At 36.1% G+C, this 72089-nt stretch overlaps 4 protein-coding genes across 5 annotated transcripts; 2 read left to right on the forward strand and 2 right to left on the reverse strand.

Annotated features, from left to right (window-relative positions):
• Positions 1-8759: 8759 nt before the first annotated feature.
• Positions 8760-17804, reverse strand: LOC106875055 (uncharacterized). Its single transcript, XM_089363486.1, has 8 exons — positions 17565-17804; positions 15041-15099; positions 14330-14902; positions 13417-13488; positions 12994-13086; positions 12546-12663; positions 10970-11073; positions 8760-9972 (listed from the first exon to the last, which is right to left on the reverse strand). The coding sequence occupies exons 1-8, from the start codon at positions 17728-17730 to the stop codon at positions 9025-9027; spliced, it is 2133 nt and encodes a 710-aa protein (XP_089219612.1). The 5' UTR covers positions 17731-17804; the 3' UTR covers positions 8760-9024.
• A 6794-nt stretch (positions 17805-24598) lies between these two features.
• Positions 24599-44465, reverse strand: LOC106875056 (peptidyl-alpha-hydroxyglycine alpha-amidating lyase 2). The gene is made up of 10 exons (XM_089363487.1): positions 43915-44465; positions 30628-30800; positions 29634-29744; positions 28862-28934; positions 28574-28713; positions 27479-27546; positions 26584-26662; positions 25634-25746; positions 25203-25333; positions 24599-25038 (listed from the first exon to the last, which is right to left on the reverse strand). The coding sequence occupies exons 1-10, from the start codon at positions 44020-44022 to the stop codon at positions 24931-24933; spliced, it is 1104 nt and encodes a 367-aa protein (XP_089219613.1). The 5' UTR covers positions 44023-44465; the 3' UTR covers positions 24599-24930.
• A 7700-nt stretch (positions 44466-52165) lies between these two features.
• LOC106875057 (von Willebrand factor A domain-containing protein 5A) lies at positions 52166-57604 on the forward strand. The gene is made up of 2 exons (XM_014923021.3): positions 52166-52233; positions 55224-57604. Exon 2 carries the CDS (start codon positions 55237-55239, stop codon positions 57382-57384), a length of 2148 nt encoding a protein of 715 aa, XP_014778507.2. The 5' UTR covers positions 52166-52233; positions 55224-55236; the 3' UTR covers positions 57385-57604.
• A 3769-nt stretch (positions 57605-61373) lies between these two features.
• LOC106875063 (uncharacterized) lies at positions 61374-70793 on the forward strand. 2 transcript variants are annotated; one of them, XM_014923025.3, is made up of 5 exons: positions 61374-62610; positions 64279-64396; positions 68121-68268; positions 69421-69552; positions 70399-70793. In XM_014923025.3, exons 2-5 carry the CDS (start codon positions 64321-64323, stop codon positions 70487-70489), a joined length of 447 nt encoding a protein of 148 aa, XP_014778511.1. In that variant the 5' UTR covers positions 61374-62610; positions 64279-64320; the 3' UTR covers positions 70490-70793. The 2 variants fall into 2 exon arrangements, with proteins under 2 accessions (XP_014778511.1, XP_089219614.1); XM_089363488.1 differs by lacking the exon at positions 61374-62610 and adding an exon at positions 63749-63772.
• The last annotated feature ends 1296 nt before the right edge of the window (positions 70794-72089 follow it).

Raw genomic sequence — 72089 nt, forward strand, 5'->3', positions numbered from 1 at the left:
TTGGTAAGTAAATGTATGGGTGTATGTGAAAGAGTGTGTGTGTGTATGTGTGATAGAAAGAATGTGTGTGTATGTATTTGTGTATGTATGTATTTGTGTGTGTGATAGAAAGAATGTGTGTGTATGTATTTGTGTGTTTGTGTGCGTGTGTATGTGAGAGAGGAAGAAAGAGATGAAAAGAAGGAGAGTGTGTAAATGTATATATGTATGTATATGTTAGTGTGTATGCTTGTGTATGTTTGTGTGTAGTAGTAGTGCTGATGGAGGTGGCGTTAGTGGTGGTGGTGGTGGTGGTGGTAGTGGTTGTGATGATGTTGGTGGTGGCGGTGGTGGTGGTGGTGGCGTTAATGGTTGTTGCAGTGGTGAAGATGACCATAGTTGTGATGGTGATGGTGATAGAAAAAGAGTTGTGACAGAACATAAAACAACAGTTTTCAATTTACGTGGGCCACCAGCACCAGTTCCACCACCACCATTACCACCATCTACAGCCTCATCGTCATCATCACCATCATCATCATCATCATCATCATCATCATCGTTTGCTCTGGTCGATTGTTGTGAGAGCGGACAGCAGCTTGTTGTCAGAGGTCTCACAGGGTCGCTTTCCGCACATTATAAGCTTTGATAATTGGTTGTTAATTACCGTAGAAGTCATTCAACATCTAAGTACCAATCTCAAAATCCCAGCCTCCCCAACAGAGCAGCTTTTTTGGGCCTCCTCTGCTCTCATGTCAATTCCGATTTCTCTGACATATTTCTCGAACTTAGTTGTTAGTGCTCCGAGTGCCTACTGAGAGAACGGACACTCTCCTCATAGCACAATTATTATCATTATTATTATTATTATTATTATAATAATTATTATTATTATTATTATTATTATTATTATTATTATTATTATTATTATTATTATTATTATTATTATTATTATTATTATTATTGCCTTTGCACAGCTTCTAACGCTGGAGACATACTACGGTGTCAGCTGTTCACTACCAGTGAACCAAGGTAACACCCCTTATTTTTCGAGCACCATCCGGAGTATTCGAGTGGTTCCAAGCAGTGCTATTTACTGAAAGTGCTCCACCCTTATTGCAGCCTCTATTAGTTCCACGTACCTCTCGAGATTTTTGCTCACTGTTCCCAGGGCTCCGACATTTATTGGTACTACTGCTACCTTTTCCATTGACCACAACTGCTTAACTTCCCAAGCTAACCTGTCATATCTCTCAAATTTTCTTTCTTCCTTATCACATACCTTGTTGTCAGCTGGTCATGCTATATCTATGATCCGTTATAGTTTGCTTTCTTTCTCAATTAAGACTATGTCTGGCTTCCTATTCTCTATATTATGGTCGCACTGAATCATAAAATTCCACAGAATCTTTGCATTATCATTTTCGATGGTGCCTTCGGGTTTGTGGTCGTACCAATTTTTTGCTCTGTCAAGTCCATACTTGTTACAAAGTGTCCAATGGACAAGCCTTGCTATATTGTCGTGGCGTCTCTTATATTCCTCCTGGACTAGTGGTGTACTAGCCCAGAAGGAATCATTATTATTATTATTATTATTATTATTATTATTATTATTATTATTATTATTACCGTGGGTCCGTACAACATATACCTGTGATTTACTACAGACCTACCAACATATGTATGCCACTTGTAACACTGAGATCAATCGACTTGTAGAATCGTTAGCGCATCGGACAAGATCCTTGGCGGCATTTCTTCTGGCTTTAAGTTATAAGTTCAAATTCCACCGAGGTAGACTTTAGCTTTCATTTTTTCGGGGTCCATAATACTAGATATGCTATGCACACGACGGAATCGTTCCCCTAAAACGTCAAGCCTTTTGCCTATAAGGACCAGAAGAATTTGCTGAGCGTGTACGAATTTGCTGAGAAATGGTGGTGTAACTGCTGCTTTTATACTATTATGGTGATGAAGTCTTGAACTGAGTTGTAAATATTTACATGAAGAATCTAACAAACCTATAAGATTCCCTGAAATTTGCACGGTGACCTCTATTATCGATTCCGTGGGTGATAGCAGATATTTATATCAACCGGAACACAAACAGCTACAAAACCGGAGTAGATAGAGCTGCGTATATTTTCGTCATCTGATTCAAAGTAAGTACTCAGTGCACATAAATTTATGTCAACCGATGTTATTTATGGGTTAAAACAAAACCTTTTAATCCATATTTTTTCCAAACGTCTACCCACCCACTCATCATACCTTTGAAACTAAGTCACCACAATTTATTTTTTCCTTTTTGTTATTTTTTGTCATGTAGTATTCCACATTTTGAAACACTAGTAATTTGTATTTTTACAGAAAAATATTTGGAAAGGCTATCATTATTCCAATTGTCTGTGCGTTTGGGGTCTTTATGCTATGCTTTGTTTCACTCTTGTTCTAATTTATTGAAAGTGGTTTGATTAATAGCAGTGCTGTAATTATTATTATAATTACTACTTGAGTGTTAACGATCTTATAATAGGAAAATTTGCATGCCTACTTTTGCCATTATGAGTAATGTCAGGAAATATGGCGTACGTATAATGATTATAATTTAAATTAGCTATGAACAACAAATATATATATATATATATATATATATATATTTGTTGTTCATAGCTAATATATATATATATATATATATATATATATATATATATATATATATATATATATATATATATATATATATATATATATATATATATATATATATATATAGGAAAATGAAAAAAAGCCAGAATGCTGAACTGGAAGCATATTTTAATAAAGATTTTTTCAACCGGTTTTCATTGCGGAAAAGCAAATTATCAAGAAGAAGGAGAATGATAATTTGCTTTTCCGCAATGAAAACCGGTTGAAAAAACCTTTATTAAAATATGCCTCCAGTTCAGTATTCTGGCTTTTTTTCATTTTCCTATTATTTCTCCACGTGCGGTTAACACAACCCCACTATTTACTGACTTATATATATATATATATATATATATATATATATATATATATATATATATATATATATAAGCAATGTTAATTCTCTAAATGAAGTATTAACAGTAACTGCACGATAAAGTGTAGTATATTGCCACTTAAGTGTGGCTGACCCCTAGGGGTGGATGTTACTGTTGCTTTTAGCCCCAGGAGGACATCTCCTCCAGCTGGCTTATCGACACACGACTGTGTCCTGTTTGCCAAGGGAGTTATCCCTCTCACCACGAAGGGAAATAACCCTGAAATCCGGATACGTTCGTGCTGCTGGCCGTGGTGAGAGGGATAACTCCCTTGGCAAACAGGACACAGTCGTGTGTCGATAAGCCAGCTGGAGGAGATGTCCTCCTGGGGCTAAAAGCAACAGTAACATCCACCCCTAGGGGTCAGCCACACTTAAGTGGCAATATACTACACTTTATCGTGCAGTTACTGTTAATACTTCATTTAGAGAATTAACATTGCTTGTTTTCACCTTTTCAATATCAGTGAAGAATGCCACTGGAAAAGACGATATAAGATTTGCCAGGTTTTTCTCTCTCACCAAGGTCATCAGCTGTCGAACGCCGACGAAGGGAAATAACCCTGAAATCCGGATACGTTCGTGCTGCTGGCCGTGGTGAGAGGGATAACTCCCTTGGCAAACAGGACACAGTCGTGTGTCGATAAGCCAGCTGGAGGAGATGTCCTCCTGGGGCTAAAAGCAACAGTAACATCCACCCCTAGGGGTCAGCCACACTTAAGTGGCAATATACTACACTTTATATATATATATATATATATATATATATATATATATATATATATACGACGGGCTTCTTTCAGTTTCCCTCTACCAAATCCACTGATATGGCTCGGGTCAGCCCAAAGCTATAGCAGAACATACTTGCCTAATGTTCCACACAGCAGGACTGAACTCGGAACCATGTGGTTGGGAAGCAAACGTCTTACCACATAGCCATACATTCGCTTCATGATTATATTAGTTCTGCAGCTGTTGGTGATTTCTCCACCGTTATTGTTGTTGCTGTTCTTGTCGTCGCCGTTGCTGTCTTTGGTGCTGCTGCTGTTGCCGCCGTTGCAATTTTCTGACGCCATCTTAATCCCACCTTGTACCGCCGTCATAACAGGTGTTCCCATAATTCACTTCTCTCTAAATGTACAACAAAAACAATAAAAAAGCATTCAATATTCTTCTCGTCCCTTAGCATATCATTGGCTGCGTATTCCGCAGAATACTTGGTACTTCGATTATACACACTTTACTTTACAAATATTCATATATAGATGTACATATATATATATATGTGTAATATATATGTACTTTGCGTGTATATGTGTATGTGTGTTTGTGTACATAAATGAATAAATACTTAAGCACACATATACATATATAATGAATGTGTATGTATGTATGTATGTATGTATGTGTGTGTATGTATATATACATATATGTATGTATGTATGTATGCATGTATGTATGTATGTGTATGTGTGCATGCATGCTTATATGTATGTATGTATGTATGTATGTACTAGCTGATGTACCCGGTATTTCCAGGGAAAGCGGGGCTTATCCCTTGGTTCCGTTCTCATAATTCTTTCGCTAATCCAATAACAACAATACAAAGTACGTAGCCCTTAAAACGTTTTTTGTGTATTAACAGAAAATACCGAACTGTCATACACAGGATCTTGTTTTGGGGAATTCCCAATAAGTTATGAATACCCAAATTGTGAAGTCAGTTATGTAAATAGTTACCCAATAGAAAGAATTCAAATAAAGTATCTCCGAAAAGGGCTTCAATGCGTTCCCAGTGTATATAGAACATAGGAGGAAATATTAATAAGGTATGTATACTAAAATCGTGAAGCATGTTACGCAGTAACAGGCTATTCACATATGAGATAATAACAATTTGAAGTAAACAACTCTGAAAAGGGCTTTTGTGCATTCCCAGGGAATATTACCCTCAGGGGTGCAAGTGTTGGTATGTTCGTGAATAAGTCACTAACTGAAATAAGTGGATCTATTGTTTAGGAAAATACTATTTACTTGTTTAAAGGTTTTACAGGATAAATTGCGAAAATAACTCTAACAGTTCAAATACTAAGAAATAAGCATATTCAATTTCATTTTTACCAAATAATTTAGGAAAATTAATGGGTTATTTCCCTTGGCTATATATAAGGATCCCTTCCAGGGGCGAATGGGTTATTTCCCTTGGTTTTTAAAATAAAATATATTATATATATATATATATATATATATATATATATATATATATATATATATATATATATATATAAGGATCCCTTCCAGGTGCCCTATTATCGATTTTTTTTCAACAATCTGAGCATGCCATGAGGTTTCCAGATATGAGTTCTACTCACGTGTCAAGTTTCATCAAAATCGATAAAACGATGTAGGATGAGTTAGCTAACAACTCCACAAACACACCCACAGACATAATTTCGCACATATGTAGTAGATGTATGTGTATGTATATATGTATGTATGTATGTATGCATGCTTATATATATGCATGCATGCATGTATGTATGTATATATGTAATGTATGTGCATAACATACACCAATAACGAACTCTCAGCAAAAGACATTTTATCTTTGTTTTCGTTTTTCTTTGTGGCTCTTTTTCTTGTTTTGTTTCTTTTTTACTCTTCATTTATTTGTTTTTATATTTCTTTTCATTTATTTATTTATTCATTAAACAAACAAACAAACAAGCAAAAAAAAACGAAGTAATTAGAAAGACAGAAAATTTCGGTAACTGTTCCACCAACTTCCCAGTTAACCAAGATTCTTGTAGACAACTTGTAAGGGAGAATAATCAACGTAATTCGATTGCTCTTTACAATCCATCAGTTTACCTAGAATTCTTACCATTCCGATGTTATTTTTGTTATTGCCGTTGTTGTTGTTATTCTTCTTTGTGTTACTGTCTTCATTGATGATGATGATGTCTGTTGCCTAATATATTGGCAGGAAAATGATGAGAAATCTTGTAATGAAATCAACGTAAAACAGGTGTGTCTTTGAAATTCTATTAATAGTTTTCAAGTTTTACAGTGAAAATCATTTTTAAAAGGGAGAGAGAGAGAGAGAGAGAGAGAGAGAGAGAGAGAGAGAGAGAGAGAGTAGAAAGGAGAGAGAGAGTAGAAAGGAGAGAGAGAGGAATGGAGAAGGGAGTGAAAGTAAAGGAAAATAAACAAAATATGTTGGGACAACAGAAAAAAGTTTCTTACCGAAAACAAAATTAATTTTAACCAAACGAAAAGTGATTGAGTAAAAAGTTAAGCCACAACAAAATATTTCCTTGCTCCAGCATGACCGCAGTCAACTGATTGAAGCCAGTCAAAAAACAATGATCTTCTAATTTTTACTTGCTTCAATCATTGGACTGATGCCCTAATGGGTCACCGCGTTGAAGGGTTTAGCCGAACAAATTGACCCCAGCACATTTCTAATTTTCTTTTTGCCTAAGTCTAGTACTTATTCTATAAGCCCCTTTTGGCGAACTACTATGTTGCAGGGACGTAAACAAACCAATAGTGGTTGTGAAGTGGTATGGGGAACATGCCTATATATATATATAGAGAGACAGACAGACAGACAGACAGACAGAGCTAATAGCTACCAGTATTTTGTTACTTAGAGTTTCTGTCACACATGAAAGTGTGGGGGTGCGCGCGTGTTATGGTTGTATGTATGTATGAGAAGATTAATTAACCCCACAATTGTTGGTCGATCAACCCTTCAATTTTATATGAAAAAGCATCTTGAGACTAGAATCTAAAACACGCCGGACAAAATGCTGCATTTCGTCCGCCTTTACGTTCTGAGTTCAAATTCCGCCGATACCGATTTTGCCTTTCATCCGTTCCAGATCGATAAAATAAGCACCAGATTCGCACTGGGATCGATATAATTGTATAGCCCCGTACGCCCGAACTTGTTAGTCTTGTGCAAAAATTCAAAGCCATTATGTCGTTTCACAGCACTGATATGAAAACCAATTCATCTGGTAGATTCTTCTGTTATTCCTCCTCTGTTTTAGTATCTGCAGTTAATTTTATCTTTGTCATAGATAAACAGACGTATCCGTTGTTTTTTATCAGAATGTTTATGATGCCAAAAAAATTTCCATTTTATCGCAAGAAGTTTTCTTTTATATATATACTTTTGCGGATGTTGATTTTTAGCATAGGAGCTATTTTCTAGATCTTTCTTAAATGTCTCGTGTCTTCCAATGTATCTCTCACGATGAATACAACACCACACACCTATTGTATACCGTACGTTTATGTTTTGTTTCCGCTTCGCTCTGTATTGCATAGGACGCTGCGAATTTGGACCTATTGCTGTCCCATCTTTTTGCTTGTATAGCTCGATTTTTGAACAGTAAAAAGGACAATTTCTTCTATCTACTATCGATGGTACATTACGGTGTGTTTGATGTTTATATACATAGTCGTAGGAGTGACTGTGTGGTAAGTAGCTTGCTTATGAACCACATGATTCCGGGTTCAGTCCCACTGCGTGGCATCTTGATCAAGTGTCTACTATAGCCTCGGGCAGACCAAGGCCTTATGAGTGGATTTGGTAGACGGAAACTGAAAGCAGCACGTCGTATATATATATATATATACACATATATATATATATATATATATATGTGTGTGTGTCTGTGTTTGTACCCCCAAAATCTCTTGACAACCGATGCTGGTGTTTACGTCCCCGTAACTTAGCGGTCCTGCAAAAGAGACTGGTAGAATAAGTACTCGGCTTAGAAATAATAAGTCCTGGGGTCGATCTGCTCGACTAAAAGGCGGTGCTCCAGCATGGCCACAGTCAAATGACTGAAACAATTAAAAGAGTATTAAAGCTTAATCCCTCCACTGACCATTCTTTCCTAATTCCAGGTCTGCAGTACTGTTCTGAATGGCTCCAATTTACCGCAGTATTATTTACATCTGCTTGTTTTACCCATTTGTCGAACCACTATAGTACCGAACATAAACAAAGAGCTCTGTTTTTCAAGGGTAACCAAGACGCGTATGTGTGTACATAAATACATGAATAAATTAGTTGGACGGTAACTGTCTCACTCCTTTATCCAGCTGTTATATCTTCCATTGACGTCGTTTAACCCCCAGATTAACTCTGATACAGTAGAAATATTGTTCGAGACGTCCCGGCCGCGACCATCCCGTCTGCATTTTATCCATGGCTTATCGAGGATTACCGCAATATGGTGTGATTTGATTTAGACTTGTCCAGCTGCTGTCTCTGAAATATCTTACAATAGAACGCGAAAGTATCGCGCGCACAGAAACTGAAACTTGTTCACAGATAAATTAACACACACACAAACAAGTCAAGCATTGAAAAATAATTTACTTGGGTATGTGGTGTTTTCTGACCGATTTTTGTTTGTTTTTAATTATTTAGTGTTGGCCCAAAGACATTAAAGCTGGTTTTCTTGAAATTATCTTCGCCTACATATATGAGCGCAACAATAATTCTTGTTCTTTGATCTCCACTATGCAAAAAAAAAAAAAAAAAAAAAGAAACCGTTTTATGATTTGCAGAATCAACTATTATTGACTGGACTTTGATAAGGTTTTCCCTAGAACTAAACTACAACGATCACATGAATATCCGCCATGAACTAGATTTAGAAGATGTTGTTTAAAGGATTGTACTCTAAACGAGTTCTGAACGTTTATTAAATCTTTATTAGACAAAAAGGTAATTTATGAAGGAAAAAAAAAAGACAAGGTTTATAAAGAGTGATGATAAAATGCTCATTAACAAATAAAAACAAAGAAAAGGCTTATGTTGGCTAATAATAATAATATTGGATCATCGTTACGAATAAAGGCAATAGTGTCAAGCTTAACGGTCCTTCCTTCAAATAACTGAACCGACATTTTTACTGTTTCATTTTTGTTTTGCATTTCAGAGCCCGTTATAATTCTTAGTCAACCTCTTCCGAAACTGGAGCCGTCTTCTTACCATTGTTCTGTAGAATAACCTCTTTTCCCGGACTATCAGTTTCACAAATATTGCTTGCTTGAATACCATTCACAGTCATTTCATTCTCCACACCCTCGTTCATTTCATTCTCCCCATCCTCATTCACCTCATTCTTCACACCCTCATTCATTTCATTCTTCCCACCCTCGTTCATTTCATTCTTCCCACCCTCGTTCATTTCATTCTTCCCACCCTCGTTCATTTCATTCTTCCCACCCTCGTTCATTTCATTCTTCCCACCCTCGTTCATTTCATTCTTCCCACCCTCGTTCATTTCATTCTTCCCACCCTCGTTCATTTCATTCTTCACACCCTTGTTCGTTTCATTCTCCCCATCCTCATTCATTTCATTCTCGCCATCCTCATTCTTTTCATTCTCGCCATCCTCATTCTTTTCATTCTCCCCATTCCTCACACCCTCTTTCATTTCATTCTCCACACCCTCATTCATTTCATTCTCCCCATCCTCATTCACCTCATTCTTCACACCCTCATTCATTTCATTCTTCACACCCTCGTTCGTTTCATTCTTCACACCCTCACTGGTTTCATTCTCCCCATCCTCATTCATTTCATTCTCCCCATTCCTCACACCCTCATTCTTCACACTCTCGTTCTTTTCATTCTCCCCATCCTCGTTCGTTTCATTCTCCACATCCCGTGCATCATTCATCTTATTCTCAATATCCTTAATATCGTTTATTTTATTCTTGATATCGAAATCTTTAACACCGTTATTCGAGTCTTTAGCATGCTTGACGCCATCTGTTTGGGTTTCAGCTCCATGGGTATCTTGAGGAACTTCGCAATCTTCAATTTCATCATCTTCACCAGAAAAATCCTCTTCTGAAAGACTTTCAGACTCCAAATCCGAATATGGTATTTCAGGCTAAAGAGAGAAAAAAAAATTTCCATTTCTCAGATAAATTAGTGAAATACACAACATTGCCAGATACAAACACTAATTTGTAAAAAAGAAATTAGAGCGAAGAAAAAATCAATTTGAAGAAAAAGGCTGAATTAGTGAGGAAAAGGCACCAATCTGTGCGGGGAGGTTAGTCACACCGATTTTCACAAATGTATATGCGCGAATGTGTGCGCGCGTACAAACAAGAGAAAAAAATGTACTCAACGCATTTAGTTTCTTTTCTCATTTAAACCGAGGCTTCATTCCATCTCACCATATTTCTCTTAATAATAAACGAAGTAGAAGCTGGATGAAGTTATTCACATGAAATAAAGGTGCAAAACAGATTGGAATGCTTTCTCATTTAAGCTGACCCCAATGTGTTTGAAAAAAAGGTTGTCTTTAGCATTTGATTGGCACTTTATTCTATCGACCCCAAGTTATCTGAAAGGTAAAGCTGATCTCGTTGAGATTTGAATACAGAACGTAAAGAGCAAAAATAAATATCCTAAGGAAATTTAACAGAAAACGAGTCCTAACACGCAACCTTTTGTTGTTTTTCTTTTCTTTACACAAGGACTGAATTTTGGGTGAGAGGACATAGTGACATCGATCCCAATGCTTGAACTGGTTATAATTTTATCGACCATAAAAGTATGAAAGGCAAAGTCGGCCTTCGGCAGCATATGAAGTCAGAACGTTTAGAACCGGAAGAAATGGCTCGGTAACTATTGTGCCATCTCGCCGTCTTATGCAAATGGTTTCAAATTGTGGTACAGGGACAACAGTTCTTTGAAGGAATGGGGTAAATTGATTATATCGACCTGTACTTAACTGGTATTTTATCGACCTCGAAAGGATGAAATGCAAAGGCGGCCTTTGAACTCGGAACGTAAAGATGGATAAAATACCGCTCAGCATATTATCCGGCGCGATAACAACTCCCAGTTCGCCACAATAATAATAATAATATACCCACCACGTAATCCGGATCACCACTGCTGCTACTGCAAGCGTCCAAGTCATCCAGTGAAATCTTCCTTTTTCGTGAAGTTGATTGGTTGCAGTTAATTATCAAGTCACCTGTGAAATATAGGAGAAAGAGAAGATTTCAACTAGGATCTCAACTTTTTAAAAGATATATAGCGACTGCTTAACAGTTGTTGGTTCGCTTCATCTTATTTGGCTTTAAAAGTGCTAAGATGTCTAACGTGGTTCAGGAATTTTTAAAAGGGACAGCGTTCGGGTAGCACCGACGTTTTTCGTATGTTTACATCCTACACCGGTTGATTACAATAAACGCCGAATTGCCGAAGATGGGACAACTCCCACACTGCATTCAATTATATTACGGAAGTTATCTCCCATTATTTTCTTCCGATTTATTATCGGAAATTACGTTATCGAAAATTAAAACAGATTAACAAATGTAAATTAAAATTTAGAAGTATTCATACACTAAAAATCGAATGAGAATATGAAGTATGCAGACTGAAGATAGCATAGTTTGTGAAAGACTTTAAATGCCTATTAGAAATTCTGCACCTATTTCATTGAAAATTTATGTAGCTACATGTTTTATGTGGTAAAAGAGTCATGTAGTCGCGCAACCAACGAAGACCAGCCAAGTTTCCCCCATGTTACATCCTACTGTCTTAAACTTACCATTCAAAATTACTTTCAAATGTTATGTTTATCCATTGTTTTTAATTGAACATATAATTAAGTTGTAATCCCGTGATGATGTGATTATTTTTTGAATGACATTGTAAAGTGGATGTGAGAGACCACAAGGTTTCAGTTTTTTCACATCTAATCACTTTTAAAAAGGTGGTTACTTTTGGAAATGATTTATAAAACAACCGATGAAGTTCATCATGGTAATCAATTTTAAACCTTGTTGCCAAGTTTAAATTTTTAGAATAAGAATGATTTTTAGTTTGTTGCAGAATTTTGCAATATTTTGTATTGGATAAGAATCTTGGGAATCTTGGTATTTTCTATGAAGAAAGAAAAAATTAGCTCCGGAGTGAGAGATAGGATGTGACAGTCCACCATTCCAGACTGATGAAATCAGACAAGATACCCTCTAGTCTGAAAGTCAGGCAACCAGAGAAACACCGAGACGAGGCCTGTGGTGTAGACAAAGTCTGCGACAGAATTGAGTGAGCAAGCATTCCAAGTTACAAGTGGTGTGTTAGGTCTGCCAATAAGAATAAGCATGGCGATACATTTGAAAACAGATTTTGGTACAGAAATATGGTTAAAAATAGTCCTAAAAATATTAGTTTCAAATTTCGGCACAAGGCCAGTAATTTCGGGGGAGGGGATAAGTCGATTACATCAACCCCAGATTTATTTTATCGACCTTAAAATGGAAACGCAAAGACGACCTTGGTGGAATTTGAACTCAGAACGTAAAGCATTTTGCTCGGCGTGCGAACGATTCTGCCGGCTCACAGACAAAAAAATAAAAACCTTAAAAAATATCGAGACCATTTTCCTAAAGCAATTGAGACCACCACACCAGTTAATAAACTCAAAAATGGATTTACCAGTCTCAGCGAGAAACAGTTTAAAGCGATCGTCTGCGGCAGCCAAATTTACAACTTCATTCGTCATTTTCTTCAATTGTAAGAGAAATCTATTTCGGATCATGCGACGAGGCGATACCTGAGAAACAAAAAGATCAATATCGTTTAGTAAAATTTAGTTGAACAAAATTGAGAGAGCTCATCGTATGCGCTCGTCCGTGTTTATGATTATAGATATAAACCAATGTTTCAAGTTTTTTATCGTTTTTTTCAAATGATATTTTAGACTTTCGATCTAATAAAATTTTAAAATACGTACTGGTCGATGCGATCAACCAAATCTGTTAGAGTGCCCCAGTATGGGCACAGACATAACTGAAACTAGTAAAATAGACATAACTCTACCAATCACTAGCACCCACAACATTCACTAGAAATCTCATTCTCTTAAATACCTTGTTATACTTACAATTTTGCGACCCGAGGAGGTTATAGGACCCAATTTTTGACAGTAGTCGTTGGCATCAAAAGTTACGTTTCGGATGAAATGCAACACTGCCACCTAGAAGAAAAGTCAATGAAGGAATCAAATTATTAAATAATACGGGATGACCCATTCTGGAAAGTCATAGGCCTTCTCAATCAAGGTTGGTCTGGGACTATACACAATCAGCATACAAGAATCCAGATGTATAGAGAATTTAATGTATATATTGCAAACGGGGAATACAAACTCGTTTGATTTACTGAAAACAATCAAATCTCACTAAAATCACGTCGTATTATCTTGTATAGAAATCAAAGGAGTGGTCATGTTTGTAACGCTGTTTACTATACGTCTGATCGATCAGAAATACAGTCGAAAGTAATAAGAGAAAAGTGTCACACTTACGTAAGCGTTAAATGGATACAAAACGAAGGTCTTGTAGAATAAGATAAAGAATTTTTCGATGCCTTCGACTTCCTGGAATTAAAGAAAAATGGTAGATTATTTAACCGAATTGAAGTATATTCACATCTTTCAGATTAAGCTAGTTTTGATCGATTTTTTTCTTCGTCTCTTTTACACTTTCGGTCATTGGATGCAGACGGATATTTGTCCGCATCTTAACACAACGCTTCGGCTGATATACCCACCAGCCTTCATCAGGTGTCTTGGGGAAAATTTCGAATCTGGATTCTCATTCCTAAGGCATTTTTCGATATTAATATTCATGTCACTTAACCACTACGCCATTTGCCCGTGGGCATTTGGCACAGTGGTTAAGAGCGCGGGTTACTAGCCCCAAGATTCCAAGTACGATTCCAAGCAGTAACCTGAATAATAACATCGAAAACTACCTTAGGAATGAGAACCCAGGTTCGAAATTTCTCCAAGACGCCTGATGCAGGCTGGAGGGTACATCAGCGGAAACGTTGTGTTAAGATGAGGACAAATATCCGTCAAATATAAATATTGAACAAGCGGATTCCGAGAGGCGCATTTCTGGCTCTTTATCATTCCTCAATGGGAAATACCGAAGAGATAAATCAGAGCAGATTCAAAGCCGTAGATTTAACTAAAACAGTGAACATCAGAGTAAGCAACAAGTTGTCTTTACACCTTTTACCATGAGAATTTTTTCTCCAGTGATTGCAGTGAATTTGCCTTTAGAAGTTAAAATATCAAACGGGTTTTAACTAGCCTGAAGTTAGTATTATATATATATTGAATCTATTGGCTTATTAGTTTATACAAGATGATCGAGGGAAACAAAAGGTTCAGAATAGAGTTAGAAACTTGACCAGTTATAAAAGTAACTTACTCTATGAGCATTGATGAGACCGTTGTGGATTGTGTCAGTGTTTCCGCCTTCGCTGTCAGAAGCGTTCGTGGTTTCGATGTCATTGCCGGCACTACAAGCGGGTTTTGCCCAGTTACCAGCAACATCTGTTGTTTCGCTATCCTGTCCAGTACCATCAACGGTTTTAGTTCTCTTGTCAGCGTCATTTGCGGTTTCGCTAGATACTTTTTCGGCAGCTTTTTCTAGAGAAGTCGATAGGTTTTCCCTCTGCGGACCAGACAAGCCGTTTTCTGTAATATGGTCAGCATCGGTCAAACCACAATCTCTCTGTGTTCTGATTTGGACCGTCTCATCTTCACTAGATGCATAATCATTGTGAGCAGAGACCGAACTCAAGAACTGACATCTGTGACATCTATACACAACACTATTATCGCCGTCGATTACTCTCAGCAATCTTTTCAAGAGGACTTCTGATGTTTTGATGACGTTTTCTAGACGATATAATGCCGTCTTAACAACTACACTGTCGAAAAGATAACGACCGAAATTCTTGCACATTTGTTCGACAGAACAGAAGAATTCATACAAGACCTATTAAATATAAATTAGTAAATATAGAATCAGTATAACAGCTTTGCAGGAATTTCTATTTCAGAATGTTTGTAAACACCAAATTCAGTGAAAAAAAATTTTTTTTTTTTAATTCAATAAAAATTTTTTAATTCTTACGTTTATTTTGGATCGCATTGATGGATAACGGTTTAAATAATACTTTACGATATCTGAACCTGGAAAAGAAAAAAAGAAAGCTTTAATGGTTTATTGAAAATAAAAATGGAATTTTATTTTTAAACTTTTTGGAGCGGGGGGTGAAGAATCGGAAATTTATGCTCTTTCACTCTTTGATAGCTATTTCTCAACAAATGGTTAATTAAAATCTTAGAAGCAACTCTTCCCTTTGGTACACTCCATGAACAGCAGTTTCCAGGGAGCCAACTACGTGTATATAGTCGCAGATGCTTTAAATAAGTGGTCGAAACAGAAAAGTTAAAGAAAAAAAAGTTGGAGCCGAATCCATTACCCTTATGCGATTAGATTTCCAATTACAGGAACGCCCTAAGTTTTGGACTAATCTTTTGGGGATTAACCTGATCATTCTTCTGAGCGTCGACAGAGTCATGCAGTCAAAGCAGGACTCCTGGGTAATTGAGAGATACGCAGGTTTCTTTAAGCAACAAACTATGGTTAATCTGCAACAGATCGTGTTGCTTGCGCTGACAATGCGGTCGATATTTTAAGAGCCAAAAGCTATAGTATTCTTTAACAAATGTGACCGAATGATGTAAGCATGTAATTGGTTATTAAAAAAAATCTTTAATGGTGTCCATATATTTTTCTCCTATCAGCTTTCATTGAAAATATAACATACAAAAACTGGTATCTTATTCAAACGCCTGATAGTATTAAACTAAAGTTACGAGGAAACAAGTCCTAAGAAAGAACCAGTTTAAATACGGTGGGGAAAATGGGGTGAACCTGTCGAAACATTTTAAAAACATTTTAAACAAAGGTTTATTGACCGAGGTTTGAAGTCGACGTGATACGAAGTAGTTAAATCCAACCCACCTCCTTTCAAACAATTTAAGAGAATTTCAAGAACTTTCAAGAAAAATTTCATCACGATAATCTTAACTCGAACGCTAATCTTCCGTACTGAAACTAACTCAGTTATGGAGTTTTTTTTCTGTGTACAAAGAAATGTGCTGCCTTTTAAAAAATTTATGGGTGGGGGATATCAAATTCCGAAATATCGGCCAAATCTGACAAAGTATGTGAAAGTACTGTGCATTTCTAGATGCGTGGAAAATATGGGGATTGTCACATTTGGAAAGGTTCTGATCATACGTTGTTAAACCTTTGGTCTATCAGGTTCTAGATATGCTCTAACAATAGCGCAAAGCATTTGAAAATTTCTTTGTTCCATTATAATATCCTGAAAATGGAGAAATACTCAGAGCAATCAGCCCGATACCAGTTCTAAACTGATACCTTATCGATCCATAGACGAACGAAATTCGAAATCGGTTTCGGTGCAATTTGAATCGAGAACTTTAGCCAACCATATTCTTTTCTATTCTAGGAACACGGCCCGAAATTGAGGGATGGGGGCCAGTCGATTACATTGACCTCAGCGTTTCACTGGTACTTAATTTATCGACCCCGAAAGGATAAAAGGCAAAGTCGACCTCGGCGGAATTTGAACTCAGAACATAACGGCAGACGAAATACTGCTAAGCATTTCGCCCGACGTGCTCAAGTTTCTGCCAGCTCGCCGCCTTTTTAGCCAACCATATTGGTAATATACGTAACCAATGATAGAAGGAAAACACCATCACTAACACCTAGTAACTCTTGAAGGTCTTCACAACGAAGTTCTGCGTTTCAAATCTCTGGACAGAACATCCAGTCTGGAGCTAACTTCTATATTCCTCGAAATGTTTGAAAAGGAATTTGTTCCGCCTTTCCTGGTTAAGTCATAGAAAACGAAAAGTGAAAATTAAAAGACAAGGTAGTCATGTGGTCGAGGTACGAGACTGAGAAATATTACCCCGACATGCTTCGCTCATGTTTAGTGGTCTGTGGACATGTTTGGATGTTATTTGAACCAAAATCCCTATCTCAGGATAATATAGGCTCTATATGAAGTATCAGCGAAGATAAGGTTATATTACTGTTACCGAGGATTAAGAAATTGAAGTTTCATTCAAATATTGCGAATAATTTAATCAACGGATACGCAGGTTTCCCCTAAGCAAGAAGCAAGTCTCTGGAGCGGGTTGTAACAGAAAAAAAAATTACCAAAAGGGTCACGCGTTAGTGCCAAAGTAATACAGAAAAGTTACGAAAAAATTCTTTCACAAACGGAAGCCCTACTCAATGCCTAACCCTAACCCCCACGCAATAAAATACTGATCGTTATTCTGAACGTTCGCCAATCAGAGTTTACCGCGTCCTGTGAGACGGGTGTAAAGCGGGGGATTAGCAGAAGAAATTAAACTGGCAGAAGATTAAAGAAATCACTGCTGTATTTTTCTACCACCCCACAAAAAAAAAATTAGAAATCTTTTCGGATTTTGGTATGGAGGTCCTTTTGTAATGATTCTTGTAGGAATAAAATATGAAGAAAGGACAAAAAAGAAAAAGTGATAAATATAAAACAAACAAATAAAAGGAAATAAAAATTAATAATTACAGATAAACAGCGGGAATTCGATAAAGATACAGTAAATAATTCGGATAAACTCTTGCAAAGCGATTAAAAAATGATGAAATAGTTGGTAGCCGTGTCGTAAAATCTGTCTTAAACGAGGTGAAAACTTTTCGCCATTGCCATTCGGGGACAGATTTGAAGACGCCATATTGCTTTGCTAGACACCAGCTTCTCGGTTTCCTTCTCTTCAAGATATCCACAAACCGACAAAAATATAAGATCTGAATACTCTTTGATTGCAGTTAATAACGACTCCAATATCCAATGGAATTATCGCGAAATTTCGTGCTTTCTTCAGAGGAAAAATCTACTTCCATGAGACAGGGGTGTAAAGGTTGTCCTCTCTTTGTATGTGTGTGTGAGACTGAATGGAAGTAACATATTACATTTATGAGTGTCAAAAGTTCGAAATCCGATTAATTCAAAGTCAAATGTAATTGTATACTCGCGCGACGTGTGTATGTGTTTGTCTGTGTATGGACGTGTGTGTGTGCGAGCGAGCGTTTTTTTCTTTCATTTCTTTCAGTATTGGACAATGGCCAGACTGGAGCACCACTTTGAAGGAATTACGCGATCAAACCGATCCCAGAACTAATTTTATATATATATATATATATATATATATATATATATATATATATATATGCAGGGTGTCCACAAAGTCTGGGTACATGGGGATTAACACATACTTTAAGAAATTATTATTTCTTACATTTAATTGTTTATGTTATGATTTTATTTACTCCCTGTACCCAGACTTTGTGGACATCGTGTATGTATATATATATATATATATATATATATATATATATATATATATATATGAAAAATATCTGGTACTTGTTTTATCGGTTTCCTTTGCTGGACTGCTAAGTTACGAAGACGTAAACAAACTAACACAGGTTGTCCATCCGCGAGGGCAACAAACACAAAGACAATGTGAGCCCTCTTCTCCGAATAATATTCTCTATATTCTTTCTCTTTTCAAAACTCTTCAATGCCCCTCACGATACTACTGGTCCATTATTGTGCTTTCCCTTCTTCCAGATCAATTAAGTGCGCCCTCTTTTCCTAATCTTACAATATTCGTAACTAAACATGATTAACAGTAACATTTCTCCTCTGTCCCCATATTCATGAAGAAACATGCTCAACCACATAAACATAGAGTGAAAGAGAGACTAAGGAGATGGAGAAAGAACGAGAGAAACGTGAAAACATCTGATGTCAAGTAAGTCAGCGTTGAATCATCGACGCCATATCTGGCGCATCACTCTGTCTCACGTCCCTCACATCTCAAAGTTATCATCCAACGCTGCCTTCTGTCATTTTCAAATTTACCAGTGTTCTCAATGCTTATCTCCCTTTACTGACTCTTACCCGTTTTCATAACTTTTCCAGTTTTCAAATGGTATAGGTTTCTCGTTGATCATCTCCCCTCCTTGACTGCTGCCCAGCTCACGTTTCGCCCAGTAGATTCCCCTCTCTTATTTCTCCATTCTTTCTCTCTCCTTCCCCCCTTCTTTCTATATCTATCTATCTCATTCCAATATTGATGACGTACTCAAGCCGAAACGTTTATATTTTCCTCGTTCTCGTGGAAAACCAGTTTTCAATATGTATTTACACTCAAATTATTTTTCCTACAAGAATTTTTTTCTTTTTTATGTGGCTAGTATAAAAACTTCCAAAAGTCAAGATTCTCAACTATTAAAAAGAGAACTCTTTATTAATGACATTTATTTCTAAGTTTATCTCTACAGATTTTTTATAGATTTCAGTGCTGGCCCTGAACTCTTTAGAACATCTGTAGAAATAAATTTCAAAATCATAACATCGCATAGCTAACCCAAAAGTAAGACGCAATGTTGACTTGTAAACAAATTTTTAATATACTTGACAGTACAGGGTGGATGAAAAGTAACTAGGCATTAGAAATTGCTTATAGAATTTTTAGTATCACTGCAATTCAGATCTGACTCCATGTGATTTTCACCTAAAGAGTTACACAAAAGATGAGGTGTACAAGACAAAACCACGCACATTGGAGGACTTGGAGACGCGGATTCAGGAGGTACTCAATGATATCCCAGTCAACGTCCTTCAGAAGGTTGTCCATTCCATCCCTGGCCGTTTGAGGAAACTAGTTGATGCCACCGTTGCTTACGGTAAAATATGAAGATTTACTTTCATTTTCCCATGTAATAAAGAACATGTATCATTTCTTTCAATAAATTTGTAAAAGTAATATAGATTTTATTACCAATGTTTAATGCCTACTTACTGTTCGCCCACCCTGTTTATTATGGTTGCAAAACGAAATATGCTGTTCCCACGACGAATTAATGATGTTTAATACGTTTGCTTATTCGTTTCGTTTACTCGGGATACCCATGTTTCTTTTTAGTAATTTCCCTAACTGTTTTTGAGGCATTTTTTATCAATCCAGTTGATATATGTACCTAAAATAAAAGATCACCCAATGAAACTGTCCAATATTAGACATCTTTTTTTTTTTTCTTTTTCTCATCTATTGACAGGCATTGCGATGTTGTTGAGAATTTCGCTTCGCAATTACATGGTATCGGGTTCGGTCCCACTGCGCGGCAACTTAGGATAGTGGCGTTTCTTTGTGATAGTCTTTGTTACAGTTCTATATTTAAGAGATTAGGAATTATTTACATTATTTACATTTGACGGATATTTGTCCTCATCTTGTTTGCTGTTAACACGTTTTGGTTGATATACCCTCCCGCTTTCATTAGATGTCTTGGGGAAAATTTCGAACTTGGGTTCTCATTTCTAAGGTATTTTTCGATGTTATTATTATTATTATTATTATTCAGGTCACTACCTGGACTCGAACTCGGAATCTTGGAGTTAATAGCCCGTGCTCTTAACCACTACGCCATATGCCAGTGGGAAATTATGCAGTGAATTTTTAGGGTTTATAAATCTAATATTTTCGTATCCTTCCTTAATACCGGTTCCCACATGCTATTCATATCTGCACTCGGTATGCTTAGGAGGTTGCATATGTGCTGCTTCACAACAATCTCCTAAGCAGACCGAGTGCAGATATGAGTAGCATATGGGAACCGGTATTAAGGAAGGATAAGAAAATATTAGATTTATAAGCTCTAAAAATTCACTACATAATTACCCGCGGTCATATGGCGTAGTGGTTAAGAGCACGGGCTACTAATCCCAAAATTCCGAGTTCGATTCCAGGTAGTGATCTGAATAATAATAATACTAATACATCGAAAAATACCTTAGGAATGAGACCCCAGGTTCGAAATTTCCCCAAGATACCTGATGAAGACTGGAGGGTGTATCAGCCGAAACGTTGTGTCAACAACAAACAAGATGAGGACAAATGTCCGTCAAATGTAAATAATGAAAAAAATATTGACGGTGCATCAGCATGGCCGCAGCTCTGAGCTGAAACTTTGAAATGAAAAAAAAAAAAAAAAAAAAATACGTGGAGTAAAAGAGAAGGAAAGTATCAATATATTTGTTTGATCTTTTAATACTTTATTGATCTGTTTTTATTGATAATGAAACATCAAGAACAGACAAGAAAGAAAGTATCTAGTGTATGTTCAAACTCAAAACAGAATAATAATAATAATAATGATAATCCTTTCTATTGGAAGCACAAGGCCTCAAATTTGGGGAAGGAATGAAGTCGATTAGATCGACCCCAGTGCATAACTGGTACTTATTTTATCGAATACCGAAAGGATGAAAGGCAAAGTCGACCTCGGCAGAATTTGAACAAGGAATGTAAAAACGGACGAAATGCCGCTAAGCATTTTGTCCGGCGTGCTAACGATTCTGCCAGCTCGCCGTCTTAGTCAGAAGACATCTTGCAGGGTCCTTTACAAATTTTAGTTATCCAATTCCCTAAAAGTCAGAAATTCAAATGACGTGGTGGGATTTCAGCTCAAAATGCCAAACACTGGAGCAATTACCACAAGGTAGTTGTCCAAAATTTTACTGACTCTGCCAACCCATTGTGTTCATAATAATGATAATAATATCATACATGGGCATGCGCAAAGCCTAAAATCTGGCAGGGGCAGGGATCATTCAATGAAAATGATCCCAGTTCATCACGGGTATTTACTTATATTTTTCAACATCAGAAGGAGAAAAAGGCAGATATGAACTTGGTGTGAATACAGAATAATAATAATAATTATTATTATTATTATTATTATTTCTAGTCGAGGTACAAGGCCTTGAAAATTTTTAGGGAAAGGGGTAGTCGATTATATCAACTGCGTAACTGGTACTTAATTCATCGACCCCGAAAGGATGAAAGGCAAAGTCGACCTCGGCGGAATTTGAACTCAGAACGTAGCGACAGGCAAAATGCCGCTAAGCATTTCCTCCAGCGTGTTAACGATTATGCCAGCTCGCCACCTTTATAGTAGTAATAATAATAATAATAATAATAATAATAATAATAATAATAATAAATCCGAAGTTTATATGTGCTGAAAAACATCTTTTAATGAGACAGGTAGATGAAAGTTGCAAATAAACGCCAAAAGAAGATTATGTATATGTACAAATACATACGTACATACATGCATACATACATACATGTATATATATATATATATATATATATATATATATATATATATATATATATATATATATATATATATATATATATATATATATATATATATACACACACATATATACATATATATATATATTTATATACATATATATACATATATATATATATATATATATATATATATATATATATATATATATATATATATATATATATATATATATATATATATATATATAAATGTGAGATTTGGTGTACAGAGAGGATGTGGAAGATTAGGTGCCTATTGGTGTTAGTGGATTATCATATTTGAAAACAGTGCCTTAGTTAATGAAACAGTTCTTGTTCTGTATACTTAATTAGTAAAATTCAGTATATTATATGCAAAATATAAGGTATATATATATATATATATGTAGATATGTATGTATGTATGCATGCATGTATGTATATCTATAAATATAAATATATATATACTATAGATATGTATATCATTTTTATACAATATAATATATAAATTGATATATATATGGAATATATATACGCATAAGTTTATGATACATATATGTATGCATGTATGTATGTATGTATGTACGTATGTATGTGAGTGTGTGCATTATATATAACATTATATGTATATATTCATCGTGTAACTGTAATACATAATGGTATATATGTAACAAAGTGTAATACGTAATATACAGGGTGAGTGGAAAGTAACTAGGCCTTAGAAATTGCTTATAGAACTTTTAGTACATCTGAAGTCATAACGAAAACATTCTTTAAACAGACAACACTAATGGAATTTCTTATTTTCTTATTGTCTTTTTTCTTAGTTTCCAGATGGTCGGTCGCTTGACTGTTCAGGAGTGGGCTATGAAGTATGGAATTCTATTGTTTTGGTTCAGAGATGGTGGCGTGCATGGAAATGTAAGCATGCAACACTATGTCCGGAGACAATGAGAAGTTGTCATGCAAAGCTGATGACCACGGGCTCTATGAACGATGCAAGAAGAAGTGGTCAGTGAAGAACGTGGCAACAGTACAGGAAAGGTTTAATCGTAGCCCGCAAAAATCAACACGTTCGGCAGCTCGTGAAAGTGGATTAACAAGACACACAATACGTACGGTGTTTCATAAAGAATTGAATCTTCGTCCGTGGAAAACCCATTACATGTCGGAGCTAAAACCTGAAGACTGTCACCGCAGAAGTCCAGAACTTCAAGAAGGCCAGATCTCACTCCATGTGGTTTTTACCTGAGGGGTTACACAAAAGATGAGGTGTACAAGACAAAACCTCGCACACTGGAGGACTTGGAAACTCGGATTCCGGAGGTCCTCAATGATATCCCAGACGACGCCCTTCAGAAGGTTGTTCATTCCATCCCTGGCCGTTTGGGGAAACTGGTTGATGCCACCGTTGCTTACGTTGAAATACGAAGATTTACTTTTATTTTCAGATGTAATAAAGAACATGTATCATTTGTTTCAATAAATTTTTAAAAGGAATATGGATTTTATTAACAATTTTTAATGCCTACTTACTTTTCACCCACCCTGTGTATATAACATAATATTGTATAAGACATGTATATAATATATATGATATATATGCTATATAAAACATATAATATTCTCTTTAATATTATCATAGATATATATACAGTGATCACATGGAGTGGATTATTAGTTAAATTTAACACCAATATAGTTGAAAGTGCTAATGATGTTGTTACAACCATTGAACCACACATATATGAATGCGTATACGGGAATATTTATAGAATATGTGTATATATTTAATTCAAAATACACATACATAAAAACAAATACTGTCGAAGGAGAAGGAGAAAAGAAGAGGGGGACCTATGCAAATTAAAAATATGATTTATAAAAATAAATATAATTTTATCAATAATTATATCGGTGGAATATCGGATACAGATCATACATATGCATATTGTATATATATATATATATATATATATATATATATATATATATATATATACGCATGTGTGTGTGTGTGTGTGTGTGTGTGTGTGTGTGTGTGTGTGTGTGTGTAGTTGAGCTTTGGTAGAATCGTGCAAATAAGTTTTGATTGGCTGTACTAGGATAACTGTTCTATTACCCCCACCTACTATCAATTAAAAGTATCTATGTCTGTTCTTAATTTATTTCATTTATATATCAACACACTTGATCACTGGTGTGTGTGTGTGTGTGTGTATTTATATATATATATATATATATATATATATATATAAAAACAAAAGTAAATGAGTATATGCATATATACGTACAGGTATGTGCATACCGACATCCATATATATATATATATATATATATATATATATATATATATATATATATATATATATATATGTATGTATGTATGTATGTATGTATGTATGTATATTTTGTTTGCATGTTTATGTGTTTGTGTTAGTCACTCTGTGTTTGCTGGTATTGGAGAGTCTGCATGTCGCTTTGTGTGTGTGTGTGTGTGTGTGTGTGTGTGTGTGTGTGTGTGTGTGTGTGTATCCTATGCATTGCAAAAGATAGACATTTTTATTTCTTTATTTATATTGTTTCCCCATCACTGCCATTATTACTTCTCTTTCTCTCACCCGATAAGGTACAGGTAGAGATCAGAACTATAATTAACTTCTAAATTAATAGTAATCTAATTAGTAACTAAATCCAACCAATGATGAATTAACCCCAAAATTAAAATGGCGTCATTCATTAATACTGGAGTTTGAATAGTGGGTTGTCTTCGTTGAGTATGTCCGTGACGTAGACCGCACGTCCGTTCGGTGCAACAGCAATGTCGTGGGGCATAGCTTTGTTGTTCTGGAAAAGAAGAATGGCAGGAGACAAAAATTAAAGAACATCCTGGTTTTGTTTTTCGTTTTGGGATAATGCGGGTGTATGGGATAGACAAGTATTCTGAGAAATTGTTGGTGGAGGGGAGCAAGATTGTACGAGTTCGTGTATATGTATGTGATTAAACTCACCTGGTTTCTCGTCATTAAATTCATCTGGTTTCTTCCGGTGTGCCAGGTAGCAATAACTTCACCATTCAGTAAGCCGATGGTACTGCCAAAACCTCGTCCAGACAACATACTGGCCACGTAAAGAACATTCACTGTGGAATAAAAGAGAAAGAGAAAGACGGGGCGTGATTGTTTAACAGTAAGAGAAAGCGTATAAATTAAGGTTCATAAGATATTGTTAACGATCATAATTTTTAACTGTATCGGTATAAAGTACAGACAGGGATCATAGAATAAATGTAGATTTGTGACGTACTGTCAGGTGGCATACTTGAAATGTAGATTTGTAAAGAAGTGCTACAGCTTATCGTTCCAGTGTAGTCTTATGAAATACTATAAGTCACTGAGATGAGAGGGTCTATAGACTAATTATATAAATACGAAATACTTACTGTTAGGATCGTACTTTACAGCATAGATACGCCCCAGCTGCTTCCTCACCAAAGATGACACGAATTTACCAGTTTCCTTTTCATCCTTCAGACCAGCCTTAAAGCACAGAATCCTAGTGAAAAGATGCATATATTTATATATATATAACAGCAATAATATAACAACCAGATAATGATGTGTATTTAAAAATATCTCTAGCATATAGATATAAACAAGTTACAGAATATCGGTACGCCTGGCAAGCCGTGTCGTTTAACTTGCATGCGGATTGGTCAAAAATATATTCTAAAAATTCAACTTGTTGGAGCGTTCTAAGAGGGTCAAAGACTCAACTGTCAGTTGAACACATTTGAAATTTGATGATTATAATATGTATGAAAGCGCTAATTTAACTTTATGAGCATTACAATATATATATATATATATATATATATATATATATATATATATATATATATATATATATATATACTACATATGTGGAAAATCGGTGTGTGTTTGTTTGTGGTGTTGTTAGCTAACTCCTCCAACATCGTTTTATTGATTTTGATGAAACTTGACACGTGAGTAAGACTCATGTCTGGAAACCTCGTGACATATTTAGATTCTTGAAAAAAATCGATAATAGGGCCCTTCCAATGGATCCTTCTATCTACTACATATTACTATTTTATTTAAACAACCCGAATATCTTTACCCCCGGGAATTACCGGGTACACCATCTAGTATATATATATATATATATATATATGTATATATATATATATATATATATATATTGTGGATGATATATAGATATAATTGAATATTTGAGAAGTATACACACATAGTGATATATATATATATATATATATATATATATATATGATATGATATTATATTATATTATATTATATTATATTACAATGTACGTATGTATACACATATACGAACACAGAAGTGTTCTTACCGTTTGTTCTCTCGGTCGGCCACATATATACGGTCCAACTGCTCCACCAATGTTATACTGTGAACTACATTCATTTGATCTGTGAAGAAACAAGAAATGCAATTAGAATGGTTTATAGAACACATACATACATACATACATACGCACATCGTGTCCTTGGTGTAAGGCATGCTGTGTAGGGGGTTTGTAGGGACGGTGATGCGCAGTGAAGCAGAGAAGTTTAGAAATTGTTTTTGTAATATCAGACTTAATACCTCGCGTGAGTTAACACCACTACCCGGCACATTCAGTACCCTTAGTGGAGTCCACTCTATTACAAGTATTCTAGCTATGTCTCTGCTTTGAGTTCATCATATTCCCTTATTCATATCAGATTCTGGGGTTTTTTACAGCAACATTTAAAAAAAATTAATGAAATTGATATCTGAATTACTTCCCTTAGATTACTGCAGATAGAGTTACCTCCCTTAACTGAGTTTTTCGTGCTTGTTTTGTTTCTTTTTGTGATTTTAATGACGTTTTTTTTTTTTTTCACTGCGACATGATTTGCTGATTTGTAAAACATGTGACGTTCATTTATTTCTCTTCAATTATCGTTTAATCTCTTACTTGTTTCAATCATTAGACTGTTTCAATCATTAGACTTAAAATTTACATTTTAAGCCTTTTACTTCCTCTGTTTGTTTCTTTCACGGAGCGCTAAGTTATGGGGACGTACACTCACCAACACCGGTTGTCAAGCGGTGGTGGTGAACGAACACACAGTCACACACGCACACACACACACACATGCATACATACTCACACACATACACACACATACACACATTTACACACATTCTTGGCGTGCTCTTGTATAACAAATAAAGGAATCGTTTCAAAGAGAGCGACTTACAATTTCTTCCGATGTAAGACAGGAAAGTTCCATTCTTTGAGAATTTCATCACCCTGCTGTTACAATAACTGCAAAGAGAAATGGGATCGTCTGCTTTTAAGTAACTTGTCTTTTTCCTCTTTAAATAACTTTCTCACCATCTCGTCATCATCATCATCGTCGTCGTCGTCTTCAACAACTGCTAGAGCAACAACAACAACATCATCATACTTGACCACATCGTACTCACACGCATAAGCGAATAATATATATATTATATGTTTATACATATATGTATATTTATGTGTATAAATATATATGAGGCAAATAAGAAAATGGCGAAGATAAACAATCAACAAACGTCAGCCAGTAAACATTCAATTATATCTATTTATTAATTGATTAAAACATTTGTGTTATTCAAGTAAACGTTTATTTGAATCACTTACACAAATGTTTGTAATTAATTAATAAATAGGTATAATTGAATGTTTACTGGCTGGTGTTTGTTGATTGTATATGCTCTCCATTTTCGTATTTGTCTTATAAATCCTGGGTAAATTTTTAATTTACCCCCCTACCTAGTATTGAATTGCGATAGATAGTGCCATGCAATAGTAAGCACTTGGTTATAAATATGTAGATACACATCAAGTAGCATATTGGATATTTAATATCGCTTAAATGGCTTCTTAACCTCTAACTATATATATGCGTGTGTATATATATATATATATATATATATATATATATATATATATATATATATGATTGCATTGTTCAGTTAAATGGAGTTGCATGAAATGAACGTACTGCATTACCTCTGGATATCCATGTTGCTTATTTTGATATATATATATATCAAAGACAGGTGTGTAAATAAAAAAAAAACAGGTGTATTAGTTTAACGCTCAGGATGGTGAGAAAGTATTTTATGTTTCGAGCCTACGCTCTTCAACAGAAAGGAACAGGAGAAAATAAACAGAGAGAATAAAAAAAGCTTTAGTGGCTAGCGGTCGATCATGGCGATATGTATGTATGTATGTATGTATGTACGTAAGCCCAAATTTCGTAAAAGTATCCGAAATCGGAAAAAATGGAATCAGCATTTCTTACCCGTCGGCCACAAAGAATTGTCCATTGGAAGCAACAGCTACATCTGTCGGTTGACAAAAGTGACTCTCGTCTGTTCCTGGAGTCAACCTGATGCCAAGAATCATAGAGGGTTGATTTGATCCAGCTGAGAACTTCATCACCTACAAAGACAATCCACCAAACAAGGTCACAAATTTTGTAGGAGGCGGGGATGAAGAGTGAGGACAACAACAAAATACACCCTGTCACAACACAATGTACTTCGAGGTGGATTTCACCACCCCAACCATCCCGCACCCCGCCGCTTACCTGATGCAGTCCAACATCTGTTGTCCAAATATTATCTTCTTGGTCAATTGTTATACCATGAGGTAAATAAAACCTGTAGAAAAAAAATACATATATATATATTAATATATAAAACATATTTATGAAATTCATACATCACGCATACACATGTATACATAGATATGTGTATGTGTGTGCATGCGTATATATGTGTGCGCATGCGTGTGCTTGTATATATATATATATATATATATATATATATATATATATATATATATATATATACGATGGGCTTCTTTCAGTTTCCGTCTGCCAAATCCACTCACAAGCCTTTGGTCGGGCCGAGACTATAGTAGAAGACACTTGCCCAAGGTGTCACGCAGTGGAAATGAACCAGGAACCATGTGGTTAGGGTTAGGGTTAGATAGATAGATAGATAGATAGATAGATAGATAGATAGATAGATAGATAGATAGATAGATAGATAGCTGCATTTATAAACAAGTGTGAGAGATTGAAAAAGTTTTCAGTTGTTTAAAATATTTAATATTGGTTTCAAATTTTAGCACAAGGCCTACAATTTCGGGGAGGGGGCTTGTCGATTACATCGGCCCCAGTGTTTAACTAGTACCTCTTTTATCGGCCCCGAGAGGATGAAAGTCAAAGTCAACCTCAGCAGTATTTGAACTCTAAACATATTTTTCCGGTGCAATAACAATTCTGCCAATTCACCGCCTTATTGAAATAGTAATTTTAAAATGATGTGTTAACTAAAAAAATTCTACCAACTTACAAATTGGCGCCAAACGATGACACTTCTGTTCCGGTGCTGTTTGATAAAGTTACAATAGTGTTCTGCTTGATTGCACCGTGGCCTCGGAAGTTATTCAATCGATCAAAAGACCTGTGAAAGAAAAAAGAATAAATGAATTGATAAATAAAAGAATTTCGGAGACATACGTACAGCGTGCTAGTTCGTGATGATGTAGGGATGTATTTAACGGGTAAAGGAATACATATATGTATGTATGTATGTATGTATGTATGTATGTATGTATGTATGTATGTATGTATGTATGTATGTATGTGTGTATGTATGTGGGGACAGCTTGGTCTGCAATGTTTGCAGTCGTGTATACTTGTCAAGAGCAGGGCTCATTAGCCACCAACGGAGCTGCAAATGCAAAATATAAGTTAGTCCTAGAGCGCACAATGTTCCTGAAGGTCGGCAATGATCTTCCTCAGTCACGAGTGGACTGCCATCATGTATGTATGTATGTATGTATGTGCATGTGCGTGTGTGTGGTGTGTGTATGTGTGTGCATGCGTGTCTGTGTGTCGGGGATGGTTGTTTCTGTTGTAGGCCTTATGTACATGGCAATGTATCTTTCATCACGTATGTGTACGTGTGCGCGTCTGTGTATGTATGTGTGTGTGCAATAGCCGACATCATAAATGTTGGCTGGCTGGTTGTTTGATTTCTCCAGTCGTATTTTACAAACACAAACAGGATGAAAAGTACCAAGCTTTAAAAAGAAAATCCTAAGGCTGATTTGTTCGACTAAAACGCTTCAAGGTGATGCCCCAGCATGGCCGCAGTCAAACGACTGAAACAAATAAAAGCTAAAAGACAAAAGATTAATATCAGGTACATGGTAACTTTTCTGAGTATTCTAAAACTTGTTGATATCCTGTTTTGGTTCAACTTTCACGAGAATGGCCCCTGCTTAATTACAATGATATAGGCATAAGTTAGAACATTAAGAAGTTATTGGTTAAGAGCTTACCTGGCGCCCCATTCTCGTGTACCCCTATGGAAGACCACAACGTCGCCATTTTGGTTGGTGTCCAACCCGCTCACCTGTCGAACTGTGGCGTCCTTCCACTCTGGCCACTCAGCAACCGGACGTAGATTAGTCGGCCAACGCACTTCATGGTTCAAATTGTTATAACCGATTTCCTGGTAATAATAAAAATGAAAAATATTATAATAATAATGATAATAATAATAATAATAATAATAATAATAATAATAATAATAATAATAATAATAATAATAATTCTTTCTACTATAGGCACAAGGCCTGAAATTTTGGGGGAGGGGATTAGTCAATTACCTCGGGTTCAGTGTTTCACTAGTACTTGATTTATCGACCCCGAAAGGATGAAAGGCAAAGTCGACCTCGGCGGAATTTGAACTCAGAGCGTAACGGCAGACGAAATACCTATTTCTTTACTGCCCACAAGGGGTTATACACAGAGGGGACAAACAAGGACAGACAAACAGATTGAGTCGATTATATCGATCCCAGTGCGTAACTGGTTCTTAATTTATCGACCTCGAAAGGATGAAAGGCAAAGTCGACCTCGGCGGAAATTGAACTCAGAACGCAGTGACGGGCGAAATACCACTAAGCATTTCGCCCGGCGTGCTAACGATTCTACCAGCTTGCCACCTTAATAATAATAATAATAATAATAATAATAATAATAATAATAATAATAATAATAATAATAATAATAATAATAATAATAATAATAATAATAATAATAATAATAATAATAATAATAATAATAATAATAATAATAATAATAATAATAATAATAATAATAATAATAATAATAATAATAATAATGGGTGGTTTTTACTCCTTAGATATGGAGCAGGGATAATCGCATGGACAGTAGACGAACTAAACAGCTTAGACAGAAAGACAAGGAAGTTGCTAACTGGATATGGGACACTTTATTTCACGTTGCTCCAATTCACTCAGCTGTAGAAATGAGTTGCAGCGTCACTGGTGCCAAGCTGTGTCGGCCCCTTTGCCTTTCCCTTGAGTTAACAGTGGTGGCGAGGAGAAGGGGAGGCTGGTATACATGGGCGACTGATGGTCTTCTATAAACAGCTCTGCTTGGACTTGTGCCTCGGTCATTCATGATCAAAGGGGGGTCTTTACCCTATGCATATACACATATACACATTGCGCCTCCACGGGTGAACACTAAGCTATGATAAAAAAAAATTATTACATGTATCCAAAGAGCTGTGCTGTGAGATCGAGCTCAGGACAACCTAATTTCGCAGCGAACGTCTTAACCACACGGCCATTTTATTACAAAGCTGCATTTATCTCCGTGATAAACTAGATATATTTGCATAAGTGTGACATTAATTAGTAGTACATTAACGGAGGTTGTAGAATTACATTAATGATATTAATTAGAAGTATATTAACGTAGTTCATCAAAGCCAGATGTCTAATTGCTGAGAGTGCACAACTACTCAACAGGTAATCAGTGCTATGACTCTATGCCTATATGAATTAAGCAAATGGATTTGGATGTGTATAAGTACCTAATGAAATAGTATTAATGTTGGTGTTGCTGTTGTTGAAATCATATCGTTCATTGATGCTGAATAGAGCAGAAAGCGAACGAGGAAATAAAGAAAAAGGATGACAAAGTACGTAGATATAGAGATTGGCTGGTAGGTTAGTATGTAAATATGTATGTCGATGCCTACCTACCTACGTACCTACAAATCTATCTATCTATCTATTTATCTATCTATATATATATATATATATATATATATATATATATATATATATATAGCGAGAGGGATAGAGAGGAAGAGGCTTAAGTGCATAGTTATATAAATAGATAGATATGTAGATACATTGGTAGGTAGGTGTATGGACGCGTAGCTACCTATCTATTTATCTGTCTGTCTACCTATATATATATATTTATATGTATGCATATACACACACACACATACATTTATTTATCTATCAATTGATATATTTATCTGGATAGATAGATAGATAGATAGATAGATAGATAGATAGATAGATAGATAGATAGATAGATAGATAGATAGTAGGTAGGTAGGTAGGTAGGTACGTAGGTACGTAGGTAGATAGATAGATAGATAGATAGATAGATAGATATCTTTTTATTATAGCCACACAGGGCTAAATACAGAAAATGGACAAATTACAATGTAGAGCTTTTCTTTTGGGGGGGAAAGGGGGGGGATAATTTCGATCAAAAGGGATCGCGGAAAAAAGGGGGGGTTTCGATCAAAAGGGATCGCGGGAAAAAAAATAGATAGATAGATAGATAGAGAAAATAAAATGCGGAGGAAGGAAGAATTAAATAACAGCAACAATGATGTTAAAGGAAAAGAGAGAAAGAAGGGAAAAAAACGTTCCGGAAAAAAGGAACAAAACATGGAAGAAAGCTGTACAAGTGAGATTACAAGCAGACGACACCATGTTAATGACGTCACAACAGGGCGGGTCGGAGTGAAATGAAAGCGAAAGCGGAGGAGTAAGGGAGAGGGGAGGGGAAAAGGAGTAAGAGAGAGAGAGGTGAACATAAAGTGACAGTGCTGATATCCGCAATATGGCTGAAAGAAAAGCTCATGGGAGTATTCTCTTAACTATATATAATCGTGGTAGGATCACACATATAGTGAATTGAAAAAAAGAAACTCCGTTCGTCTGAGTTTATCAAAGCAATCAGTAGACAAAACCTAGAAATGTTTGGAATCTAAAAACAAGTAGGAGCATGAGATGGGATACGAGGATCGAAGATTTTGAAGAATACACACGATTCAGATTGGAGTGGATCTGCGTTTGATGTTGGCGTTGACGTTTAACCCCAGGTCAGCACTGATCTGTGGGCCTATGATCAAAGTTATGCCAGCTGTGACCATCCTGCTCTTTCTCCCTCTCTCTCTCTCTCTCGATATATACATAAATAGGTGTGCGTGCGTGTATATATTCGTGTGTGCGTGTGTGTGTGTGTGTATCACTCTCCTTTTCTTTAGTAATACACTAAGGTGAGATTTGAGGAGAATTTTGCTATTTCTAGCGTTGGCTAGGAGTGGATCTAGTCTTTAGTTGTAGTAGGAGGAGGTTGAAGAAGGTAAAAACGTAACAGAACATGTAGCAGTTGGAGTAGAAGTGGGAGATGTTTTGACACAGGGGAGTTGCAGTCATAACGGTGGTGGTGGTGGTGGGAGATGGTTATAGTACACAGGACATGTAGTAGTGAGAGTAAAGGTAGTGGCAGTGGGAGATGGTTATGACCACAAAAGTTACATAGAAGTGGTTGACCAGTTAGATAATTACGACAGAGAAAACAAACGTAATAGATGGGGTGGGGATGACAGATAAAAACAGGGGTGGTGCTGGTGGTGGCAGGGGCAGCGGCGGTGGAGGTGAATGAAAGAAGACGGATTTAATATACAAAGATGGCGAAAATAATTGATACAATGGTTGTTGTTGTTGTTGTTGTTGTTGTTAAACCGCAGGTCAGCAGTGATTGCGTAAACCTATGATTAAAGACACTCTACCTATGACCAACCCATCATTGTTTCTTTTTTGTCTTGGGGTTTTTTAGTTTGTTTGTTTGTTTTTCTTCAATCACAATAATCTGAGACTATTATTAGTGTTCAGGTCACTACTTGGAATCGAACTCGGAATCTTGGGGTTAGTAGCCCGCGCTCTTAAATAATGTAAATAATGTAAACAATCTGAGACTACTTTTATCTAACGCGTCCCTTCATTTCATAAGACGATATGTATGATTTGAGGGAGGACTGGGTTGTTATTTCTAACATGTCAATCGTTTGTTCGTATGAAGACAGCGTAGGATGAGACGGTTTACAACTATAATGATGAGGGTACGTTTAGTCGGGAAAACGATAGTAGTAGTAGTAGTAGTAGTAGTAGTAGTAGTAGTAGTAGTAGTAGTAGTAGTAGTGGTGGTGGTGGTGGTGGTGGTGGTGGTGCGGTGGTGGTGGTGAGAGCGGTGATGGTACAAATAACCATTACTTAGTTACCATAGTAAATCAGTTCATTCAATAAGTATTTTCATTCATAATGAGTGTGTGTGGGTGTGTGGGTGTGTATGTGTGTATGCTTGCGTCTGTATGGCTGGTTATGTGTTTGTGTGCTTAGATTTATATCCAGTTGTGTCCGCCTCTGTCTGTGTGTGTGTGTGTGTGTGTATGTGAGTGTATGTGTCCGTGGTTCGTTGTGTGTTTATATCTGTACGCGACGGATATGGACTAAATGGCTAAACGAGAAAAGAAATTTGCTCTTCAACCAAGCAGTCGCGAGTTCGTTCTCACGACGATGTGATCTGAGTCTTGGAAATGAAATTAGACAGAAAGGGAGATTCTATGGAAGGTCGTCTGATGGACCATATGCCCATAAATGGTTCAGCTACGTTTTACATGTATCACTCTGTGTTGAGAAGGATTTGCCAAATCTATTGTTATGTTAGACCAGGGCTTTTCAAACTTTTTGACTTGCAGACCCCTTTATATTTCAGGCTTTACCTTAGGGACCCCCTTATAAACGCTTATGAAATTTATACATAAATATTTGCTTAAAATAACATATATTTTTACATTTATTTATTTAACAGTATTTAACAAATAGGTTTATTGTCAATGAAAAGATTTCGATTAAAAAACATATATAAAATCAAATTGCCCATAAAAAGTATTTGCTGTCTACGGACCGCCTGTCTTGTCCTTGCGGACCCCCTGTGGTCCGCGGACCACAGTTTGAAAACCCCTGTGTTAGACAATGCTCTTGGCCATCCTCTACAGTTTTATGATAGTCAAACGAAATCTAAAATAGAGAACAAACCTCCAAACACAAAATCTCTTTTACACCTGAAGGATGGAAGCGTAATAGTTACATTCAAGGAAGAAATCCTTTGTGAAAATTCATCAACAGACGAGTCTTGGTATGACTAAGATATCTCTGGCGGTCATTTAGAATTTTAAATGTCAAACGTCTTAGTGACATCGTCTGGAAAAAAAAAAGGTCATTGCAAAACTACTAAAAATGCACTTTCGAAAGAACTACGTAACTCACGGAACGGTTTTCAAGGATGATTTGCGACGGTGGAGGAAAGAAAGCACTGAGGTCATAAAAGAAGTTTTAGACTTGATGGGCGAGGATGGTTTAGTTTTGGGTAATGAAATATGAAATTTTGGAAGGGAGTGTTGATAGAAAAACACAAGAAGGCGCGTCTTTTTCTTGTGAAGATTTTCGTTTAAATTTCGCTGAAAACATAAAAACACACGAAGACAGCAGCAGTGGCGTAATTGTATAGCGACAATAAAAACTGGCACATTTAAAACCTTTTGACCAATTCTAATGTTTCCTGGTTAATACCAATGTAAACTTGTGAAAAGATTTACAACAAATACGTTGATTAATTTGGCCGATGAAATGACGAAATTTTGCTTGCCAAATAATTGAATATTTCCAATATATGTATATATATACATATACATACATATATATATATATATATATATATATATATATATATATATATATATATATATATATATATATATATATATATATATATGCGCCTACGCATATATATTCCCAACCGCATTGTTCAGTTTTATTTCAAGATTTCTTGCCAATAGAGAAAGAGCCGGTTTCTAGCTTAGATTCAAGGTTCCTTCATTGGAATTTCAACATCAACAACAGGGTATTTTTGTTTGTATGTATGTATGTATGTATGTTCGTTCTAGGTTTTATTTTTCTAGTTTCTAACCAATGGACAAAGAGCTTGCTGCTAACCTTGAAATAGAATACTTTCGCTGCAACTTGGAAAACATCCGTTTCGTCATGTTATATATATATATATATATATATATATATATATATATATATGTTTGTTCTTAAACACTCATTCATCTATGCATGCAAATATTTGCACATGTGGATCTTATATTACATACTGAACTTCATGAATTTACGTGTGTGTGTGTCTGTGTTATATTTCGATGGTTTTCTTCTGCTGAACATCATCTGCAAAAAGTATTTTCTGTTTAGTTCGACTACATGTGAGAGCAGGTGGTGGGGGGCATGTATACATGTGTGTGTGCGTATCTCTAGCCACTAAACCTTTTTCTTATTTTCTCTTTCTCTCTCTCTCTCTCTGTTTATTTTTGTGCCCCTTTCTGTCGAAGGGCGTAATCTTCAGACGTAAAAAACTTTTTCACTTCTCGAGAGTTAAGCTAATGCATCTGTTTGTTGTCTACACACCCATCTTCGTCTTTTGTTTTTGTTTTGTTTTTGTATATTCTCACTATATATATATATATATATATATATATATATATATATAATATATATGATAGATCGCTAGCCACTACACATTCTTTATTTTCTCTCCTTGTTTCTTTCTCTGTTCCTTTCTGTGGAAGAGCGTAGGCTCGAAACGTTAAAGACTTTTTCACTTCCCGAGCATTATATTAATACATCTGTCTGTTGTCTACACCACCTGTCTTTGTCTTTTGAAGAAGAAGAAGAAGAAGAAGAAGAAGAAGAAGAAGAAGAAGAAGAAGAAGAAGAAGAAGAAGAAGAAGAAGAAGAAGAAGAAGAAGAAGAAGAAGAAGATATTCTCATTTTTAAAATTATCTCTAGCTAATCGTTGAGAGGACGTGGGTGTTATCTTGGCGGAGGTTTGCGCTCTCTGAGGACTTTTGTTTCCTTTGGTATTATTTATCAATAAATCTTGCGGAGAGAATGAAATGAAAGGTGCTATTTGTTTGCGAATTAAGGTATATCGTAAGATATTACGATATAAAACGACACGTGACACAACATTTCTAGGATAGATTACAGTTACGTGTGAATAACAATAGGAAGTTTTGGGATGTTGTTATTTACAAGATTAGATAAATATGTATTTATTGTGTTACTTCTGTGTTTGTGAAAGGCACGCATTGTTGTCTGCATTCAGATAAAAGTTTGTTACCATCATATCTTTACCGACATTGTATACTTTACAAAACTATTTGGTTTCATTGTCTGAGTTGGACCCAACATTAATACATATGCATACTTCTGTGTGTGTGTGTGTGTGTGTGTGTGTGTGTGTGTGTGTGTGTGTGTGTGTAGGTGAGTATCCATAGAGTTATATGCTTCTCTTGGCCATTACACACACAAACACTTACGCATACAAGTGCGCATACGCGCGTATGTGTATATACATACATACTTACACATGTGTGTGTGTATGTGTAGATTTATAAGTATATATATATATATATATATATATATAATGGAATAGTTACTATGATGCATTGTGCTGAATATATTGTATAAAGGATCGTGGGTAAGGCCAGAACAATGCGAAGTAAATGCAAGGCAAATCACAAGAAGACAAATATGTGAATTAACGTATTCAATATTTCGGGGTTATGACCCCATCTTCAAGAAATTGACGAATGTTGCCGACGTTTCTTGAAAATTGGGTCATAACCCCGAAATATTGAAAACAAGGGAAGTCTACATTAATTCACATATTTGTTTTCTTGTGATTTAACTTGCATTTACTTCGCATTATTTGGCCTTACCCACGATCTTTTATACAATATATATACATACATACATACATACATACATACATGCATACACACACACAAACATACACGCTCACACACACACATACACATAATGTGATGGCGTACCCCCGTATGAAGAATATATATATAATAAGTGTTTTTTTTGTTGTTGTTGTTTTAGTCACTGGATTGCGACCATACTGGGATACCACCTCGAAAGGTTAAGCCGAACAAATCGATCTCCAACGCTTATTTTCTCTTAAACTGGAACGTATTTTATCAGTGTCTTTTTTGCCTAACCGCTAAGTGACGAGGACTTAAACAAACCAACACCGCTTGTCAAACAATTGTAGTGGTGGTTGTGGTGGTGGTGATAGCAACAGTAGCGGGCAAACACAAACAGAAAGATACATACGCGCGCGCGCATGCAATCACAAGGCAATGGTCAGCCGGGGACCGTACCAGAAGACACACGCTCAAGGTACCACGCAGTGGGACTTAACCCAAATCCACGTGGTTGGAGATCAAGCTTCGTAACCACACACACACACACACACACCCATGCCTTAAACACATTTTTGTTGAAAGCGACACTCACAAATTAGCCTCATTCGACAATATTTCGGCCATAAACATCGCTAAAAGTCTTTGTTTACAACGTAAAGTGGATAGGAAGAGGAAAGGGGCGAAATACGCATGCTTCTAGACAAATAGCGTTTCAATGATTGTAATTACTTAAAAAAGATTCCTGTGTTTATGCAAACGTCGCCTAACAGCGCCACTTGTCTTGAGTACTCTTAGGGGCACCTGATTGAAAAGGCTTGCTTGAAGCGTTTATCAAAATATATTGCAAAAATTTGATATTCAATATTTCGGTGAAGTCTAATTGAACTTATTGAAGAAACTAAATCATAATGGCCGATATATATATATATATATATATATATATATATATATATATATATATATCGTCTTGGGATCTCTACTTCTTTGTTATCTCCCCTTCTTCTTAACTCTCCTGTGTGATCCTTCTGTCCGGCATTCGCCATGATAGATCGCTGACCACTACACTTATATTTTTTTCTCTCCTTGTTTCTCTCCTTGTTTCTTTCTGTGTTCCTTTCTGTTGAAGAGCGTAGGCTCGAAACGTTAAAAACTTTCTCTATTCCCGAGCGTTATACTAATACATCCATTTGTTGTTTACACCACCTGTCTTCGTCTGTTGTTTTTCGTAAATTTTCCCATATAGATAGATAGATAGATAGATAGATAGATAGATAGATAGATAGATAGATAGATAGATAGATAGATAGATATCTTTTCTCTTTCAAAAAATGTTTCTTCCAGTGTTCACTATTTTCCTTTCGTTGTGGTCTAACGACCCTCCATGTTTGTTTCCGTTCGGTTTCCTTGTATGTCTCCACTGTCATGTTTTTGTTCCCAACTTTGACCCTCCATAAATCCTGAATTTTATTCTAGAATTTATGGGACCAACTGTCTTTGAGGACTCATATTGTTGTTGAATTTTCGAAATAAGGACGGGTCATTCGGAGTTTTCTTTCCTCAGTCGAGTTCCAGATCATCTTTGCAGTTTCGGCTGGTTATACTCCAATCTAGCCGGCCCCAAGGAGAATCAAAGCTAAGAGCACTAGATTCCTAGGAGGAAAGTAGCGAATGTATACGAAAACAAGGACGGAAAGAAATCGGAAAACTGGTACCCAAATACAAATGTAAACAACAAGACATTAACAACAGGTGTCTTTGGACTAAAGACGAATTAGATTAAGTTGGCGTGTGTGGAAGTGAAGCCTTACGGCAGGGACATAAGGGATGACAGGCATGGGAAGGAATATAGATGTTGCAAGGATGGTAGTCGAACCAAGAAAGAAAGGTCAGGCTTGGTAGAACACCGATCACGTAGAAGGAGAGGAGAGAAGTAGAGGCAGAGGGGTAGAAGAATTAGGGAAGGACGAGAAAGAAAAAAGAAAAGGGAAAGAGTGAAGTGAAAGAGGAGAGAAGGTGAGAATGAAAGGAAGGCCAAGAATTGTGAGAGAGAGGGAGCCAAAGAAAAAAGAGTGGAAAGAACAAAGTAAGTGTGAAGGGGCTATTGAGAAATTTTGTCGTCTCAGCTTGTTTAATGGCCTTTTGCATGCAACCGATTCCTTTTAATGATAGCAAAATTGGTTCACGATATTCTTCAGGTTATTCTATCGCTTTTATTGTAAAGATACATATGTATGTATGTAATGTATGTGTCTCTATATGTGTATGTGACACTTGCCCAAGTTACTACGCAGTGGGACTGAACCCAGAACCATGTGGTTGGAAAGCAAGCTTCTTACCACACAGCCACGCCTGTGCATACATAAGTAAAGAAGTAAAACAAATAAACAATAGTGTACTGAGTAGACATTTGTTGTTGTTGAAGATGGTGGTGGGGGTGGGAGGTACTCGTGTTGGTGGTGGTGGTGGTGGTGGTGGTGGTGCTTCAAGTGTCCCTGTTGTTTACGTAGAATCAATAAATCATTCTGATTATTAGAATATCACAAATCATTAATCATTGAAATTATTATTAAATGGCATCTTGATCGATTTCTTTTTCCATTCCTCTTTGTCGTGGGTCGTTTTATGGTGGTGATGGTGGTGGTGGTGGGTAGGATTTCAGAGATCGATACATTAAATATCAGTCATATAAGAGTGTCGCTATAGCTCCCTCGCCTCGCCTCCATCCTTCATCCCCACCCCACACACACACTCAATCTGAAAAATACTTGTAACCTTTTTTGTTAGACATCATCATCATCCTCATCATCATCATCATCATCATCATCATCATCATCCTTATGAAGGCGGTATTTAGCGGTATTTTGTCTCTCTTCACGTTCTGAGTTCAAATTCTGCCGAAGTCAACTTAGCCTTTCATCCTATCGAAGTCGATAAATTAAGTACCAGTCAAGTACTGGGGTCGAAGTAATCGACTCATTCCTTCTCTAGAAATTGCTGGCTTTGGACGAAAATCAGAAAGAATAGCACCACTACTACTACTGCTACTACTACTACTACTACTACTACTACTACTACTACTGCTGCTGCTACTACTGCTACTACTACTACTACTACTGCTGCTGCTGCTGCTGCTGCTGCTGCTGCTACTACTACCATCATCATCATTATCATCATCAATAACAAAAATATTAACCACAGTAGTAATAATATTCTCATCATCATCATTATTATAACCATAATCATCATCACCATCACCAACGCCATGATCATCATCATCATCATCATCTACAACGAAATTGTTACTGTCACCACCTCATCATCACCATCATCATCGACATTATTATTATCATCATCATCATCATCATCATTAATACCAGCACCGAATACTGGTTATTTGGATTTTGATTTTTTTTTTCCTGTTTGTATCAGATATATTTCAATAAATAGCTGTTTGGTTTTAATTAATTTCCAAATTTTAATTAACTGTAATCAAATGAAGCGTCTCCCCCTTTAAATTACTTTTACTGGAGGAGACGCAGGATTTAGCGTGCTGTTGTTATTGTTTAACCCCAGGTCGGTCTGAACGAATAGATCTGTGACTGATGACGTTCTAGCTGTGACCATCCTGTTTTACCTTGGTTTGTTTTGCTTTTGTTTTTGTTTTTTTTTTCATCGGACATAGGTCATCTCTGATCACATATTGTAAGATGTATCATTTCTCTTCTCATTCAGAAGATATGGCTCGATTTGAAGAAGATTTTGGCTGTTATTTCTAGCAGATCAAACAACTGCGCAGAGTCTCCACCCACCTTTGCTCATAGTCCGGTCTTGGAGGATAAAGACCGTAGGAGGTTCTCTTTTAGGCTTGTTGTTGTTGTTATTTAACCCTAGGTCACTCCATACGTGCGGATATACAATATCCAAATGTGCCCTTGGGGGGTTTCTTTTGGTGGTCGGGGTCAGGGTTTGGCTGCAAATGCTAGGAGATGGTCGGAACCAGAAGAAGTTTCCTCGTTGGCGTGTTGTTATTTTACTTGTTGCTGATGTTGTTGTTGTTGTTTTTGCTAGTGGAGGGGGGGGGGGGGTAATGGCGTTGGTGGCATCGGTGGTGGTGCGTGTGTTTTTGTGTGTCTGTGTCTATGTGTGTTACGTCTTGCACGCGCGCCTGTGTGCTTTGGAGGAATATTACAGATTTTTCAATTAAGAGACAAATAACCAGCAATTCCTTCTCGTATATATATATATATATATATATAGGTATATGTATATATATATATATATATATATATATATATATATATATATATATATATATATATATATATATATATATATATATATATATAGGTATATGTATGTATATATACACACACACACATCAATCATATATACACACATGCAATGATGCACAATGATATATACCGTACGTACGTTCATATATACATATTTTCCTATGTATACATATACACATACGCACAATATATATACATACATGCTTACATTTATATATATATATATATATATATATATATATATAGCAAGAATTGATACATATAACAAAACATGTATTCGTAATTACATACATAAATATGTATGTATATATATATAGAGAGAGATAGATAGATAGATAGATAGATAGATAGATAGATAGAAGGGTACTCAACCAATTTATTGAGAGTTACATGTATGGATCAAAATTGTTTGACTCGAATTCGTTGGAACCAACGAATTTGAATCAAATTGTTTTGTTCTATATATATACATACATATACATATATATATATATATATACATACATATATATATATATATATATATATATATATATATATATATATATACTTAAGGCGGTGTTCCAGCATGGCCGCTGTCAAACTGAGTGAAACATGTAAGAGAATAAAAGAATATATATGTTGTGTAGATAGATAGATAGATAGATATTTATACACTTTATACTCACACAAATGCTCATACACACATACATATGGATACATAGAAAAATGGTTGGGTAGATTAGTAATAATGGATGGGTAGGTTGAAATGGGGGAGGGTGTTTTGTATATATTTGTGAATCTCTTCGTCCAGACATACACAAAGACTTGTTCGCATCCAAAAACAACTTGTTTCTATTAGGTGCTTGTCTTTGTTTTTGCCTGTGCAATATCTGAAGATCGATAGATAGATTGATAGATAGATAGATAGATAGATAGATAGATAGATAGATAGATAGATAGATAGATAGATAGATAGATAGATAGATAGATTCACAAATATATGCAAAACACACACACATATATGTATATATGTATATACATATACATATATATATATACATATATATATATATATACTATGTATGTGTGTGTCTATATATATATATATATATATATATATATATATATAAAAATACACACACACATACATACATGCATACAAATAGCATATAATATATACGCGTATATATATATATATATATATATATATATATATATATTACCGATAATGGTTTTTTTAACATACCGAACTACTTGGTAAAATTACTAATTATTAATTAATTATTAATTTTTACCCTATATCTGTAAGTATATATATATATATATATATATATATATATATATGAGGTCTGTGTATTGTAGTGGGTGTGTAGTGGGTATATATCTATACTTACCACGGCATCGTTGTAAAACGGTAAACCAGTGTTCCATCTGGTATGATGTCTTGCAGAAGAGAAACAACCAGCCAAGAAGAATACAAAAAAGACAGCCAAATATCTCATTGCGAGAGAAATAGTCAACAATTTGGCTTCAGTTTATTTCACAGCAGCTCACAGGACGCGACAGCAGTACGGCACCTGAGCTGAAAGGCAAAGTGTAGTTGGAGCAGAGTGAGAGAGAGAGAGAGAGCGACAGAGAGAGAGAGAGACTGTAGAGTGTTGCAGTGGCGCTTGTGACGATTAATGCCTCTGCTTCTGTTTGTCTTCTGGAGATATTGGAAGAAATCAACAGAATGAGACAGAGTAATAGGGGATGAGAGAGAGAGAGAGAGAGAATTAGAGACAGACAGACAGATGTAGAAATGGAGGGGGAGAGAGAGAGAGAGAGAGAAAGTGGTTAGAGATGGTGAGAGATATAGAGATACGGAGATTAAAATGATATGGCGAAAGTAGTAGAGACACAAAGAGGAGTGTGCAATATCGATAGAAGAAAAAAACAAAACGATAGAGTAAAGCAAAGAATGATTAGAAGAGATTTTTGTAACAGCAGCAGGTAAAAGATACCGGGGTGGGGAGAGACGGGGGGAGAGATGTGATAATAAACGAGGAAGGTGGGAAATTTTTATTTATCAATTTTGTAAATTTTTTTTTTTTTTTTTTTTTTTCCAGTCATCATACGAACAGACAGACAAACGCTAAAGAAGCAGAAACGGTAACAAACGATTTAATGGTTCGTTGACTAACTGATTGACAGTCATGCATCATTACGTTAAAAATCATTAGTATTTTATTAATAATTAACAAATATCGAACATCAGTTAATATATTATTATTATGACTGTTGCTGGGGTTTTTTTTTGTTTTTGGATAATCGTTGCTTAATGTAGCTGTTACTGCTCCTGATGCTACTGATGATGATGATGATGATGATGCTTGTATTCATATTCATAACATTATTAACAATTATAATTTATGCGACATCGCTTTGTTACCATATTGTCGCATCGAGCTTGTGTGTTTTCTTGCAATTGTGACGAATAATAATAATAATAATAAGATATCAATAACAATAACGATGAAGATGACGATGATGATGACGACGATGATGATGATGATAATAATAATAATAATAATAATAATAATAATAATAATAATAATAATAATAATAGTAATTGATAATGTTACATTCAACTAAAGACAAGGTGGTGGTGGTGGTGGTGGTGATGGCAGCAGCTGCAGTAGTAGTAGTAACAGTAGTAGCAGTAATTGAGGCATATCAGTTTACTATTAACTTTCCAATCATGCTTACTTTCTCCCTCTTTTTCTCTCTCTCTCTCTCTCTCTCCCTCGTGTACATATATATACATATATAATTATATAACAGCTACTATATGCATATATATATGCATATATATATATATATATATATATATATATATGTGTGTGTGTGTGTGTGTATATATGTATATATATAACGATGCGCATTTATGCATTTTTATGCGTGGAGGTGGGGGCTAGTTCGTTTATGTTTTCAGCTGCATGCAACTGCACATAACCCCTTTGCGTATGCAAATAACAACTGCAACTGACGTTGTGTTCGTGCACATACTTTCCAACAATAGACAGACAGACAGACAGACAGAAAGATAGATAGATAGATAGATAGATAGATAGATAGATAGATAGATAGATAGATAGACAGACAGACAGAAAGATAGATAGATAGATAGATAGATAGATAGATAGATAGATAGATAGATAGATAGATAGATAGACGGATGCACGTGTATATATATTGTTGTGGCTGTGTGGTAAGAAGCTTGTTACCCAACCACATGGTTCCAGGTTCAGTCCCACTTCGTAGCACCTGGGCCAAGTTTTTTCAACTATAGCCTCGGGACGACCAAAGCCTATGAGGGGATTTGGTAAACGTAAACTGAAAGAAGCACGTCGTGTGTGTATATATACATATATATATATATATATATATATGTGTGTGTGTGTGTGTGTGTGTGTGTGTGTGTGTATTCGTTTATTCTTTTATTTGTTTATATATATATATATATATATATATATATATAACTATTTATATATACATATATATACATATATATATATATATATATACACATACATATATATATAAGTATATGTATATATACATATATATATATATATATATATATATATATATAAGTATATGTATATATACATATATATACATACATATATATATATATATATATATATATATATATATATATATATATATATACATATATATATATATATATATATATATATATATATATATATATATACATATATATATATATACATATATGTATATATATATATATATATATATATATATATATATATATATACATATATATATGTGTGTGTGTGTGTGTATATATATATATATAAAGATAACTCCTTAAAGCCTTGGCTTTGTTATCTTCTTCTGTATAATATATATATATATATATATATATATATATATATATATATGTGTGTGTGTGTGTGTGTGTGTGTGTGTGTGTATGTATGTATATACATACTTGTCTATACCTATATATATTTATATTATATTATATGTACATGCACACATACATACATACATGTACATACATGTGGAACGCACAAACACGCACATTGAGCTGCTGCTGCTGCTTTTGCCGTGCTTTCAGCTGTCGCAGTCAAGATTGCAATATCAATTTTCTCACAGTCAATTACACTTTCTTAATTGCCCTAAGTACAAACACGCACACCTTCACATGCACACACACACACACACACATACATATAGGCATATTCACCCAGAAATACGCACATGACCTCACACGCAACAATATGCGTACAAACGTTACTCAGCCCTTCTTACGTAAAAGTATATACATATATACACACATCCACACAATCACGCACATATATACACACAGAAAACCAGAGATGAGGTTATTTCCTGTTGCTACCCCCAAGTTTTGCGATTCTTCGCTTACCCTGCAATTCTTGCTCTATATAAATTTGTGTGAGTGAGTGTTAGTAAGTGTGTGTGTGTACGTGTGTGTGTGTGTGTGAGTGTGTGTATGTGTGTGTGTGTGTGTGTGTGTGTGTGTGCGTGTGTGTGTTTGTATACACATATTTATGTGAATATAAGTATAAGTATATAGATAGAATGAAAGATAGATAGATAGATAGATAGATAGATAGATAGATAGATGCACTCCCTCACACATACACACGCGCACACACACACACATATAAACGTAAATGTAGATATACGTGTGTATACATATGTTCGAATATATACTCTCTCTCCCTCTCTCTCCTTCTCTCTCACTCTCTTTCTTTCTCTCTGCCATTACTTGTACATTGGTCAAACTGGTTGCGCTTAGCTGACCGATTTGCCGAACCTCCGAGACATTAGACTTGGCAATGACATACCGATCTTGCATCACTTCTGTTCGACTAGTCATTCGCTACAACAACATTTGTCTGTGTTCGGGATACAGGGGCCACTCGGATTCCCGCATCCGTCGAGAGCAGGAATTTATTTTCTGTCTTTATTCCTCAGTTCCACATGGTCTCAATTTATCATTTTCCTCTTCGTCTAAACCCACTTCCACATACATCTACACACACCACTCACCTTCCGCTGCTTCTCTTCTAGCACTCTCCACATGTCTCTACACCGTTATACTCACCACACATACCATTGTGCTCTTACAGTATATGTACACACCTACACACACGTACACCTACACCACACACACACTCCTTCCCACTCTGCGTACACTAGCACCAAACACCTCCCAACCCCTACCTTCTGCTACCCCTATTCCACCTCGCACCTCCATCGAGATCGACCAACATACATCTCCCGTAGATGTGTGTGTGTGTGCGCGTGTGTGTGCGTGCGTGTGTGTGTGTGTGTGTGTGTATGTGCGCGTGTGTTTGTGTGTGTGTGTGTGTGTGTGTGTGTGTGTGTGTGTGTGTGTGTGACGTCGTTCTAGTCGTTGTTGTCGTCGCCGCCCTTATAATCATCTACTTTGTCATCACTATCGCCATCGCAGCAACTATCGCTGCCGCCGCTGCCACCAGCGTCGTCATCGCTGCTGTTAACATCGTCATCACCATCACGTCGTCGCCGTCGTCGTCGCAGCCGCCATCGTCGTCGTCGCAGCCGCCATCGTCGTCGTCGTCGCCGCCGCCGAGTCCAAATCCCGTCAAGATAAACGGTGCTCTTTATCTCTCAAGGTCGGTAAAATGTAACACCTGTCAAGTAACGACGGACTCAATGGTATCGACAACCTCCTTCCCTAAAAATGGATGACCTTGGGACAAAATCAGAAACCTATGTATAAGTAGTGCATAAGTTTTATTCTACATGCATAAATTGCATATGGTTTTACATATATATACATACAGACAGACAGACGGACGGACGGACGGACGAATAGACAGACAGACAGACAGACAGACAGACAGACAGACAGATAGATAGATAGATAGATAGATAGATAGATAGATAGATAGGTATTAAAAAGCCAGCAACAAAAAGGGATTATTTTTACGACTGCAACCTTCGGTCATAAGTGTATGGCACCAAGGTTGGCTGGAATCTTAAAAGCAACGACAATAACAATATGAAGATATTTTCTACATTGGTGACCCCGTACGGATCCAATACAAAGAGACAATTAACCAAATCATCTCATTCTGACAAATCTTGTTGCTATACTTTTCATATTTATTGCTAACAAGAGCTGAATGGGTGAACCTCCATATTGTTGCTAAGAATAGTTGGGTGTTAGAATGGGAGTATTAATGTTAACTGTAAGGCGAAGAGCTGGAACTGGCAGAAACGTTAGCACGCCGGGCGAAATGCTTAGCGGTGTTTCGTCTGCCGTTACGTTCTAAGTTCAAATTCCGCCGAGGTCGACTTTGCCTTTCATTCTTTCAAGGTCGATAAATTAAGTACCAGTTACGCACTAGGGTCGATGTAATCGTCTTAATCCTTTTGTCTGTCCTTGTTTGTCCCCTCTATGTTTAGCCCCTTGTGGGCAATAAAGAAATAAGAAACGTTAGCACGCCGGGCGAAATGCTTAGCGGTGTTTCGTCTGTCTTTATGTTCTGAGTTCAAATTCTGCCGCGGTCTACTTTGCCTTTTAGCCTTTCAGGATCGATAAATTAAGTACCAGTTGCGTACTGGAGTCGATCTAATTGACTGGCCCCCTTCCTCCAAATTTTTGGGCCTTGTGCCTACAGTACAAAAGATTAATGTCAACTGTTTACAACAGATGATTGTTAGATTTAATTTGTATAACCTTCGTGTTTTTGATAACAATAGCCATGTGTTGATATAGCTGAGTCAATTATAGCAAGTGGTTGATGTTACAACGTCAGTATGATATATACATCAAATGTTTTTTTATAAAGGCTGTGTACGAGATCTTCAGCACATGCCAAAGTGTAATAAACACCTTTGCAATTACGATAAAAATAGCTACGTTGTTGTAGCATGAACTGGCTTGTTTTTGTATATGCTTTGTTTATTTTCAGAGGACATGCAATAGAAATATGTTAATGCTTGTGGAAGGTAATATGTTCCAGGTAATCTCAAGGTGCTGGCAGAAACGTTAGCACACCGGGCGAAATGCTTTGCGGCATTTCGTCTGTGTTCAAATTCTACCGAGGTCGACTTTGCCTTTCATCCTTTCGGAATCGATAAATTAAGTACCTGTTGCGTACTGGATTCTATTATAAGCTTTGTGCTTATAATAGAAAGGAATATAAATTCTGTGAATTTAAGGTGGCAAGCTAGCAAAATCGTTACCACGACAAGAAAAATTGCTTAGCGGCATTTCGACAGTCTTTACGTTCTGGGTTCAAATTCCGCCTAGGTCGACTTTACCATTCATCTTTTGGGGGTCGATAAAATAGGTATCAGTTGAGCACTGGGGTCGATCTAAATCAAGTCACTCCCTCTCCGAAACTGCTGGCATTGTGCCAAGATTTGAGCCAATAGGACCTCCGAGAATTAAACAGTCATTAGAGGTTATATATATATATATATATATATATATATATATATATATAGAGAGAGAGAGAGAGAGAGAGAGAGAGAGAGAGAGAGAGTGAGTGAGAGAGAGAGAAATGCACACACACACACACACACACACACAAACAGAAATGAGCGAGAAAGCTATAACTTAGCGTGCATATGCACCAGAGTTCAAGCTGAATCTGTGCTAAGCGGTTTCACTCTGCGTACTTTTAGCTCCGCTGCCATAGCAAAAGTCCTGATACTCTTTGACCAGACCTTATATACTTCCTTGTAATTTTTCTGCGCCAAATATCATTTATGTCCAGTAATAAATAATACAGTTATCTGTTCGTGAGTTGCCTTGAGTTGTTTTACACGCAGCTTTCTCCCAATAAGAAAGATGCAGCAACGGAACAATCTCCGCAACATAAACACCCAAGCGAACATATGCGATAATGTCTTCCACACTTTGATCAATATTTCAACCCTTTTTGACACAAACCCGCCTGAGAGAACCCATCAGGGGCGGACTGAGCCGTCGGTCAGTCGGGCACTGCCCCAGGGCCCGGAGCTTTGAGATGCCCGAGATGCCCGCAATCTACATTTTAACTCTACTTTGCTATCAATGCTAAGGGGCCCAGTAAACAGTTATGCCCAAGGACCCTTAATACTCTCAGTCTGCCCCTGCCACCCACCTTCTAAATTACAACTCGCCATCAAAACCCCATATTAATTTATGCTCCAAATATCATTTTAATAACGACAAAGTTGTTCTAGTGGATTCTTCATTTTCAAAATTAACTGAAAACACAGTGGAGTTCAAATAGAAAAACGGTGAAATAGCGAAACATGGGAAATAACTCAAACGTGTTAACGTATAACTAAAGTTGTTTCCCTTGCGCTGTTAACCCTGTGCTTGATTTTCCTGTATTTGATTTTCCTAATTTGAATTTCTTTCATTTTTCTTTCTTGAAACTATGCCACTGGAATTTTTTCGCAATTTTCGACTTTACAAACATTATTTTTTTTCAGATAAAAACATATGAATTTGGCTTTTATGTTTTCATAGAGGCAGAGATGTGTGTGGTAAGAAGTTTGCTTCTCAACCACATGTGTTTCGAGTTCGACCCTACTGCGTGACACCTTGGGCAACTATCTCTAACTATAGTCCAGGTTAACCAAAGCGCATATATATATGTGTGTGTGTGTGTGTGTGTGTGTGTTTATATATACATATATATATATATGTGTATGTGTGTGTGTATATATATATATATATATATATATATATACATATATATATATATATATATATATATATATATATATATATATATATATATATATATATATATATATATATATATACATGTATGTCTGTGTTAGTATTAGTCTTCCAACAACCGGTGTTGGTTTGTTTATTAGCGGTTCGACAAAAGTGACCGATATAAGTCCCAGCCTTCTGTCTGAGTGTCTTTTAGGATTTAGGGTCAATATATTTATGTAGTTGTAGGGATGTGAGTGAATCAGACTAGAAGTGGAGAGAGCACGTAATTGAAGAAGTCGTGAAGGGCAACAGAAGAACTTTGCCAAAGACAACTGATTAGTTGGCTGAATAATTTATCAGACAACCGATTAGTTAGTTGGATAAATAGTTAACCAACCAGCAAGTAACAAAGAAATAAGCCTTAACTAGTGCGTGTGTTTATTATTGGCATTATGACCCTTCCGATATACGACAATATCTCTTTTAACACACAAGTTCGGATCAAGAACCTTGTAAACAAAATACAAAAACGAAATATTTTATGTTCACAACGAGTTTATTTTGTTGCTGGCTGCATTGTCTGCAAGTTTTCCTGCTCTATAATTATTTCACTTAAATGAATTATTCAAGTCAGACACAGTATTAATTTAAACGAAGCATATGCTTTGTTCGCAAAATCTAAGTTAATAATTAATTAACTGCACGTTAAACTTAATTAAATGTTGTGGAAGGGGAATTAATGGGAAACAAAATAAGCTTAATTCAGGCTAACAAAAACATGAAGAATGTTTTTATAAAAAAAACTTGTTTTAGTTGGTGTTTGAGTTCGGAAAACAAAACATCGTTTAATTGTTGTGAAATCTAGTTGCACATACAGTGGAGAGTTTACTTCGAGCAGGAACTGAAGAAGAGAAGCAAGAATATTTGTTTGAAGAAGCAAAAGATTGAAGAGACTGTAAGTAATTTTCTTTATTCTTTTTCAAGTAGAATCAGGTTGAATTTCTGTAGGAATTATTAAGCGCGTAGCGTAGTGGTTAGAGTATTTTTCTGCTCTCGATCGTAAGAGCGTGAGTTCGATTCCCGGCGACGCGTTGTGTCCTTGAGCAGGACACCTTATTCCACGTTGCTCCAGTTCACTCAGCTGGCAAAAATGAGTAGTAACTGTATTTCAAAGGGCCAGTTTTGTCACATTCAGTGTCACGCTGAATCTCCCTAAGAACTACGTTAAGTGTACGTGTGTCTGTGGAATCCTCAGCCACTTGCACGTTAATTTCACAAGCAGGCTGTTCCGTTGATCGGATCAATTGGAACCCTCGACGGAGTGCCAGTTATTAAGCACAATTAACAGAAACTTTCCCGCTAATATAACCCTTTCTTTGTTAGTGTTGGTTGCTTTTATTCCCTGCAGACCCGTCATTTTAAGAGCATCGAGGACTGTCTATTCTCCGACAGCCACTTCTGACACTTTCCGGAGGTATGGCTGGGAAGCTGAATCCTGCAGCCACACACTTAGCCTTCCTGTAGCATCCCCGCTCCAGTCAACGTTTGACCAAAGTTTCCAGCAGTTTCACATAACCGTCTGAATTGATCCTAAGATCTGTTCAGAGATGTTGTGCGGCATGAGGTCACCTCACTAGAGACACACACAAAGACCATTGCAGTTTGGGGGGAAACTTGGTTTTCCTGTTGTCCACATCATGTCTTACAGATTTAACAGTGTTCATAAAGCATAGACCAGCAGCCATGATATCGGCATTTTAACATCCGGTGCGAATTATTATGCTACAGGTAACACTTTTCTAATATTCAAATGGCTTCCAAGGCAGCGAGCTGGCAGAAACATTAGCACGATATATCGTCTGTCTTTACGTTCTGAGTTCAAATTCCACCTAGGTCGACTTTGCCTTTCATCTTTTCGGGGTCGATAAATTAAGTACCAGTTGCGTACTGGGGTCAATCTAATCGATTGGCTGCGCTCCCCAAAAATTTCATGCCTTGTGACTAGAGTAGAAAAGAATATTCAGATGGCTTCCAAGGCGTTGAGCTGGCAGAAACGTTAGCACGCCGGGCGAAATGCTTAGCGGTATTTCGTCTGTCTTTTCGTTCTGAGTTCAAATTCCACCGAGGCCGACTTTGCCTTTCATCTTTTCAGGGTCGATAAATTAAGTACCAGTTGCATACTGGGTCGATCTAATCGCCTGGCTCCCTACCCCAAAATTACGGGCCTTGTGCCTAGAGTAGAAAAGAATATTCAGATGGCTTCCAGACTTCCATGTCAGCTATTTGTCAACTACAACTTTATTCTTTATGCTTTTTTAATGCCGTTGACTGTTCACCAATACCTCAAGCTGTTGCTGAGAAACATAAAAGATACATAAAAATAGTCAAATTTAACCAGAACATCCTGTAATAAAGAAAGGTGCTCACTAATTAGTTTGGAAGATGTAACGTTTACTAAAAGAAAGCAATTATCAAAGTTAGACCTGTCCAGAAAAATCTATATATAATAATACTTTGTACTATAAGCACAAGGCCTAAAATTTGGCGGATAGACGATTTTCTTGAGCCCCAGTGTTTCACTGGCACTTAATTTATTGACCCCGAAAAGAATGAAAAGCGACGTCGACTTCGATGGAATTTGAACTCAGAACGTTGCGGCAGACGAAATACCGCTAGACATTTTGCCCCACGTACTAATGATTCTGCCAGGTTAGCGCCTTAGTCCATACTATAAAAATGAAAGCTACTTATTAATTAGTTTGGAGTATGTAACTTTTACTAAAATCACGCAACTATTAACGTCTATTCCCTTGGTTTTCAACCATTTTTGCCTGTGGACCCCTTTTGATTCCTCTTTTGCTCGGGAGGGCCCTCGTAGCCATTCGATGTTTAAAAAAATCCTATATTCTTTTTTTATTTGGTATATCTAGGAATTAAATGGTTCTCAGTTTAGTAGTCTACCATATATGTAAGACATCGCTTTCACACACACACACACACACACACACACACACAATAACATACATACACAAACATGCACACACAAAACACGCAAACACATACACACTTACACAAACATGCACACGCACAAACACATACACACATACGCACGCATACAAACATGCACACACAAAACACACAGTCACATACGCACACAGACATTCACACGCACAAACACATACACACGCACACAAACATGCGCACACTCACATACACACATGCATAAACATGCACACACACGCATACAAAAACAGACATCAACACACACAGACACACACATACGCACACACAAATACACACACACAAAACACATCAAAGATCGCAACAAAATTTACCATGAACATAAACCCCTTCAACAATCACTTGAAGTTTGGTTAAGAATTATTGATCCCTGCACTCAATATGGCCATAAAAACTACCATTTTAAGTTGGTGCCGTCTTTCGAATAAACTAATCTATAACCATTTCTACAGACATGAAATGAGCATCTGTATGATGCAGACTTAGATAATCATCATCATCATCATCATCATCATCATCCTAATAATAATAATAATAATAATAATAATAATAATAATAATAATAATAATAATAAAGGCGTTCTGGCAGAATCGTCAGCACGTCAGGCAAAATGTTTCGGAGCAATTCGTCCGTCTTGACGTTCTGAGTTCAGATTCCGCAGAGATCGACTTAGCTTTTCATCCTTTCAGTCTCAGTGAAACAAATATCAGGGGTCGATGTAATCGACTTACCCCTTACCTGAAATTGCTGGCCTTGTGCCAAAATTTGAAACTGTTATTATCTTATTATCAACAAAGTCCTCCTTATTAGAAAGGTAATTGTTTAAATTTCACTTTGTTATATATTATTAAACAAGAGATACTTATTTGATTAATTTTAAATTGATAAAATGTCTATTTAATGTATCATCTTTTTGTTTTATAGAAACTCTAAAGAAATGGCGCAGGTGATTGTATTTGGAATTATTTGTGAAAAGAAAACAGATGTTTCTCTTCTCTACGCTACACACAATGTTTCCATCAACGGATTTACTGCACACGTCAACATCGAGGCTGAATATATAAATGAAAGCCAACACAAGACAGAAGCTAAGTTTGTTTTCCCTGTGGAAGAGGACAGTGCCGTATATAGATTCGAAGCTAAAATTGGTGATGTCCATATAGTTGCCAAATCTAAAGACAAAAATGTCGCCCAGAAAGAGTACAAAGAAGCTGTAGAAAAGGGGATGTCAGCCATTTTGTTGCGAGAGACCAGCACGTCTGGTGATATTTTTGAATATAATTTGGGTAATATTCCACCGAAGCAAAAGATCCATTTACAAATATGCCTTGTTTCTGAGCTTTCCTGTGAAGCTGATGGAGCTGTGAAGTTCTATATGCCGTTTGTTCTTAATCCCAGATATGGCATTATTCCTAAAGACGAACATTATCAAAAAGCACCAAAACCAAGAGAGTTTAGTTTTAACGCCACCATCAAATGGAAATCACAAATCAAAGACGTAAAGTCTGAACAGCCAATGAAGATGGAATATCAGGAAAATAAGTGTCATGCTACTGTGAGATTGACAGAGAAGTTTAATTTTGAGAAAGACATTCTTTTCCTTGTGTACTATGATGAAGTAGAGAAACCACAAGTGATTATGGAGAAAGGTGATGGAAATGCTAGAGGAATGCTTTCTAAAGATATTATGATGATAAATTTATTTCCTAAACTTCCCCAAGTGAAGGCTCCTCAACTTAATGACTACATTTTTATCATTGACCACTCAGGAAGCATGAATGGAGAGAAAATTGAAGCAGCAAAAGACACTTTGTTACTTTTCTTGAAAAGTCTACCGTTGGGTTGTTCATTTAACCTTATATCCTTTAATAATTACTTAGAAGTCTTGTTCAAGGATGGAAGCAGAGAATATAATGAAGATTCTCTAAATGAAGCATTGAAATTCCATAACAATCTTTATGCAGCTGGTGGAACTGAAATGCTCAGTGCTATTAAATCACTCTCTGATAAACGATCTTCTCATGGGCTTTATCGCCAAGTATTCCTGATAACGGATGGAGAAGTCTACAATACGAACGAAATAATTCAGTCGGTTAAGTCACAAGCTTATAACACTCGATATTTCACGATCGGTGTAGGTTCTGGAGTTTCTACAGAATTGGTCAAAGGTATCGCCCGTGCGGGAAGAGGCCGAGCAGAGTTTGTGATGACAAATGACAACCTTAAGGCAAAAGTTATGCGTCTATTAAAATTGTCAATGCAACCATTTGTATCTTCAGTTCGTATATCTGCCAAAGATGCTGAAAGCAATAAAGAATTATCCTACATTACAGTTCCAGAAAATATTCCGTGTATTTTCACCGAAGAATCACTAATTGTTTATCTAGTTTTTCAGAAACTTGAGTCGACTTGCCAGAGAGTTAGACTCAATCTTTCTGGTAAAGTCGGTGAATCAGATTTTTCACTTGACTTCGAAACAAATGTGTTGAACCAGTGTGATAAAGAAATGCAGATACACCGTCTTTGTGTGAGAAGGAAAATACAGGAACTGGAATTAAAAGAAGATTTGGGTAAAGGTGATGATATAAAATCCGAGATTATTGACTTGGCTACGCTTGCTAACTTGGTTTCAAGGTACACAAGTTTTATTGGGGCCGAGAAATCTTACAAAGTGAGTGTTACAGCTCGTGAGACGATGTCAAAAAAATTTGATGCAGAAAAATTCCAAGAACTTAGGAAAATTGATAACACAAAATTCAATTTCGAAAGTAAAGACAGACTTAAGTCATTGCTTCTCCTACAAAACTTTTCTGGATATTGGGAACTAAATGAGTTTTTAGCAACCGTTTTGAAAGAATCCCTCGATCAACTTAAACAGAGAAAACCATCCGTACACGATAATGTCTGGGCCACAGCTCTTGCAGTTGTTTTCTTGACAGAAAAATTAACTTCACAAAAGAGTGAATGGGATTTAATTGTAGATAAGGCTATACGTTGGTTAAAGTTACAGAATACACAAGCTATTAGTCTTGATCAAATAATGACTGAATCATCACGCATTTTGAAAACAAAAATATATTCATAAATGAGATTTCGTTAAACGTAAACTTCTTGCGATCCTAATTGCATTTTCACAATCGCGGAGAAAAATGTTTGAATTTCCGATGCTCAAAACTTCATCATTTTTTAAAATTTAGTCATCGACTGAGTAGCTTATCTGAAAATAATTGAAAGCTTGAATTACAAAAAAAAAAAAAAAAAATCTACCATTATGATAATATTGTTAGATGCTATTTTTGAGGAAATTGCAGTATGGCTTTCTTTCGGATATATTTTTAATGTTTTATATATATATATATAACCATAAATATACATATATCTACATATATATATATATTTCATATGAATATATATAATATATACATACATACGTACATGCATGCACACATATATTATCTACATATATGTTATATAATATATACATATATATATATATATATATATATATATATATATATATATTATGTATATTACATACATGCGTACATACTCATACACACAGAGACAAAGATATATGTGTTTGTGCATGCGTGCATGTGTGTTTTTGTATCTATGTGCGTGCATATGTGTGTGTGTGTCTGTGTATGTATGCATGCGTGCATGTGTGTGTGTGTGTGTGTGTGTGTGTGTGTGTGTGTGTTTCCACTTTGCCATAACAGTACTCGATGCACTTATCCCTATAATGCACACCCTACCAAGCTCCGGTAGCAAGGAGTGGACATTCTCTGGCGTCCACGTCGCCGGACTTTTATATGATCCAAAAAGGTCAATATACAACGTGATATTAATTAATAAAAGAATTTGATGAAATAATATGAGTTACGTAATCACATTCATTAGCTTACAGATGTTTTAGTTGTAAGGAGCCGTGCACTCAGAATTGACTGTCAATGCAATATTTTGCAGCTTCATCAGAGCCATCATATGAAAAGCATCTTTCTGAGGAAAGCGTTTAAATAACAAGTTGCATCCATATAAATACACATATAATATAATACACTTAGATAAACATAAACACAAATTACTGCCATGTATCTACACGCACATATAGGCACATAGACACACACACATGCATATTTACTGGACGATACCAGTTCAATTTGTATTTAATATGTTTCTGTGGCTATGCAGTTTATAGATTATGCATTCGTTATGTCATAGGAAAACGCCTACCACGCCTTCAGGTATCAGAAGATAACAGAAATCGATATATATATATATATATATATATATATATATATATATATATATATATATAGGTAGCTCTGTTTTACAAAAATGTCCTTTGGTTTATCTACATTTAATGTGATTGATTTTGATTGCCACGAACTAGTCAGCATGTCCTTTTTTGTTCCTCTCAGTTGCAAATATGGATTATTGGCTGCTATTTCTTGTTATGCTATCCTCCGTGATGAGTAAGAACCTTTGTTCTTTTATATCTCGCCACACTATTCTCTGTCAGTTATTGCGAATAGACTTTAAAAAAACAACTGTAACTGTTGAAACAAATGGTTTGCCCTTGGCAGGAAATATGTCATCAGAGGCAGAAGAATCTCTTTTCAGACAAGTTTGAAGACCCTGTGTATTTAATTCTTACCTTAAACATCTTTAAATTTTTTCTTTTCTTTTTATTTTAATTTCATTTATTTTTTCTTTACAAAATAGAATCCTTTTTTTTCTTCTTTTTTTTGTGGTCCTGTTAACCCAAGAACCAGTATTTCATGCATTTTGGTAATCAGCGCGGTGTAACTCCCAACACAAGTTGATTATGCTATACAGGCATACACGCATACATATACACTTATGCTTCCCAATATTACAAATTCTAGTTTCTCAAGACTGTTACTAAGTCAATTACTAGCCAGATACTCCAATAATTTCAAACATTCACTCAAAGTTATATCCCGGTGTTGTATCGCAAATTTCTCGTTAGTACGTCATTGAAGCATTCTTTTTAACTTACCATTGACTTACCATTAACTTACCATCTGCTGCACAACTGATTTTCACTATGTCTGGTCTTGTAAACGATAAGACATTCCCGATTGGTGGCGATAGAAAAAAATATATGAAGCCATAGTGATGGCAGGTCGACATTTTGTATGAGAGTTTGCATGTCAATAAGAACAGTAGCCATGAGTGGTGTAGATTCTGGCAGCTACCTGGATTAAGCTGTGTCATGACCTCAGCCGTCGTCGTCTTCGTCATCGATGCTGAGTAGCAGGAGGAATATTCCTGCCAAATATTCCTCCTACAGTTTGTTATGATTAGATTTTACAGAAGTTTTAACGAGAACATTCCATGAGTTTTCTTTAATATTATCTCTGCAGGCCCATACTTTGTTTGTCCTCTCTATGTTCAGCCCCTTGTGGGCAATAAAGAAATAAGAAACGTTAGCACGCCGGGCAAAATGCTTAGCGGTATTTCGTCTGTCTTTACGTTCTGAGTTCAAATTCCGCCGAGGTCAACTTTGCCTTTCATCTTTTCGGGGTTGATAAATTAATTAAGTACCAGTTGCGTACTGGGGTCGATCTAATCGACTAACCCCCCCTCCCCAAAATTTCGGGCCTTGTGCCTAGATTAGAAAAAAATATTAAATATATATATGCTCTGTACATTGGTTATGTCACATTAATTGTGTACATGAAATAACGTGCTGTCACTGTCATTATTTCCGGTTCCTATCGCAATTTACTTTCAGTATTTTTAGGAAAATTTACTTTGACTGTTTTATGGCCGTAAACTGCATGCTAACCTGCATCTAAAGATCTTATTGTTTCAACAGATACGAAGTAAATCAATGGTCCCCTCGTTGGAAAGCTGATCTATGGCAAGTAATGATAAATAAGTGTTTAAAATGAATAAATAAAACAATCAATTGAAATATACACTTAGTAACAGAATCGATAGCAGCAGCAGAAACGAGACTTACATCAATATGAACAAGAGCAACAATGATGATGAATGTTCGAACAATAGCACGCCAACGGGGCAGCTTCTATAAGGTTATTGAACCTGCTAGAAACAGCTGTCATATTTTTCTTCGTGTAGCGATAGAAACGAGAATTACATCAATAATAGTAAGAACAACAACATCAACAACAATAAAAACAATGATAATAATAATAATGACAATAATAATAATAATAATAATAATAATAATAATAATAATAATAATAATGATAATAATAATAATAATAATATGTCCTGGTGCAGTTCCAGACACTGGTTCCCGTGGCTTCTGATCTTAACTGATTAGAAGTGTTATCATGTACATTGTTTTGTCTTGGTATAAAAGATGGGCTACAGCAAATATTCTGCTCAATAGCACAGATGTGCTTGTCAGCTGTTTGACCTTAACCAGTTGAGCATATCCCTCATGGTGGCTGACGATATGTGCATCTCTGATTGCAAGCAGAAGTAGTGGGGAAGCATCATAGCTATGTGTTGAGAAGAATTCTTTGGGGTTTGAATAATTCACCTTTGGAAATATGGGTGCTTCGTTCAACATCCTTAAACAAACCTTATTCGGAACCTTTTGTGCGGGATGGGCTACTCGACCTGAAGAAAATTCTAACTGGGCCCACCTGGTAGGTCATGCGCTGTTTATCTTAATATGAGATCACCATGTCGCGCACATATGGTTGTGATGCATGTGCCTGTTGTACCCTTAACAGACGGGTAGTCATGATGGGTATACTGGGCTTCGTATATTTTACCCCAGTGTCACTTTGATGGTATGCACTGCTTTCTCACTCGGGAAACATTACTAGAGACAGTATATGGATCTACCAAATAAATAAACATGAAATTTGGCTTACAAAAATGTGCCAAAGCAACCTTGTAAAGAGGAAAACTAGTGTGGTGTTGCTACTCTTAAGTAGCAACGTCACACTAGATAAAGCAAATGAAATAAGAGAATTATACTAAAACCAGACATACAAATACTTAGGGATCAATGAATTAGTTACGATACAACACACACAAATGAAAGAGAAGACGAGTTATATTAGTACTGAAAAGAGAGCTCAATGCTAAAAACAAGATAATAGGTATCAACACTCTAGCCGTCCCAGTTATAAGTTACAGCTACAATATCCTTAACTGGACTCTAAATGAATTAATCAAAATAGACAGAGAAACAAGAAAAATAATGACAGGATTTAGGATGCACCACACAAAATCTGGCATAGAAATGTTATATATACAACGTATGGAAGGTGGTAGAGGTCTTATACAGCTATAAAACTATAACAAAGTAACCACCATAGGACTACAGAAATACCTATTTCAGAAGCAAGTAAAGCTAATACAAATAACCACAAAACACGAACAAAACAAAAAACCGATTTCAGTTTTTAAGGAAGCTGACAAATACAAGAAGTCATAGTACCTAACAACTATGAAGAAAAAGAAGAAACAACAAAAGCTGTAAAACAACTGAAATCCAAACTAAAACTGGAACAACAATAGATCAGGATGAAACGATGGCAAGAAAAGTCCCTTCATGGCAAATACTGGGTTAAACTAAACAGAAAAGAAATAGACAGTGCAATGTTCCGACAGTGGCTGAGAAGCTCAGGAATCAAAGAAGAAGAAGAAGAAGAAGAAGAAGAAGAAGAAGAAGAAGAACAACAACAACAACAACAACAACAAGAGCGACATCTACAGATATAAAAAGAAACAGCTGCATGAGTAACTACAAAAATAACAAAAGCGACAACGATGACAACAACCACAGCAAGGATGATGACAACGACCATGACGACAGTAGCAGTAATTAAGGCTCATGTTTCTCAATAGCCACCACCTACATTAGACCGAACGAGCAGGTGATTGATTGGTTTCGATAATCACCCAAAGAGCGGCGGTGATGGTGATGGTGATGGTGGTTGCGGCGGCAGTGGAGGGTGGTGGGTGTGGAGGACGGGGATGATCTGACGGTAGGAGGTGGGAATGCTCGGATGGACTTGAAACCAGTTGTTGTTATGGCAATAAAAAAGAACAAGAACAAAAGAAAAACAACAACAAAAAAAAGACATTGATTGATACTGTTTCCGTCGGCTGATGACACAAAAATAATTAAAAAAAAGCTTAACGTATAATAAAAAAAAAAAAGAAAAAACAAATATGTAGGTTGCAGGTAAACTTTATTATATTGTCAATTGTCTCTTGGTGTTCACAACTATCTGCATAGCTCTGGTATATACACACACTGGAGGTATTGTTATATATACAACCTGATTTTAAGGTAATTAGCATTCTTATTGGTATGTGTCTGTCTACGTGGGTGTGTAGGTGTGTGTGTATATACATATATATATATAGATAGATAGATAGATAGATAGATAGATAGATAGATAGATAGATAGATATAAATATAGATATAGATATATCTATACATACACACACACACACACACACACACACACACATATATATATATATATATATATACACACACGTACGTTTATATGTGCATGTGTGTAATGTGTGTGTATTTGTATGTGTATTTGTGTGTGTATGTATGTATGTGTGTGTGTGTGTCATTATCAGTATTATTTTAAGAATTCTTGCCAATAGAGAAAGAGCCAGTTTCTAACCTAGATCCAAGACTCCATCATTGGAATTTCAACAAGATATTTTGCATGTATTTACGTATGTATGTATGTATGCATTATGTATGTATGTATTATGTATGTATGTTTGTATGTATGTATGTATGTATTATGTATGTATGTATTATGTAGGTATGTATGTATGTATGTGTGTAGATTTGTATGTTTTGTTTTATGTATGTATTTTCATGCTTACACCTGACTGTCTAGACATACTCATATATACTTAAATGATAAACTTCTAGGAAATTTTACATATTACAACAGTTCCAGTGATGGCATGGATCTGTAATCTTCGAATCAGCTTTCACCTTTCTGGTTCTGAGAAGCCTAATTTCTCAGGATTGGTATTTAGGCAGTGTGTTACATATCCTAGTACCCCAATAATTATAAGTACAAACCTGAACTTGTAATCTAGAAAGAGTAGCTGTAGATTCCTCAATAGTTCAGCGTAGGTATTTTCTTTTTCGCTGATCTTTAGCCTTATGTCAACATCCGCTTGACAGCTGATTTCCACAACTCTACGCAGTTTCTCTTCTCTATCCCAAATTACTATGTCAGGTCTATTATGTTTACATTTTATTGTGGTTTTCACTGGGACATTCCACCAGTATTTTTTTTTTATTATTTAGTGGCTATGGCTTCTATCATACTTTAGATTCTTATATCTTTGGCCTCTGGGTTATTTCATTTTACAGTGTCCTAGCTACAACATCGTGTATCTTCGGTTGATAATATTTTCGGACAAGTTCTTTGAAGATTGCCGTTTCAGCTATAAGTCAACCACCGTTTATGGTAACACTTTTCCTTTTATGGATATACTATATTAGTTAGCGGTTCTGAACTGGGAAAATCTGAGAGCTGTGGTTCAAATCACAGCTGGGATTTCGCTAAAAATATCAACATATTCTTTCTATGCATTAAATGCGCAAAAAAGAAAGCTGGGTGTCTGGCAGACAAGAGGAAATAACAGTAATGTAACGGTGGTGTTCATTTAATTTACTAAGTACACTTTACCTACACAATTTGATCTGATATCCAGTCAAACAATTTATCTAGTTGATTATAGGGATCCCGCTTTGGTTCCCATACTCCTAATAAACAGTTTGCCAATGGCTCCTAGCTAACTGAGAGCTAATTGAGTGAATATAGATGGTGCTTTAGGCTCCTAGTTTCATCGTTTAAACGAATTCCTTTGCCCTGGTTTCAAAATCAGCACAATTTCAGCTCACTTGTCTCCACAATTTACACAAAACTCAACTGACTTTTCTAAAACGATACATTTTTTTCTCTACTTACAGTACATGGATGATTTTCAGAGGCGATAGACTAAACCACGCAGAATGGTTAGTTTACAGCTTCAGATATATCTTTGTGTTTTACTCTCTATAAACTTTGCCATTGGAGCCGAAGTTTCGGGTGAGTATTTTCTTTATTCAGACATAAATACGAGGGTGAGTCAAAAAGTAACGCCATTTTGTTTAGGACAGGTATAATCACCAACACAGGAACATGTATCATACATCGAAATAAAGCTAGTCCTCTGTGGATCACATCCCTACCTCTCAACATAGTCACCATTTATTTCAATAGCAATGTTCCACCTTCGAATGAGAGCATGTATCCCTGCCCCATAAAATTCTGTGGACTGTTTTGAGCCACTTCATTAGAGCCTAAACGTTTCCAAATGATTTTGATATTCAAAATCTTTTATAAGGAAGATTTTACACGCTCCTATAATACTCCTCGTCATCTTCAGAGCTGTTTCAGATTAATTAACGCTTTGACTAGGTAATTAAATTTCATGATCACTCCTGTAATTATGTTAATTATCCACCAAAAAATAAAATTGATATTTTCTGCTTCTGCAATATTTTTTTCAATATCTCCCGCAGGAAATACGGTTTTCATACCCACCACTAAAAATATCTGATTCTTACTATGTAATGAGATATTTGATTAAATATGTGAAAAATTAAGAAAGACCTGAGAAAATGTCCGTAAAAAGTATCACTGATGGACGTCTCAGCTTATTGCAGAATAAGGAGAGTTTTTAATTTTTTTCAAAGCATGAGGTAAACCGCTTATCACAGTTAACAATAATCAAATTTTAGATGGACATGACCGATTTTCGTTCCGTAGTAATCGGGTTGATACGCCATTTTGTGGGTTTACTTTTCTTTTGTTTTTCTTGTTTTATTATTGATTGGAGAAGAAGAATTTTGTCAAATATGTGACTAAAGCACCATAAATCATCGATGCTAGACGAGTCGAAACAATTGTCGTGATTAATAATAAATTCTAGTATATTCCATCTTCCGTCTTTCATTTACCACACACACACACACACACACACACACACACACACACACACACATATATATTACTTTGTATTTTATACTTCTTTATTGTGTATTTACTTATTAATTTTCTCTGTATGTAATTGTGGATTTTCATGGATGAGTTCATGAACTTTGGTTCTTTTCTCTAAATTATATATTTATATATTATATACTGTGAAACTTAATTTAATTTTAATTTTTGATAAATTGAACTTAATTGAGTTTTTACCTGTAAATTTGGATTTTTATCCCTATTATTATTATTATTATTATTATTATTATTATTATTATTATTATTATTATATATATATATATATATATATATATATATATATATATATATATATATATATATATATATATATATATATAAGAAAATCCAAAGCAAGTCGAGGAGTCACTTAGTGTAAGGAACTACGAAGAAGAAGAAATTAAGATGAAGAAATGAATTTACTTTAGACATGAAAGAATTCAGGTCATAAGAAGGAGAAAAACAATGAGATGGAAAACAATTCCAAAGCCTATCGGTTCGAGGGAAAATGTGTCCCCAACTCCCCTTCGGAAGATATCTCCCTTGTGCTGTTTGATCAGAAATCTCAAAATTTGATCTCTTTTCGTCAAAAAATTATTCCAATTTTTCGATCAACAGAGCTACTTACATATTATATTTATGTAAGACTCAGAAAATCTTCAAACAAATTTATTAAGGATGAAAGGCAAAGTCGACCTCGGCGTGCTAACGTTTCTGCCAGCTCGCTGCCTGTTCTGTCAAAAATATTCTTTTCTACTCTAGGCACAAGGCCCGAAAGTTTTGGGGGGGGGGGAGCCTGTCGATTAGATCGACCTCAGTACGCAACTGGTACTTAATTTATCGACACCGAATAAATAAAAGGGAAAGTCGACCTCGGCGGAATTTGAACTCAGAACAAAAAGACTTGAAATACCGTTAAGCATTTCGCCCGGCGTGCTAACGTTTCTGCCAGCTCGCCACCTTCATTGTGAGAAATATTGAGTACGTTATGTACCCGATTATTTAGCCTTCATATGCGCCCCTTTTAAAGCCTAGCCAGGCTCATGGGCCCGGTTTCCCAGTTTCAATGGCGCATGCGTTCCCTTTCTGGACGGGACGCCAGTCCATCGCAGCGTTACTCATTTTTGGCAGCTGAGTGGACTGGAGCAAAGTGCAATGAAGTGTTTTGCTCAAGAACACAACGCGTTGCCCGATCCAGGAATCGAAACCACAATCTTACGATCATGATGCTGACACCCTAACCACTAAGCCACGCGCCTCCACTTCGCCTTCGTATACAATACATAAACCTATATCAGCGATAGGACATCCTCTATCGCGCGCGCCTTTGTTTACTCTTCGCTGCTTTGCTTCGACTGCTTTGAATCAAACACTCAAACACGTTTCGACTTGTTACAACTCCGCTTTCACATTCGCTCGATCTACTGTGAGTAATACCTACAAACCGATGGAATCTATATGTGGTCATTCAGTCTGCTAAAAATAGTAGTAAGAATCTCGATCGGATCACACCACCAAAGGAGACACTTGTTGAGCTTTCTTCAACCTTCGCTTCAAAAGATAGTGTCTGTACATATGAAGATTCTGGTCACCCCCATCATTCAGCTTTGTCATTTAGATATCAACAACAAAAACTTCTCACTTTCTTTTTCCTCCAAATATATCTACTCCCTCTAGCACTCTCTGAATTCCTCCAACCACCAACAAAATGTTTCGATATTTTTTCTGACATCGAGAATACTTACGTCACTTCGTTACTCGTGAAACATCGTCCTCGTTGACTTCAACGCTCATTACTCTTCTTGGTCCTCACCCTCATCCTATATTGATACTAATAAGGGCGCCTGGCTTAGTGGTTAGGGGCGATGAACTCATGATCGTAAGATTGAGGTTTCGATTCCTGGCCCGAGCGATGTGTTATGTTCTTGAGGAAAACAGTTCATTTCATGTTGCTCCAGTCCACTTAGCTGGTAAAAATGTGCAATCTTGCGACAGACCGGCGTCCCACCTGCGAATTTTTTTTCCTACGAGAGTTCCGGAGCCCAGTAATGAACTCATTTGCATACAGCGAATCAGCCCTCACCTTCACCTTGTGTCAAGTTAAATACACTCTACCTGTACGTAAATTAGTAAGTTAAACAAATATTGAATTTACTTAAATAATTAAATGAAATACAGGTACCTATACGTTATTATAAATGTTTATTAATACTTGTGAAGGCGCGTGGTTTAGTGTTTAGGGTCTTGGACTCAGGATCGTAAGGTTATGGTTTCGATTCCTGGACCGGACGAAGCAAAACACTTCTTGAGTAAAACACTTCATTCCACGTTGCTCCAGTACACTCAGCTGGTTAAAATGAGTAATCCTGCAACGGGCAGGTGTTCCATCCAGGTGGAGAGTATATATACACCAGAGAAACCGGCCTTATGCGTCTATGTAACTCGAGAAGGAACCTTGCTACTCGTTAATACTGTACTGTGAAAGGTGTCAGCAAACTAGTCTGGCAGCTGCGGAAATTTGAAGTTCTTGCTTGTGGATTATAAAAGGCTTTAGTTCATCAGTATCCAGAAAGTCGGCGTTCTACCTACATTAAGATCTTTGTTAAATGTATCGAAACATTTAACAATGTATCGATATCTTATGCGGTCTTTTTTGTCGGAGATATTGCATGTTTGAGTATGTTATTGTATATGTGTCAATGTGTGTGAATGTACCTTTGAAATATGCTCCTTTATATGAATAAACCTGAAAGGATCTCATATATTTCAGACAAAGGGGTGAAATGTCAGAAGGTCAAGGAACTGGGCGACCGCCCTCCTAATGTTTACTATTGTCCTGAGCCAGAAAAACCACGTTGCTGCCAACCTGAAGGAGGTGTAGAATATACTTGTTGTGAAGAAAAGACTACCGAAGACCTGTAAGTTATTCAGTTCGCATTAAATGTTTCGAATGGGGTCCGAGTACATTATCTCCAGACCAATTTTGGTCAAGCAGATTTATGCCACGCAGGTAGATGCCCGCAAACGTCCCGTAAATGTGCAACCCTCATATTTGTTGTCCCAGTTATATCATACATTCGATATATATTGTAGAATATTTTATGAGATTAAGTGTGGTACGTAGTGTGGGTACATATGTGTATGTGTTTGCGGGAAACTTCCCTAAAAGAAGAAAGTAAAACACGCTCAGCCTACTTGAATTTTGAGAGGACAGCGCTTTCCGGGGCCCGAAAGCAATTTTGTCCCGTTCTGTGTGTATGTATGTGAACAATAATATTTCTGTCTTTGGCACAAAGCCTGAAATTTTGTGGGTAGAGGGTAGTCGACTACGTCGACCCTAATGTTCAACTGGTGCTTATCTTATCGAACCAGAAAGGATGGAAGGTACAATTGACTTCGGTGGAATTTGAACGCAAAGTCATAGGCAATGCCGCTAAACATTTTGTCCAGCGTGCTAATGACTCTTCCGTTCACTGCCCTTTTGTTCTTTTTTACTTTTTAACCGTTCCTTATTTTGGCGAAAGGTCAAGGATTACATCGACTCTAATATTCGATAGCTGCATATTTCATCGAACCCCCGAAAAGAAGAAAAGGTAGAACTACCCTCTGCGCGATTGACCTCAAAACAGAAGGAGTTGGATGAAATACTGCAAGACATTTTGTCCGACGCGTTAACGATTCTGCCAACCCACCTTACATAATTTTTTCCTTTAATTGAGCGAAAACACCTAAAGCTCCACGAGGCTCCGGCAGGGGATGGTGGCGAACCCTGCTGTACTCTTCCACCACAACTTTCTCTCACTCTTTCTTCCTGTTTCTGTTGTACCTGTATTTCAAAGGGCCAGCCTTGTCACACTGTGTCACGCTGAATATCCCCGAGAACTACGTTAAGGCTACACGTGTCTGTGGAGTGCTCAGCCACTTGCACGTTAATTTCACGAGCAGGCTGTTCTGTTGATCGGATCAGCTGGAACCCTCGTCGTCGTAAGCGACGGAGTGCCAACATATATAAAGAACCATATTAAATGTTATACTGTACGCCTAATTGTTCTTTCTTCTTTTTTTCGCAGCAAAAACCAGTTTGAACTCTGGGTTTATATTTTCATTGTCGTTGGTGTTGTAGTTATACTTTGTTTCTACTTTTTCAAAGATGTCAACTATTGCAGTCTAAAGCAACCATTGAAGAACTATTTATGCAAAAAGTACGTATATGTCATATTTTGTGCTATTTATGCTAAATGCATATGTGTGAGTATGTGTGTATATATCATTGTGTGTGTATATCATTCAACTACGGTAGTAGTTGAATAATATTCTTAGGGCCGCAACTTACTCACATGCAGCATCTTCAGAGCTTTGTCACTAATTCAGTTCTTAACAAAATTGAAAAGGAATGGTCCCTAGCTAGATTTTGGCATTAAAAAAAATTGAGATTTGGTTCAGTAGAAAAAAGTTTGCGTCAAAATTTGAAGCAACGTTGTAGGAGAGTAAGTAACGCTTCCAATCAAGTTTAAAAAAAACAAATTATATATTTATCTTAGATTCAATGATAGAAGAAAGTATGAGGAATTTCATAGTTTTGGTCCCATGCAACAAAAATTTGCATCAAAAACGTTGTGAGGTAAAAATATCATGAAAAAATATAAGTCCGTTAAATGTTTTTTATAAGTCATGTTGGGGGGACAAACACAGACACACAAACACACACACACCCCCACATACATACATACATACATATATATATATATATATATATATATATATATATATATATATATATATATATATATATATATATATATATATATATATATATATATATACGATGGGCTTCTTTCAGTTTCCGTTACCAAATCAACTCACAAGGCTTTGGTCGGCCCGAGGCTATAGTAGAAGACACTTGCCCAAGATGCCACGCAGTGGGACTAAACCCGAAGCTCCATTAGCATGAATATATCGTAACACCCAACCATAATTTACATCCCGTATTTTTTCACTATATTCCATGCATACATGTATTTTGAATGTTATCCTGTTGTGTTTTACAGATCAAATCCATCTGCAGAAAGGCAACTTTATTTTAACAATCCAATGTTTGAAGAGGGAACAAAAGGCACCCAAAAGAATAACCAGTACTGATTGGCATTATAAAAAAATATATATATTTTCTTAAATTCACCAAATATATTTCAGTACAATTAATATTATAGTCGTGTACTAATAAAGATAACTATATTTGCATGTATTTTTCTTTTGATGTTTTTACCTTGTAACACGTACACACTCTCACACACACACAGTACCTGCAGGCTTGGGACCGGAAGAAGCCTGGATTTGTGGATTTTCCAGCTTTCTGCAAACCGCCTAAATGTGTACTTGAAACATTAACTATGAAATAAACCATAAGTAAAGAACTAGTTAATAAAATGAATACATTTTTAAAGCCTGGTATATTTGATATTTATTAATCCATTCTTAAAATGTATCATGCAGTACCATGCATATTGTATAAGGTTTGTTGGTCGGAAATTAAACGAAGAAAAGTAACGAACGTCATTTTGATACAAGAACAAATTTGATACAAGAAATTTGATACAGGTTCAAATTTGATACATACACACACACATAGATATATAAATATATATATATATATATATATATATATACATATATATATATATATATATATATATATATATATATATATATATATATATATATATATACATATATACATATGCACATATATACATATATATATAAATATATATACATATACACACACACACACTCATATATATATATATATATATATATATATATATATATATATATATATATATATATATAACAGTCTATCGGATTAAAATTGATCGTGCTCAATAGTTCATTAGCGTCTGGCATATAATTGGCTCGTGAAGAACACTCAAAGGAGAATCAGTCGATTAATTTATTGATTTATTTATTAATCAATGCGTAAAATTCACTTCATTCAATTACAAAATATTGAAATAATTTTTGGCAAGATGACAAGCGCTTCTCAACTCCAATTCAGTAGCAATATACGTTGCATAGCATTCGGTAAATAGAGAATGGTAAGCATGGACAACAATGATGTAATACACATGTAGGTTGAAGGATACCTTACTTCTGAAATATGTTTCGTACTAATGTGGTAGGTAGTTTGTTTCCCAACCATACGACTCCTGGTTCCATCTCACTGTATCGCTCCCTGGGTATTCTACAATATTCCCGGGTCGACCAAACCGTTGTGAATGGATTCGGTAGACAGAAATTGAAAAAAAAAAGGCTTCTCGTTTCTTTGCGCCATATGGGCTCAACTCACTATCTCTATCCAACTGATATCAACCTCACATGGATTTCTACACACCTCTCACATTCAACTGCCACCCTCCACCCACACACCTGCATAACGACTATCTCGGTACCCTCACCACACACACACCACTATACAAACACCCATACACACTGTTCAACTCATTACTCACTTAACACACCATTGTCCACACACCATCTTCAATAGCGTTACCACACATACCACTATACGAGCAGCCCCACACACTATTTAACTCAGTACACACACCACACATACCATCATGCACACTCCCACACCCACACAAGCACATAATACCTGAACACAGGCAATATATACACATACACCCATACAAGCACATAATGCCTGAACACTGACAATATATCGAATTCAACTTTCATTCTT

The sequence above is a fragment of the Octopus bimaculoides genome, chromosome 15 (assembly GCF_046866305.1).
Source record: "Octopus bimaculoides isolate indiv1 chromosome 15, ASM4686630v1, whole genome shotgun sequence".
Taxonomy (NCBI): Eukaryota; Metazoa; Mollusca; class Cephalopoda; order Octopoda; family Octopodidae; genus Octopus; species Octopus bimaculoides.

Coding starts and splice junctions, on each gene's coding strand:
- LOC106875055 (XM_089363486.1), bottom strand. CDS start 17,730: ATGGCGTCTTCAAATCTGTCCCCGAATGGCAATGGCGAAAAGTTTTCA. Junction 13,489..14,329: donor GTCTCATCAATGCTCATAGA/GTAAGTTACTTT, acceptor CTTTAATTCCAG/GAAGTCGAAGGCATCGAAAA. Junction 13,087..13,416: donor TGTATCCATTTAACGCTTAC/GTAAGTGTGACA, acceptor CTTTTCTTCTAG/GTGGCAGTGTTGCATTTCAT.
- LOC106875056 (XM_089363487.1), bottom strand. CDS start 44,022: ATGAGATATTTGGCTGTCTTTTTTGTATTCTTCTTGGCTGGTTGTTTC. Junction 29,745..30,627: donor ACACGAGAATGGGGCGCCAG/GTAAGCTCTTAA, acceptor TTTCTTTCACAG/GTCTTTTGATCGATTGAATA. Junction 28,714..28,861: donor CAGATGTTGGACTGCATCAG/GTAAGCGGCGGG, acceptor TTGTCTTTGTAG/GTGATGAAGTTCTCAGCTGG.
- LOC106875057 (XM_014923021.3), top strand. CDS start 55,237: ATGGCGCAGGTGATTGTATTTGGAATTATTTGTGAAAAGAAAACAGAT.
- LOC106875063 (XM_014923025.3), top strand. CDS start 64,321: ATGGTTAGTTTACAGCTTCAGATATATCTTTGTGTTTTACTCTCTATA. Junction 64,397..68,120: donor CATTGGAGCCGAAGTTTCGG/GTGAGTATTTTC, acceptor CATATATTTCAG/ACAAAGGGGTGAAATGTCAG. Junction 69,553..70,398: donor AAGAACTATTTATGCAAAAA/GTACGTATATGT, acceptor TGTGTTTTACAG/ATCAAATCCATCTGCAGAAA.